We start from the raw sequence: 71,804 nt of genomic DNA, 5'->3' as shown, positions 1-71,804 counted from the left end.
AGAGAAAGGAAGGAAAAAGGGAAGGGAAAAAAAGGGGGCAAGAGGGGGAGAAAAGGGAACAACTGTAGCACGGAAGGGATTGTTTCAACTGACACGCATCAATCTGCATGCATCGCTCTCCCTCTCCGCCCTGCCCTATCAACTTAATTCAACTCACGCAACCCAATCCAAGGATGAAGCGGGACAGCGGGCAGACCTGACCCGACTTAGAAACAAGTCATGGAACCACTCGACAACGTGAAGCGAAGTCAAGTCAAGCCAGGATTTAACTGAATATATTTAAATAATTAAGCTAGTCAAGATCGAACTAATTCAATCAACTTCATCAAGAGTAAGGATAGAACTAAGCAATTAGTATCAGGACACCGGCAAACCGAACAGCTATTTACAGTCGGCATTCGTGCCAATATCCAGCATGGTTGACAATCAAGGATTAACCAGCTACGTATTAATAGAAGCAACGGCAGTGGAACTAACACCAACATCAGCAACAATAGTAGTGTTTAAACGGGCAGGCTGAACAAACAAGGATGGTACGATAAACGTTAATCGACAAATGATCACTCAATACTTACTTACTCAACGATGCTTGTCGTAGGATGACTGATAGTGATCGGCTGCGTCGCTCTTCCTCTGTTTTACTCCTCCTTCCTCTTCTTCTTCACCCGCCTCTGCTATAGACGCGTTGGCTCGTGGGCGTTGTCGGCGACAGCGGGTCCTTTTCGCTGCGAGGATGAGCAATGTGCTGTGGTGTGCTGTGCTGATCTGCTGCGCTTAGTTATGCACAATAACCCCTCACTGCATCACGGCGCACGTATCGACACACGCGTATTACTCCATGCTTCGATTCGGAGCACCACAAACAGCGCGAATTAGCGACTTCCCCAGTTAGAAATGTACTAAATGAAGGCTCCTACGAGGTGCCCCAATTTATATCCAGAGCGGCCGGCAATCGTTGTGGCTGGGGGAACCTGCGAGGGGTAGTCCCTCACCCTTGAGCCCCGCTTTCGAGACACGCGCTTCGGCACACTCCCCTCGCTTTCTCGCCACCCCTCGATCGAAGCAGGGGTCTCGTGGTCGTCTTCAACAAAGCCCGGCAACCGTAAACTTACAAAGCCTTCGATGAAAGGACCTAATCAAGTCAACATTAATAACGTGAATAAATTACACTCACTGATCAATAACGGTCAAGGGTGTTGACTTAATAAAGCATAGACCAGACTTCCGATTATATCAGATCCTATTTGCTGTGGAAGTATAGAATCAAGTCTCCCCTGGAGGCGGGGGTTACAGAATACGTCTCCAGCCTCCCAAGCCTGTCATCAAAGGCGACTTAAAAGGCACCGCGCGTTTAGCCCCTCTAGATAGGAGCAACAAGCCGACATGCACGGATGAGGCCCGTTCGCATCCATTCGGACACCGGCCGATGGGTGACTCGTTGACCCGGTTCCGGCCGCTACCTGCGAGTGGGTGACGTAATCCGCTCATCACCTGCTTGTACGTGCCTCTCACCCGCCTGACGAGGCGCCCTAATACTTCTAGCTCTCACGTCTAATCTTAAATTCCAATCTTGATAACACAATTCTAAGATATGCTCCTTTTTCCGAACACCTACTTCTCTCTCTGGAAACAAATTTTGAAAGCAATCCGCACCAACTTTCTCTCGCGGAAATTGTATCTAATTACCTCCGTATTTAATGATAAGTTTAAAATTCAAGGTTTGACCCGTATCAACTCTCAATTATAATATTATCACGGTCTTCAACTGCGGATCGCCAATTCTAGTTCCCTGCCAATTTTAGATTTTGTTGAACTTTGAACTCTATTACATTTTTCAAATTACATCTTAATCAATTTAATCAAATTTAATTTAAATCGCGTTTTCTGCGGCGTACGATCTCCAATTTACGCCCTCGAATCTCGGACGCATTATGCTCGCGTCTCGGCTCTCCTCCGGATCGCGACTCGCGGCTTCTTCTCTGATCTCCCCCCGGCGCTCGTTCTTTGCGGCATCCCGTGCTTGATCTTTCCCTCCTGCTGTACCTGCTGGGCAGTGGAGCGAGATCGGTCGGCCCGATTCTTCCTCTTGCTGGCCGACTCTCGATGAACCATGACCCTATCTACTCTATTTTTTTAGACCCTCCTGCTGTACGCGAATATGTAGCTCCCTCCATGCGGCATCTCCTACACACCCACTACACCTTGATAGTCAGGCACGGGTACTTTTCCGACATGACTCCCGCGCCCGTCAGGGTGCCCCTGCATATTTATTTTTTGTCAGCTACGCTTCACGTGAACAATAAAACTCCGACTTCTTTATTTTCCTCATTGATTCCATTCTCCTTTGTCTGCTTCTGGTCGATCGAGCAGGCCTCCTAGTTTATACTTCTGCCTTACTCTGCTTTACTGCTTCACTGTACTTTCACTCTATTACTCTATTATTCCTTGCGAACTCGCACCGCTTTTACCCTACGTCGCCTCCTTTAGCGCCTTGCTCCTCATTGCCCGTTTTTTACCCATCACCTACTTTATCGCCTACCCTACCCGACATCTGGTACAGCTTAACTCCAAATGTACCGTATGCCGCTTTACAAACTTTCCGCTTACAGCTGTTTCTGGCTGTTTTTCGTTGTTCTCTACCATCCTTTTTCCATATTCCTCCATTTATTTCTTTATTTATGTTTTTATTTCTCCACTATTTTCTCCTTTTACATTCTGCTCAGGATCCACACCCATTCTTGCTGTACACATCTGCTTTTACTTTTAAACTTTCAGTTTCTATGTGTTATGTTATCTTAATTCAAGATTCTCAGAACCCCCTTAATTTCAAGTACAATTCTTCTCCTTGATCACCCATTTTAGCCTCCCCATAACTTTAATTCGAAGATAACGAGCATTTATTCATCTACATCGCATCCGCACAAATTATATTTAATTACTTTTAGACTACGATTCCCGCGATCAACTCTACCCTCAATTTAAATTCAATTTAAAATCCAAATCCAGAACTCCTCCCGGGTCTCAAGTCTAATATCAACACAATTTCACAACCCCAAATCATAAAGCTTAATTTGTCACTAATCTTAAATCCTGGAAACATCTAGCTCTAACACATTTACTGTGGAAGACTACATCCCATCCTCCCCTGGAGGCGGGGGGTTACAGAATACGTCTCCAGCCTCCTTGGCTTGTCGTAAAAGGCGACTAAAAAGGAATCGCGCGCGAAGCCCCTTCAGATCGGCAGTATCGGACCCTTTGTACACGAACACGGTTCGTTCGCACCCCCTTTAGACGCCGACCGACGGCTGACCCATTGACCCAGTTTCGGCCGCTACCTCCGAGCGGGTGACGTAATCCGATCATCACCCGTTAGTACGCGCCTCCCACCCGCCCAACGAGGCGCTTAACACTGCTAGCTTTCGTGCCTAATCTAAAATTCAAATTTCGAAAATCCAATTTTAATACATGCTACATTTCCCGAACATCTACCTCTCTCTCCGACAATTAATCCTGAAAGCAATCTGCACCAACTTTCCTTCGCGAAAATTGTATTTAATTACCTTTAAAATTAATTTTCATGGCAAATTTAAAATTCAAGGTTTTGGTTCGTATGAATTCTTAATTATAATATTAATGTGGTTCTTCAAACACGAAACATCAATTATAGTTTTCTGTAAATTTTAGATTTTGATAATCTTTGAATTTTATTACATTTTAATTTCTTTACATTTCATCAATTTAATTAAATTCAATTAAAATCGCATTAACATGACGCGCGATCCCCAATCAGTGACCTCTAATCTCGGACGCATTACGCTCGCGTCTCGGCTCTCTCCCGGATTCCGACCCGCGGCTTCTTCTTTGATCCCCTCTCTCGCGCTCCCTCTTTACAGCATCCCGAGCTCGATCTTTCCCTCTCACTGTACCTGCCGGGCAGCGGATCGAGACCGGCCGGCCTGATCCTTCCTCTCGCTGGCCGACACTCGGCGAACCACTACCCTTCTTACTCTTCCCCTTAGGTTCTCTGATTGCTTCCGCACTATACGTAGCGTTCCGCTTACGGTGCCCTTACACACATGCAGTATAGAATTGAATGAACTGAATGGATGGATGAATGCATGTGACAAAGGACACGAGGGTTCCGAGCGCTACCGCGTGCTCTCGCATGAGCATTCCTACGTTCGAAAAATTTTTCGCGTCCTCTCCCACGCCTGGAATTCGCCCATCGAGAGATTTAGCTCACCCAAATGTGTGTTGCGGTCGATGGTGTCCAGGCAACCCATGACTTCCTTTCGCTCGCTATCATGCGTGCATTCCTCAGTGCGCGTAACCAATTCCAGGCCCGAAACCCGCCCATCGAGAGTGTTGCGCGCGGAGAATAAATTTTTTCTCTGGGCAAAATACCGGTAATTTAAGTAAGGGAGGAAGGAGTTTAATAACGTTTAGACACTTTTAATGCACGTAATATAATTTAATAATCAAAGAAAAGGATAGTGTTCAGTCACTTTACACTTTCGATGCCTTTAATTAGTAAAGGAAAAACTGAGGTTTAAACTGTACTTTCAGTTGAAGTACCTTGAGCGAATTAGTCGCGTGTTGAGAATCTTTGTAATAACTTTGTTTTGTCGTGAATATCGAACGAGTAGAACGATCGTCGCCGCGTCGCGGTTTTTATTCTCGTGAGCGCGATGACAACGCCGAAAGGTATTCGGCGTTTGACCTAACTTTGCCTAATTCGAATTAACGCGCGCTTAATCCCGAACAGAGAGGCTTAGCTCACCCAAATGTGTGAAGCGGTCGCTGGTGTCCAGGCGGCTCGGGCGCTTCTCTCTCTCGCATTCATGCGAGCACTCCTTCGTTTTCGCGACCTCTTCCAGGCTGAGATCCGCCCATCGAGAGGCTTAGCTCGCCCAAATGTGTGTTGCGGCCTCTGGTGACCAAGCGGCTCAGCTCAATCCTACACATCTCCTGCGGAAACATACAGGTAGGGAAAAATGATTCTGCAAGGATAATGCACAGTTCCGGCGGTGTGTACGCACAGCGGCTGTAGAGTGTCCACCAACGCACTCTATACCTTCTGTGGCTAAATGAAATCACCGTCGGTAAAATAGCCTGCGTTATACGCGGAGGTGCGCTGGGGCTTACCCGCGACGTTCTTGGACGACTGAACGCCTTTAGGTCGTCCGAGTCGGTCGATGTGTAAGCAACATCGTGGCTACACAGAATACTCTCCATTAAAGCCCTCTGGGTTTGCCGGAGGTATCTGTGGCCGATACGGAGCAAGTTTTTAGTGGGTATTGGGGTACTGTAACGATCCAACTCAGGGAAACTTGTTTTGGTATGTACCTTTGAGTCCCACACTGCCCGAGACCCCTCCTAACCCGACGGGTGCCTCGCTTACGTAAATGTATTTTCTTGCTATCGAAATATAAAAAAAAGGTTAGGTTAGCTTAGGTTAGGTTCCACGGACCTGGCCAAGTGTATTGGCTGGGCGGGGAGGTGATACCCCGATGTGGCGCGTCCCCAGGTGGCGGATAGGGGAATGCTCGCCATGCACTTTTCGGAGTGCATGTAGGGTAGGAGTGAAATAAAATAGCTCCCGCGGACCAAACACCAAGGGAAAGAAAACCCATCAAAACCTCCCCTGTGACTGGGGAATAGAATACAGACATCGTAACCCCTGCTTGTCGTAGGAGGCGACTAAAAGGGGGGCGCTTGCTGCTGTCGAACTAGCCTCGCAGATGACCCGGGGCGATGCCGGTGGGATCTACAGATCCTGGCAGGGCCTCCCTTGCCGGTAAGGCCTGGGTCGGAGAGGCGAAAAGGTGGCTGCGGCGTCGTTGAGTTCTCCAGGGACCAGGCTGCGTGGCGATCTGGTGCGGGTAGCGAACCCGGTGTGCCCTAGCAATTATACCGTAACCCAGTGGTCACGTCCCGCTGGAACGGGGGGCTTGCCTTCATTGGCCGGCCCGCGAGGATGACAACCTCTATAAAAAATCCCTAGCCCCAAGCTGTGGTGCGCGGTGTGGAGAGCGTGCCCGGAGTAAGCGCCAGGCATGGCTGATGGGTTTATCTGTCTCTAGCGGCCAACCCCGGGGTACCTGGCCACCCCCCGGGTGTACTAGCCTTACCCGGGTAAGGCGGCTCTGCCCGGGTGGACCCATGGACCGACCCTCTCGTGGGACCATTATGGATGGAATTACTAAATCAACAAATAAACAAACTGGACTGGATTTAACGGAAACGGCCATGGCTACGAATCAGGACGTGAGACAGGCAGCTAGCAAGGTGGACCTGGTGCTCCCGGAACTAGTGGAGCGACGGATGCACGCCAGCTATCCGTTCAACTTTCTAGGGTGGACGCGGAATGGTCTACCCTGAGGTCGGGGCGAAGAAGGGGCGGGGTCTCCCGGCGACCTCAGATGCCGCTGCATCTCGGGACGGCGAGGACTCGGACGAGTCAGTCGCTTCGACTGTGTCCTTGGAGAGACGGCCGGCGAATAGGAGGGGCCGTCCGCCGACGACCGGCGTGTACTCGCAACTCGCCGCGGCGAAGCAAATGCTCCTGGAGGTACAACGCCAGGAGCTGGAACTCGCGGAGGAGAAGAGGGCACTGGAACCTGCCGAAGACCCTCCCGAGCTGAGTCGAAGTAGCAGGTCCCTCCCCGATCCTGAGGGCCTGGCGGAGGAGTTCAGGCATGTCCCGAACGTCGACCTAGCCGCCCAGGCCCTGGAATTCTGTAGGGATGTGGAGTGGGTAGCGGGCGTTTCCAAGGGCCTCAAGGGAACGCTCGTCAGGAAACTAAGGACGGCCGCACGCCATTTAAAGGCCATCCATACGGAGACGGCGGTTAGGGCCGCCCCCGCGAGGGCAGGTAAAGAGCTCGAGGAGCTCCGCCGCCAGCTAAAGCTCCGAGAGGAGTAGCTGGCGGCCCAGACAGCCCAGATCAGCATCCTCCAGCAAAGCCTGGCGGAACTCACATGCCGGGTCGCGACCACGGAGACGCCGGTAATCACGGGCCCGAAGAGGGTCGCGAGGCCCGACTTGCCATTGTCCGGCGAAGAGGCGGGCAGGAAGAGGAGGAAGGACGAAGTCGAAGTTTTCGACTTACCGTCTTGCCCGCCTGAATGCACCGTGGTGCAGGTCCCGATCCCAGCTGCTGCACCTGGAAAAGAGGAGGGGAAGGTTGGTGGCCCCGAGCTCGATCTGATGAGGGGATTTGCGGCTCTCCTCGAGAAAGCTCTGTCGGGGCTCAGGGCGGAGTTCAAACCTCCGGCTATTGCAGCTGTCCAGTTCCCGCCTAAGAGGGCGGAGCGTGTTAAGGGGGGAGCTACGGCTGCGACCATCTCCCCTACATCGAGGAAGGAAGCGGAGAGGCGGGTGCGGAATAAGTCCCTGCCTGCCACGGAGTCGTTGCCAGGACCGCCTCAGCACCGGACCAGCCGGCATCATTTGTGGAGGCCAGAATGGCCCGTTTTGTTGAAGAGCATCTGAGGACGGCGGATGGGACCTGGGTGACGGTGGTCGGCTGCCGCGCTAAAGCTGCGGAGAAGAAGGCGGTAGCAGCCAAGGCCCCTCCCTCCCAGGGCTCCAAGGTGGTTGCCCAGAAGGGGCAGAAGAGAGGGGCGGCACCGGCGGTGAAGGTGCAAGGGGCCCAATCTGCCAGGCAGAAGGCCCCCCGCCCTCCTCTTACAGCGGCGGTCACCATCAACCTACCTCCCGAGGCTAAGGTCTCATACGCCGAGGCCATGCTCATGGGCCGGGAGCGGGTCAAGTTGGAGGAGCTGAGCATCACGGCGTTAGTGCCCAGAAGAGCTCGGACCGGTGGCTTGGTCCTCGAGATACCTGGGTAGGACAGGACGGACAAAGCGGCCAAGTTGGCTGACCGACTCCGCCAGGAGTTTAGCGGCACTGAGGTCAGGGTTGCCTGCCCCATAAAAATGGGCGAGGTGAGGGTGACCGGTCTCGACGACTCGGTCACCCCGGTGGAGGTGGCGGCCGCGTTGGCCGCTGCGGGGGGTTGCTCCGCTGAAGAAATTAAATTGCGGGAGATTCAAACCTCCCCCCAAAGGATAGCGACTGTCTGGGCGAGATGCCCTCTAGCGGCACTCAAAAAGTTATCCGTCTCTGGGAGGGTTCTGGTCGGGTGGTCCTCGGCCAGAATACAGGCGCTGCCGCCGCGGCCATTGCAGTGCTATCGCTACCTGGAAAGAGGGCATGTTAGGCAGCGATGCATTTGCGAAGCTGAAAGGTCCGACCGCTGGAATACGTGCGGAGAGTCGGGCCCCGTGGCCAGCAAGTGTAGCGCCACCCCGCAGTGCCCCCTCTGTGCGGACCTGGAGGGAAAAGATTGGAGGCAGAAGGTTGTGCCCCTTCCTCCTCCCAGAGGAAGAAGAAGAGTGCCGTTGAAGGGGCAGGAACAGCCCCCAAGGAACAGGCATCAAGGACCAAGCCTGCGGAGTCGAAGAAGGGGGGCAAGAAAAATCCCCCTGTCAAGTCGGCGAGTAAAAATGCCGCGGAGGCGGCTCGCAAAACTTAGGTATGGGGCCCAAGGCCCCTATACTTTAGGCCAACTTGAACCACTCGGCCAGGGCTCAGGACATGTTGTTCCAAACCCTGGCCGAGTGGAAGGCTGGGTTGGCGGTGACCGCAGAGCCGTACCGAGTCCTCGACAAACCAGATTGGTTCGGGGACGAGGACGGCTCCGTGGCGATTATTGGCACCGCAGTACCCCCACACCCCGCCCCACTGGAACGTGGTCGGGGGTTCGTCGGCGTGCTGTGGGGTAAAATAGCGGTGGTGGGCTTTATGCCCCGCCCAGATGGCCTCTCGCGCAATATGAACAGTACCTGGACCGGGTGGGGGACTTTGTCTCCCGTTGTTCTCCCCGCCCAGTGCTAGTCCTCGGGGACTTTAATGCCCATGCGTCACTTTGGGGCTCCCCGAGGACAAACGCGAGAGGCAGGGCGGTCGTAAATTGGGCGGCAGGGCTAGGACTCCACGTGCTCAATGTGGGGTCCGTTAGCACCTATCTGGGTGCCCAGGGGGAGTCTCTAGTCGATCTGTCTTTCGCTACTCCCCTGGCCGCGCGTATGGTGCAGAGATGGAGGGTGGTGGAAGAGGCGGTCGCACTTAGTGACCATCTATACATCCGCTTCGACCTTACCTCCACCGCCCGCCGCCACTGTGGACCACCACCGCTACGGTGGGCGCTGAAGAGAATGGACGCGGACGTGATGATGGCTGCAGCCCTCGCTCTGGCCTGGCTGCCAACACCTGCCGGGCCGGTCGCGGACATTGGGGAGGAGGTAGAATGGTTCCGGGGAGCCATGAAGGCGGTGTGCGACGCCGCCATGCACAGGGGCAAGAACCCCCCAGGCGGGCCGCCTACTGGTGGACGGGCGAAATTGGTGATCTGAGACGAGATTGTACCAAGTTTTGGAAACTGCCCTGCAGATGGCCATCAAAGAGTCTAAATCCCGGGCATGAGACGAGCTCCTAGGCTCTCTCCAGAAGGACCCATGGGGGCGCCCATACAAAATGGTGATGGGCAAGCTTAGGCCCTGGGCGCCCCCGTTCACGGAGTGCCTCGACCCCCGGTTACCACGAGAGAGGGAACACACCGGCCCCCCGCCGGACCACGAGGAGGTGGTTTGGTCTGACGAACTGGGGGTCACGGAGGAGGAGCTGGCCGGGGCGAGCTCGTCGAGAGCGGCGCCACCGCCCAGCGCGTAGCCGGGGCGGTCCTTCCAGTGCTCAAGAAATGGAGGGACCGCGGCCACGGAAGGCTCACGCTTAGGACCACACAGGTGCTCACCGGACACGGTTGTTTCGGTGAGTTCCTGCACTGGATCCGGGCGGAGGGGACGGCAGCACGCAATAACTGCGGGACGGGGCGGGACACCGCTCAACATACCCTGGAGCACTGTCCAGCATTTGCGCGGGCCCGTCATGCCCTGCGGTGCGAAGTTGGTGGTGATCTCTCGCCGGCGGCACTTGCCAAAGAGATGCTCGCCGGCGGGAATCAGTGGAGGGCGGTTACCGGTTACTGCGAGACGTCATCGCCCTGAAGGAGGAAGCGGAGCGGGGTCGGGACAGAACCGACCCCATGCGTAGAAGAAGGAGGGTGCGTCCTCGGGGGAGACCCCCTGACGGCGTCACCTGAGGGAGGTGGGGCGCTGGGCCGTGAAGATGTTACACACCAGGCCCACCGCCCCCAACGGGGCGCAGAGGAGCGGGGGAACATCCGCTCCCCCTGCAGAGGAGTTCTATGGGGGGACACCAGTCACCCCCCGGAAGAGGAGCACCGGGGAGGGGCGAACGTCCCTCCCCCAACACCGATCGCGCGGCCCCACGAAACTTATGCGGGGCCGCAGGGCCGCAGGGGGCCTGGGCTTGAGCCTCGGACCCTATTGCACGCGGCCCGAGGAGTGCCGTCATCGGGTGTAGCCCCCGATGGCGGCAGAGTTTAGCATGTAGGGGGAGGGCCAAAGCTAGACCCTCCCCCGAGCAAGGCGGCGTCGCGGCGCCATGGGTGTTTGGGCCCCGGTGTTGTTCGTCAGAGGTCCCGGGGCCCTCCCCAACACCCAGCGTAGGCCACCGTGGGGGTTTTAGCCGGTAAAAATCCGGGACTACCCTCGGCTCCTCCCCAGGGGGGCTGGGGGCGTCTTTCGAAGATTTCCCCCACGTAAAAAAAAAAAAAAAAAAGCTTAGGTTAGTTTGGATTCCCGTTCCACGGACCTAGCTGATTATCCAGGATCGGCGGGGAGGTGATACCCCGACGTGGCGCGTCCCCAGGTGGCGGATAGGGGAATGCTCGCCATGCACTTTTCGGAAGGCATGGAGGGTAGGAGCGATAGCTCCCGCGGACCAAACACCAAGGGAAGGAAAGCCCATTAATACCTCCCCTGTGACTGGGGGATAGAATACAGACACGGTAACCCCTGCCTGTCGTACAAGGCGACTGAAAGGGGGACGATCGCTGCCGCTGGAATAGCCTCAATGCGGACTTGGGGCGATGCCGGCGAGGTCCTTGGGCTACGGCCTTTGGACTCTGGAAGGTACTACCATGCCGGTAAGGTCTAGGGCTGAGAGGCGATGAAGGTTGCAGTGGCGTCGTTGAGTTCTCCAGGGGCCAGGCTGCGTGGTAGTCTGGTGCGGGTAACGAACCCGGAGTGCCCTAGCAATTATACCGTAATCCAGTGGCCACGTTTCGCTGGAACGGGAGGCTTGCCTTAACCGGCCGGTGTGCGAAGATTACAATCTCTTCAAAAATCCCTAGCCCCAAGCTGCGGCACGCGGTGAGGAGGGTGCTCCTGCAGTTAGCACCAGGGGTGGCTGTTGGGTGCACCAGTCGCTAGCGACCAACCCCGCGGTACCTGGCGACCCCCCGGGTGTATCTGCCTTACCCAGGTAAGGCGGCTCTGCCTGGGCGGACCTAGGATCCGACCTACTCGTGGGACGAACATGGAAAATTCTGCAAACCAAAAACAAAACGCAGGACGGGACGAAACGATGACAAACCAGGGAGGGGAACCTGACACGGTCAGATCGGCGAGGGATGAGGAGACGGCGCATCCGGGGCCCAGGACGGCCGGGGCTCCCGCTCGGGCCAGAAGGGCGCGACCCATGTCGGCGGGATCCACCAGGGGCAGCAGGGCTTCTTCTGCTGCCTCTGATAGGGGATTCTGGCGACAGCCGGTTGACAGCGAGGAGGAATCGGATGGCTCGGTGATCTCGGTGCCGCCCACGACCCCCAGCACCTCGGCTGTGGCAAAGAGGGGACGCCCCCATACAACGGGGGACTACGTGGCCCTTGCCGCGAAGAAAGAAAAATTCCTGCGCCTACAGCGGGAGGAGATGGAGCTCCAGGCAACTAGGGAGCTACTGGACGTCGGCGCGGCCCCCCGCCAGCCAAGCCGGTCGGCCCTGAAGCTGAGGGAGGCGCAGGAAATTGCGCCACGTCCCCTCGCCAGACCTTGTGGCGCGCGCCATGGAGGGCGCCGTAAAGGTCGAGAAGGTCGCGGGGTGCTCCAAAAACCTGAAGGGCACATGTGTCCGTGCCCTCAGGGAGGCATCCCGCGACGTGGAGGCGTTCGTAAACGAGCTGGGGCTGAGCGCCGCGCGGCACCGCGACGACCACGAAACGGAGGAGCTCAGGGCCCAATTACAGCTCCGCGGCGCGAAAATAGCGTCACAACGGGAGGAGATTGCGACGCTGCGGCGGGAGCTGGAGGCTCTGCGCGAGAGGCCCCCGGCGGTAGAAGCCCCGGCCGTCCCTGGCACGAGGAAGGCGTCGCGGCCGGCGTCCCCGCTGGAGCAGGAGGCCCGGCCGAAGAGGAGCTGTCGGAGGGCTACCACGTTGGAGGAGACGGAGGATCCCGCCCCGGTGCGTTCACCGTCGCTTGCCGCGACCGCAGGGGGGCGGGCCGTGGACGACCCCACCGAGCACGAGGCCCCGGCCGCCAATGGGGGGGCCGTGGCGTCGGGGACGGCCGCGCTCATGGATAGCATCGCTACCCTCGTCGCGCGGAGCGTGGCCGACCTCCGGCGGGAGCTCGTCGGGGAGCGGGCTCGGCCCCGCCCCCCAGTAGGCGCCACTGGGTGCCCCCCTCCTGCCACCTCCGGACGGCAGGGGAAGGGGCAGAGGCAACAGCGCGGGGATCCCACGACATCCGGGGGAACTCCGCAGCCCCAGAAAATGGTTCTGGGGCGGCTGGGACTCGCGCGCCTTCCCGCCCTACGGCCTCCTCCGGCTCGTTCGTTGCCGACAGGATGGCACAAATCCAGGAGGACCACCGCCAGGAGACCGAGGCGTGGTCCAAGGTGGTCGGCCGTAAAGCCAAGAAGGCAGATGCGGCGAAGAAGAAGGGTGTGGAGATGGCCCCCCCTCCGCCGCCGGCGAAGAAGACGGGGAGGAGGACGACGGCCGGGTCGACAAACCCCCCGGCCGCACGAAAGAAGGGTACGGCGGGGGGCAAGGCGACAAATGAGGCCACAAGGAAGCCCCGCCTCGCCCGCCCCCCCCAAAACCTCGGCGGTCGCGCTAACGGTCGCGCCCGGGGCGAAGACCACCTGCTGTGAGGCCATGATCAGGGCCACGCAGGAGGTCGACCTCGCGGAGATCGGCATCACCGATCTCCGGCCCAGGCGCGCGGCCACCGGCGGTCTCGTCCTGGAGATCCTGAATCGCGACGGAAAGGCGGCGGCCCTGGCTAGCCGCATCCAAACTGTGTTCCGCGGGTCCGATGAGGTTAGGGTGGCGTGCCCAGTTAAGATGGGCGAGATCCGCCTCATCGGGCTCAACGATTCGGTCACCTGGGAGGAGGTAGCAGCGGCGGTGGCAACCGGAGGAGCCTGCACCGTGCGGGCCACTTCGCGCCCCACCCCGTGGCCTGGGGAGGGTCTGGGTGAGGTGTCCCCTCACCGCAACCAACAAGGTCGTCGACGCGGGCAGGCTGAGGGTCGGCTGGTCCTCAGCACAGGTCGGGGCCCTTGGGGTTCGCCCCCTGCAGTGCTACCGCTGCCTGGAGACGGCACATGTCAGGCAGCGGTGTCCCTGCGGGGTCGTACCGCGTACTAGACCGGCCCAACTGGTTCGGCGACCCGGCGGGCTCCGTCGCCATCGTCCTGGGGGGTAGGCACGTCCCCGTGCCCACCGATGTCTTAGCACGGGGGCGGGGTTTCGTGGCCGTTGACTGGGGGGGCGTAGCAGTGGTTGGCGTGTACGTGCCGCCCAGCTGGTCCCTGGAGCGGTTCGAGGAGTTCCTGGACCGGGTGCGGAGCGTTGTGGTTAGCTCCGACACCCGGCCGATGTTGGTCCTCGGGGATTTCAACTCCAAGGCCGAAACCTGGGGGTCCCCGAGGACCGACGAGGGAGGAGGGGTGGTACTGCTCTGGGCGGCTGGCGCGGGGCTCCTGCTCCTGAACAGGGACTCCGCCAGCACCTGCGTTCGGACTCAGGGGGAATCCATTGTGGATCTGGGCTGGGCGTCCCCTGTGGCCGGGCGCATGGCGCATAATTGGAGGGTGGCGGCGAGGGAGACGCTGAGTGATCATCTATACATCACCTTTGGCTACTCCCTCCCCGCCGCCCCCCGGCCGGCGCGTACCCGCCACTGCGTCGCTGGGTGCGGAGGAGGCTGGACAAGGACATGCTGATGGCCGCAGCCCTTGCCGTGGCCTGGCCAGCACTTCCGGTCGTGGACGTTGAGGGGGAGGCCAAGTGGTTCCGGGAGGCGATGACCGCAATATGCGAAACCGCCATGCCCCCGGCCCCACGCCTGCCTCCCCGGAGGGCGGTGCACTGGTGGTCGGGCGACATTGCGGATCTCCGATCCGAGTGTTAGCACTCCCGGCGCCAGTGGCAGCTCGCCCGAAGGGCTCGAGTCCGCAACCCGGCGAGGGAGGATCTGCTGAGGGGCACATACCAAGTCTTCGTGATAGCCCTGAGGCAGGCCATCAGGGACGCGAAACCCCGGGCGTGGGAGGAGCTCTTTGGACGAGGACCCATGGGTGCGCCCTTACAGGATGGTCATGGGCAAGCTCCGCGCACGGGCGCCCCCGGTCTCGGAGAGCCTGGACCCCCCGCTGCTGATGCGGGTAATAGACACCCTCTTCCCCCGTTCCGGGGGAACGTTGCACCCGCGCCACCAGCAAGGGCCGGTGGAGCCCGTCGCCTGGTCCGCCGACCTGGGGGTCACAGAGGAGGAGCTGGACGATGCCGTCAGAAGGCTCGGGGCCGAGGACACCGCCCCGGGCCCGGACGGCACCCCGGCCGCGCCTGGGTTATCGCGTCCGGCATCCTAGATCCGAGGCTGTGGCGCCTCTTCAGCGCCGCTTTGGCGCAGGGGGTGTTCCCTTCGATTTGGAAGGAGGGGCGGCTGGTCCTCCTCCGAAAGGACGGACGGCCCGTAGATTTTCCCTCTGCCTACCGGCCCATTGTGCTGTTGGACGAGATGGGAAAGCTCTTAGAGCGTGTCATCGCAAACCGCCTCGTCCACCACCTGTCGAGCGTTGGCCCCGATCTGGCAGACATCCAGTTCGGGTTTCGCGAGGGTCGCAGCACCATCGACGCTATCCAGCGGGTGCGCACCCTCGCCGAGTCGGCCACGTCCCGGGGTGGGGTGGCGCTGGGCGTCTCCTTGGACGTTACAAACGCGTTCAACACCCTGCCCCATGGGACGATACGCGGGGCGCTGGTCCACCACAAGGTCCACCCGTATCTGCAGAGGATCATCGGGGCCTTCCTGGATGGCAGGTGGATACTGTTCACAGGCCGGGACGGTACGCTGCACTGGAGGGAGGTCGACTGCGGAGTGCCCCAGGGGTCCAAATTGGGCCCCCCCTTATGGAACGTGGGGTACAACGTGGCGCTGCCGGTGATCCTCCCGCCCGGGGTGTGGGACACGGTATTCGCAGATGACTACTACCTGCTGGCCACCGGGCGGGACTGGTTGAGGACCTCCCTCCGTGCCGAGGCGGGGGTCGCCATCGTGCGAAGAGCGATCCGGGCGCTGGGTCTGGCGCTGGCTCCTCACAAGACCGAGGCCATGTGGTTCTTGGAGCCTCGGCGTGGGATAGCCCCTCCGGCCCAGCTCTAGCTCGAGGTCGACGGGTGCAGGATAGTAATCGGCCGGGGTGTTCGATACCTCGGTCTGCATCTCGACAGCCACTGGCGGTTCGATGTTCACTTCGACCGCCTGGCTCCCCGATTGGAACAGGTGGCGACCATTCTTGCCGCCTGTTGCCGAACCTCGGGGGGCCGGGAGTGAGGGTTCGCCGCCTATACGTGGGAATCGTCCGGTCCATGGCCCTATACGGGGCTGCCCCGTACGCCACGCCCTGATGGCAGAAATAGGGGAGGATCTCTCGCCGGCAGGCGTCGTGAGACAGATGCTTGCCGGCGAGACAGAATGGAGGGCCGTGACCACCTTCTGCTAGGAGGTCATGGCCCTCAAGGAGAGGTCCGAGCGTGATCGTGAATGGTACGACCCCCGCTCGGGGAGGTCGCGGACGTGGGACGCGACGACGTCGCAGGGATCCGCCGCCATAAGAGGAGCGGGGGGGGGGGGGCGATGGCGGCTTTCGTTATTTGCCCCCTCGGCGCGAAAGATGCGGGACGGGGGAGATTTTACGGGGGGGTTTCTTGTGGGGGTGGGAGGGGTCGCGGTGTACCCTCCCGCCCCGGACGAAATGAGCCCGGACGCGGTCGGACCCGGGGGCAAGTGGGTGGGCTCCCTGTTCTCAATCGGGGGCCCCTCTACGTCCGCCTCTGGGGGGCCGGGTGACTCCGGGCGGAGAGTGGCGTCTCCCTCCCACGTTGGGAGTGGCGCTGGCCCCCGCAGGGGGGGGTGCAGCGGAGCCGAGGGAGTCCCCCTGGAGGGTGGCCGGCCACGGGTCACCGCAGCCCACAGGGGGACGACTCAGCGGGCCGCAGGCGCCCTGTGTGGGCGCCATTGCACGCGGACCCGGGGTGTAGCCGGCACCGGAAGCCGGCGGAGCGAAGGACAGCGCCCGACCTTCCTCGCGGGCGGGCGGGGGGGTGCTTCTCGCCGTAGCCTGTGAGGAGATCGAGGCGCGGGGACTGCAGGCGGTACGGGCTGGGGGGCCCGGCCGCCATTGCACGCAGTTCCCCCGCGATGGATCTCGCACCGTTTCCGAGATATCTGCAGATTTAACTCAAGGAAAGGGGCGTCACGCACATATTCCGAGATATTTCTTCTACTTCTTGTTCTTGTTCTGCACAGCTACACTGGAAGTGGCATTTACAGCTGGGAATAGTGAATACAGCATAGAACAATGCAGAGTTACCTCAACGAAAGGGGCCACTGTGTTTCTTCGTGCTTATAATGTTGGTACGGCTTCGGAACTTTTAAATATCTCGATATATCTCGAAAAGTAAGCATCTGCTTAAAAAATGTGATACAACATAAATAGTAGGAAATTTAATTTCCGACAAAAAGGGTCTCTTACGATTTTGCCATACCTCGCACCGTGTCTGAGATATTTGCAGATTTACCTCAAGGAAAGGGGCGTCACGCACATATTCCGAGATATTTCTTCTTCTTCTTGTTCTTCTTCTGCACAGCTGCGCTGGAAGTGGCATTTTCGGCTGGGAATAGTGAATACAGCTTAGAATAGTGCAGAGTTACCTCAACGAAAGGGGCCACTGTGTTTCTTCTTCCTTATAATGTTGGTACGGCTTCGGAACTTTTAAATATCTCGATATATCTCGAAAACTACGCATCTGATCAAAAAATGTTTAGGAGGAGTTCAGATGCATACACACGCACAGAAGAAATATATATATAAAGATAAGAATGTCATTATTACTATATCAACGTTAGAAATAATGTAATATACTGATTACTTCATACAGATCAATGTACATTTAATAACAATATCATTATTAGTATATCTGCCTCAGATGTAATGTAATATACAGATACCTTCCTACAGATCAATGTACATTTAATAACAATATCATTATTACTATATCTGCATTGATATGTAATATACATTAAATAACAATATCATTATTACTATGTCTTCATCAGTTATAATGTAATATCTTGACGCCTTCCTACAATTCAATGTACATTTAATAACAATATAATTATTAATATATCTGCGTTAGATATATAATATACATTTAATAACAATATCATTACTACTATATCTTCATTAGATATAATGTAATATACTGATTCCCTCCTACAGATCAATGTACATTTAATAACAATATCAGTATTACTATGTCCACAATAGATACAATGTAATATACCGATACCTTCCTACAGATCAATGCACATTTAGTAATAATGTCATTATTACTGTATCTGCATTAGATATGTAATATACACTTAACAACAATATCATTATTACTATATCTACATTAGAAATAATGTAAGATACTGATTCCTGCATACAGATCTATGTACATGTAATAACAGTATCATTATTACTATATGTGCATTAAATATGTAATATACATTAAATAACAACATCATTATTACTATATCTACATTAGTTATAATGTAATATACTGATACCTTCCTACAGATCTATGTACATTTAATAACAATATCATTATTACTATATCTGCATTAGATATGTAATATATATTGTAACGTGGTGACACCTGTGCCCCCCCGTTACAATCGCTGCGCTTCTCCCACCTCACATCCCACCTAAAAATGACCCTTAACCCTTCCAACACCTTACCCCTTTCCCCTGTCCACCGGTGTCGGGCCGATGGAGGCGACGGACAGAAGGCGACGAGGACTACCCTCAAAATGGAGCTGCGAGGCCGGCGACAGATCTTCAACCGTCCCAGAAGGGAAAGCAACGAGGGACTTCGGAAAGATAGACGAAGCGGCCCAGAAGCTGATACAAACGTCCACCCAGAGCCATCTGTCGCCGAGCCCGAAGACCTCAGCCCACCCGCACAGCAGGAGATCCGCCAGCCCCATCGACCCCGAACACCGGCAGATCGACAATCGATAACCAATCTATTCCTTTGCCAGAAAAGGCACCCTTCCTATTCCCCATCCCCTCCCCAAAAATCATCCCGCGACGGTCCCGTCGTCGCTGCCGCGACGACGAGCCGACATTGAGCCCTAGGCTAGCTATTAGGACGTATATAGAGATTTTTGTTTGTACAGAGCGACTTGAGAGAGAGATATTGTCAAGAGCGGTTTTTGAGAAGTGCGAGAGTGAGAAGTTTGGTGAGTCCCTTGCGATATTACCTTGTAAAGTCCCTGAGTGCGAGGCAACGGCGACCTTCGATTGCGACTTTCGTGTCCGCGTATTGCGCCGGTTATTCCACAGTAGACTTGGCGAAACCCCCTTTGTCCAGCCCCTATGACTCCCGTCTCCCATAATCCTCACGCGTAACGTATACGAACTTCCAGAGAACCTTCCCCACCTGAGATCTCCCCTTCCACGCTTATCCTCCTTGCGTACTCCCCCGCGATATTGTAAGGACGAAAGTGCCCGTGTCCCATCCCTTGTGACAACCCCCATTCCGCCCCTTTTTCCAAATTTCGATTGCCACCGCGAGTGGCTGGCGCCCAACAATTCAAATTGTGAAAGAGTTAATAACGAACACTATTGTATAGAGTGAACCCCCAAAAGGGTCACAATATTTATAAACAGTATCATTATTACTATATCTGCGTTAGATATGTAATATACATTTAATCACAATATGATTCTTAGTATATCTACACTAGATATAATGTAATATACTGATTCGTTACCACAGATCAGTGTTCATTTAATAACAATATCATAATTACTATATCGACATTAGATATAATGTAATATACTGGCACCTTCCTACACATCAATGTACATTTAGTAATAATATCATTATTAATATATTTGCATTCGATATGTAATATACATTTAATAACAATATCATTATTACTATACCTGCATTAGATATGTAATATACATTTAATAACAATATCATTATTACTATATCTGCATTAGATACTGTGACCCTTTCGGGGGTTCACTCTATAGAAAACGGATGTCGCAAAATACAAGTCGCTAAATACAAAATTGTCGTTGAGCGCCAGCCACTGATTGTGGCAATCGAAACTCAAAAGAAGAATGAAAGGTGTATTGGGGAATTCACAGTAGCGGGGATTCGGGCACTTTCGTCCGTGCACTTTCGCGGGGGAGTGCGCGAGGAGGAAATAGTGGAGGACAGGAAGGTGCAGGGTCGGGATGGGTTCTCGCGGGGTCTCTGCACGTTACGCGTAGTTTTATAAAAAGGGGGTTCAAAACGAGAAGGGGGTCGTTGCCTAACTCAAACAATACAATCGTAATTAATATAATCAAAGGGCTCACCCAAAACGCCTCACACTAAACTCACACTCTAACACTCCTCAAAATCGCTTCCTTAATCTCACTCGATCAAAAATCTCTCTGTAACGCTCTCTATATCGTAGCCTTAGGCTTATTAACGGCGCTGCGACGACGAGACCGTCGCGGGATATTTTTGGGAGGGGATGGGGTTTTGGAAGGGGGCCTTTTTCGGCACGGGCCTGATCGATTATCGATACTCGATACACCGGTGATCGGGGTCGATGGGGCTGACGGACTTCCTGCTGTGACGGGTGGGCTGAGTTCTTCGGGCTCGGCGACAGATGGCTCTGGGTGGACGTTTTCGTCAGTTTGGGCCGCTTCATCATAATTTCTGGAAACTCCACGTTGCTCCTTATTTGCTGGAGGGGTGGATCTGTCGCAGGCCACGAAGCTCCTGTTGAGGGTGGTCCTCGTTGTGCCAGTCCGTCGCCTCCATCTGTCCGACACCGGCGGGTGGGAGGAAAGGGGTGAGGTGAGGGAAGGGTTATGGGTTAGTGTTAGGTGGGCGCATGGGTGGGAGAAGCCCAGCGATTGTAACGGGGGGGCACGGGTGTCGCCACGTTACAATACATAATATACATTTAATAACAATATTATTATTAGTATATCTACATTAGGTATGTAGTATACATTTAATAACAATATCATTATTAGTATATCAACATTAGATATAATGTAATATACTGATACCTTCCTACAGATCAATGTACATTTAATAACAATATCATTATTACTATATCTACATTAGATATAATGTGATATACTGATACCTTCCTACAGATCAGTGTACAATTAGTAATAAAATCATTATTCCTATATGTGCATTAGATATGTAATATACATTAAATAACAATATCATTATTACTGAATCTGCATTAGATATGTAATATATATTTAATAATAATATCATTATTACTATACCTTCATTAGATATAATGTCATATACTGATTCCCTAATACAGATCAATGTACGTTTAATAAAAATATCATTATTACTACATCTGCCTGAGACATAATGTGATATACTGATGCCTTCCTACAGATCAGTGTACAATTAGTAACAATATCGTGATTAGTATATCTACATTCGATATAATGTAGTATACTGGTTCGTTACTACAGATCAATGTACATTTAATAACAATATCAGTATTAGTATATCTACATTAGATATAATGTAATATACTGATACCTTCCTACAGATCAGTGTACATTTAATAACAATATCATTATTACTATATCCACATTAGAAATAATGTGTTCCCGGCGAGAATTAGAGTTTTCGGAAAAGGCGTGGATTCCGTCTTTTCAAAGACGTGGGCGTCGAGGAGAAGATGAACGACACAGCTTAGCTGTCACTAATTGTGTATAACTTATAATTTTTACATAATGAGCCGTGAATTAAGCACTACAAAAATCACACTTGTGGTTTAATTTGGGATTACACGATTCACAGACTTCGCGGTGCAAGGCACTGAATTGAAATTAAAAATGCTCTAAACTCGAGTAAAGATAAAGCTCTTGGTCGTTGCTGTCGCTTGATAATCGCTCTCTGAATTGCTTTCGCATTAATGCCGTAACGGATCGAATTTAGGAGTTTTAATATTGGCGAGCGCTCGGATCGGTGGTTAGACAGCGCAGCAGCGATTACTTTTACGTATTTGGTGAAGACGGGATTATCGATCCATGTTACCGACCGAGATATTCGTACGAGTTTGAAGTGCGAAATTCGTACACGTACACACGTTATAAAGATGCAGAAACACCGTGGCCCCTTTCTTTGAGGTAACTCTGCACTATTCTACGCTGTATTCACTATTCCGTGCTGTAAATGCCACGTCCGGCCCAGCTGTGCAGAAGAAGAACAACAAGAAGAAGAAGTATCTCGGAATATGTGCGTGACGCATATTTCCTAGAGGTATATCTGCAAATATCTCGGAAACAGTGCGAGCTATGGCAAAATGTTAACAGACCTTTTTTGTTGGAAAATAAATTTCCTACTATTTATGTTCTACGATATTTTTTGATCAGACGCGTAGTTTTCGAGATATATCGAGATATGTAAAAGTTGCGAAGCCGCACCAACATTTTAAGGATGAAGAAACACTGTGGCCCCTTTTTTTGAGGTAACCCTGCACTATTCTAAGCTGTATTCACTGTTCCGAGCTGTAAATGCCACTTCCACTGTGCGTACACACCGCCGGAACTGTGCATTATCCTTGCAGCATCATTTTTCCCTACCCGTATGTTTTTGCAGGAGATGTGTAGGATTGAGCTGAGCCGCTTGGTCACCAGAGGCCGCAACACACATTTGGGCGAGCTAAGCCTCTCGATGGGCGGATCTCAGCCTGGGATAGGTCGCGAAAACGAAGGAGCGCTCGCATAAATGCGAGAGAAAGGAGACCTCGAGCCGCCTGGACACCAGCGACCGCTTCACACATTTGGATGAGCTAAGCCTCTCGATGAGCGGATTTCGGGCCTGGAATTGGTTATGCGCACTGAGGAAAGCACGCATGATAGCGAGCGAAAGGAAGTCTTGGGTTGCCTGGACACCATCGACCACAACACACATTTGGGTGAGCTAAATCTCTCGATGGGCGAATTCCTGGCGTGGGAGAGGACGCGAAAAATTTTTCGAACGAAGGAATGCTCATGCGAGAGCAGGCGGTAGCGCTCGGAACGCTCGTGTTGTTTGTCACATGCATTCATCCATCCATTCAGTTCATTCAATTCTATACTACATGTGTGTAAGGGAACCGTAAGCGGAACGCTACGTATAGTGCGGATGCACTCAGAGAACCTAAGGGGAAGAGTAAGAAGGGTCGCGGTTCGCCGAGAGTCGGCCAGCGAGAGGAAGGTTCAGGCCGGCCGGTCTCGATCCACTGCCCGGCAGGTACAGTGAGAGGGAAAGATCGAGCTCCGGATGCTGTGAAGTGCGAGCGCGAGAGAGGGGACCAAAGAAGAAACCGCGGGTCGGAATCCGGGAGAGAACCGAGACGCGAGCGTAATGCGTCCGAGATTAGAGGTCACTGATTGGGGATCGCGCGTCATGTTAATGCGATTTTAATTGAATTTAATTAAATTGATGTAAGGAAATTTAAAATGTAATAAAATTCAAAATTTATCAAAATCTAAAATTTACAGAAAACTAGAATTGATGTTTCGTGTTTGAAGAACCAGATTAATATTATAATTAAGAATTCATTAGAACCAAAACCTTGAATTTTAAATTTGCCGCGAAAATTAATTTTAAAGGTAATTAAATACAATTTTCGCGAAAGAAAGTTGGTGCAGATTGCTTTCAAAATTAACTATCAGAGAGAGTGGTAGATGTATGGAAAATGTAGCATGTATTAAAATTGGATTAGCGAAATTTGGATTTTTAGATTAAGCACGAAAGCTAGCAGTTTTAAGCGCCTCGTTAGCAAGCGGGCGATGAACGGATTACGTCACCCGCTCGCAGGTAGCGGCCGAAACTGGGTCAGTGGGTCAGCCGTCGGTCGGCGTCTAAAGGGGGTGCGAGCGAACCGTGCTCGTGTACGAAGGGTCCGATGCTGCCGATCTGAAGAGGCTTCGCGCGCTGCTCCTTTTTAGTCGCCTTTTACGACGAGCCAAGGAGGCTGGAGACGTATTCTGTAACCCCCCGCCTCCAGGGGAGGATGGGATGTAGTCTTCCACAGTAAATGTGTTAGAGCTAGAAGTTTCCAGGATTTAAGATTAGTGACAAATTAAGCTTTACGATTTGGGGTTGTGAAATTGTGTTGATGTTAGACTTGAGACCCGGGAGGAGTTCTGGATTTGGATTTTAAATTGAATTTAAATTGAGGGTAGATTTGATCGCGGGAATCGTAGTTTAAAAGTAATTAAATATAATTTGTGCGGATGCGATGTAGATGAATAAATGCTCGTTATCTTCGAATTAAAGTTATGGGGAGGCTAAAATGGGTGATATAAGGAGAAGAATTGTACTTGAAATTAAGGGGGTTCTGAGAATCTTGAATTAAGATAACATAACACATAGAAACTGAAAGTTTAAAAGTAAAAGCCGATGTGTACAGTAAGAATGGGTGTGGATCCTGAGCAGAATGTAAAAGGTGAAAATAGTGGGGAAATAAAAACATAAATAAAGAAATAAATGGAGGAGTAGGAAAAAAGGACGGTAGAGAACAACGAAAAACAGCCAGAAACAGCTGTAAACGGAAAGTTTGTAAAGCGGCATACGGTACATTTGGAGTTAAGCTGTACCGGGTGTCGGGTAGGGTAGGCGATAAAGTAGGTGATGGGTAATAAACGGGCAATGAGGAGCAAGGCGCTAAAGGAGGCGACGCAGGGTAAAAGCGGTGCGAGTTCGCAAGGAATAATAGAGTAATAGAGTGAAAGTACAGTGAAGCAGTAAAGCAGAGGAAGGCAGTAGCATAAACTAGGAGGCCTGCTCGAGCGACCAGAAGGAGACAAAGGAGAATGGAAACAATAAGGAAAATAAAGAAGTTGGAGTTTTATTGTTCACGTGAAGCGTAGCTGACAAAAAATAAATATGCAGGGGCACGCTGACGGGCGCGGGAGTCATGTCGGAAAAGTACCCGTGCCTGACTATCAAGGTGTAGTGGGTGTGTAGGAGATGCCGCATGGAGGGAGCTACATATTCGCGGACAGCAGGAGGGTCCAAAAAAATAGAGTAGATAGGGTCATGGTTCGTCGAAAGTCGGCCAGCAAGAGGAGAAATCTGGCCGATCGATCTCGCTTTACTGCCCAGCAGGTACAGCAAGAGGGAAAGATCAAGCACGGGATGCCGCAAAGAACGAGCGCCGGTGGGAGATCAGAGAAGAAGCCGCGAGTCGGGATCCGGAGGAGAGCCGAGACGCGTGCATAATGCGTCCGAGATTCGAGGGCGCTAATTGGAGATCGTACGCCGCAGAAAATGCGATTTAAATTAAATTTGATTAAATTGATTAAGATGTAATTTGAAAAATGTAATAGAGTTCAAAGTTCAACAAAATCGAAAATTGGCAGGGAACTAGAATTGGTGATCCGCAGTTGAAGACCGCGATAGTATTATAATTGAGAGTTGATACGGGTCAAACCTTGAATTTTAAACTTATCATTAAATACGGAGGTAATTAGATACAATTTCCGCGAGAGAAAGTTGGTGCGGATTGCTTTCAAAATTTGTTTCCAGAGAGAGAAGTAGGTGTTCGGAAAAAGGAGCATATCTTAGAATTGTGTTATCAAGATTGGAGTTTAAGATTAGACGTGAGAGCTAGAAGTATTAGGGCGCCTCGTCAGGCGGGTGAGAGGCACGTACAAGCAGGTGATGAGCGGATTACGTCACCCACTCGCAGGTAGCGGCCGGAACCGGGTCAACGAGTCACCCATCGGCCGGTGTCCGAAGGGACGCGAACGGGCCTCATCCGTGCATGTCGGCTTGTTGCTCCTATCTAGAGGGGCTAAACGCGCGGTGCCTTTTAAGTCGCCTTTGATGACAGGCTAGGGAGGCTGGAGACGTATTCTGTGACCCCCGCCTCCAGGGGAGACTTGATTTTATACTTCCACAGCAAATAGGATCTGATATAATCGAAAGTCTAGTCTATGCTTTATTAAGTCAACACCCTTGACCGTTATTGATCAGTGAGTGCAATTGATTTAATTGTAATTTATTCACGTTATTAATGTTGACTTGATTAGGTCCTTTCATCGAAGGCTTGGTAAGTATTGGGTTGCCGGCCTTTTTTGAAGACGACCACGAGACCTCTGCTTCGATCGAGGGGTGGCGAGAAAGCGAGGGGAGACGAGCGGTCATGAATCGTCTGAAGGGGAAGTCGCCCCTGGTCAGCCTCAACCGAGAGGAGTTCCACGCAACGGTGTCCGCGCTTTTCGTGGTGGAGCAGGAGCGACAAGAAGAGGCTGCCACCCCAAGGAGTAGTGCAGCAGAAGAAGAGGAGGAAGACGAAGCAAGAGGAGAAGAAGCAGCGCAGGCTTCATTGATCTGGCCTCGTCAGGAAGGAGCGTCAACGTCGTCGGCATCCAACGCACGCAAGATCGCGGGGGTAGCCGCAGGGTCAAGCGCTGTTCCTCCTACCATCAGAAAGAGATGCTGAAGCCCAGGGGTGGGCACCTCGCGCCAGGGGGACGTGTTCACGAACGAAGATGTGAGGTACGCAATGGGGATGTTGAAGAAAGGAAAAGCTCCGGGTCCAGAAGAAATCCCTGGCGAGGCCGTTCACGTTCTGCGTAACACTGCATCCGGCTGGGTTTGTGCCCTTTTCAATTCCTGTCTGAGGCTAGGATACTTTCCAAGGGCTTGGAAAGTAGGGCGTCTGGCTTTAATACCGAAGGCCGGGAAAGCCTGTAATTCTCTTTCCGACCTTCGACCGCGTTGCATGCTGTCTGACATGAGGAAGTGTTTCGAATATGCTTTGCGCGTGTTAATGCTAGAAGCGATTCGCCTGTCTGGAGGGCTGTCGGTGCGTCAATTTGGGTTCACGGAGGGCAGATCAACTCATCAGGTGATGAAGGTGGTCATGTCGGAGTGGGATCGTGCGCGCAGAGGGCGAAATCACTGTCTGCTAATTACCCTGGATGTGAAAAATGCATTTAATACAGTGCGTTGGGACCGCATCCTGGCTGCAGCCGAGCGCTGTGGGTTTCCGACGATAATAATGGACATGTTACGTAGCTATTTAAGCGAGCGAAGAGTGGGAAACCGGACGCCAAGCGGTGAGTGGGTGGAAGCACCTGTATTTGGTGGGGTGCCACAAGGATCAGTGTTGGGACCACTGTTGTGGAACCTATCGTACGACGGGCTGCTGGAGGTGCTGCTGCCTCCAGGCGTGACAACCGTAGGTTTCGCGGATGATATGGCGGTGCTTATAGTAGCCCGATCATTAGACAGAGTGCGCGAGCTGGCAGAACATGCCTTACGTGTGGTGGGGCGTGGTATGAGAGAGAGAGACTGGTTCTCGCGAAAGAGAAAACTGAAGCAGTGCTCTTAACTGGGCGGCGCGTACCCGACGGACTTGTACTATCGTACGAGGCCGCGATAATCAGGATATCGCGCTCGATTAGGTACCTTGTTGTGATGTTCAGTAATACCAGACTCTTTCATATTCAAATGAGCCGGGTATGTGAGATGGCAGTGAAAGTAGCGCAGCACCTCTCGTGGCTGCTACCGAATCCACGAGGATGCGGTCCGATACCGCGTTTGCTGTATTACCGAGTGCTAGAATCTATAGTTTTGTATGCGTCTCCGGTATGGAGCGAGGCGGTGGAGTACGGATGTGAGAGACAGCGATTGACATCGACACAGCGTGTTGGGTCCTTGTATGGGTACGAGGAGGCGGAGGACACGGAAGAGCGCGTGAATCTGCCGCAGGTGGTGGAATATGACACCTTTGATCGCTGGTGACCTCGGAGAGCGGCGCCTGGACTCGCAGGCTGATTCCCAACATCGAGGCGTGGGTGGAGAGCAATGGAGCACGTTACCTAATCTATAATCTGGCGCAGGTGATGACAGGTCACGGATGCTTTGCTCATTATCTCCATCGGATAGGAAGAAGTCCGTCCCCGAGCTGCTGGTTTTGCGATCCTCCAGTGGACGATGATGCGTGCCACACAGTGTTTGTGTGTGTTATACCGAAGCCGGGTTAACGAGTTCCGTCACCTTTGGCAAATAGCAGTTGGGAAGGGCCCACACGGGGAGTACGGTAAGGAAAATCAACCGCGGATCGAAGTCCAGGAGAGGGTCGGGACGCGAGCTTAATACGCCTGAAACTCGAGGTCATCAATTGAAAATCATGCTGTGCAAAATGCAATTTGATTAAATTGATGAAATGCAATCTTGAAATAGTCAAAAATTCTAAAGTTGACAAGGAACCAGGGTCAATGATTCGTAGTTGAAGGACTATGTTAGTATTATGATTGAGGATTGAGAAGTGTCGTAGATTTGAATTAACTTATCATAAGAATAAAATTAAGAGGCAATTAAGACAGTCCCGCGAAGGCAATTGATGCGAATCTTTCTCAAAATTAAGCGTTGCCAGGGAGATAGGTAGGTATTCGAACAATGAAGCATGTATTAGAGTTGAGTTTTCATGATTGGATTTAAAATTAGGCGTGAGAGCTAGAAGTTTTAAGCGTCTCGTCAAGAGGGTGAAAGGCGCGCACCGGCGGGCGATGAGCGTATTAAGTCGCCCACTCGCACGTAATGTCCAGAACTAAGTCGATGAGACGACCATCGGCCGATGTAAGAAGAACTGCAAGCGAGCCGCGTCCGTGTACGACGGCCTGAAGGTGCCAATCTGGAGAGACTCCGCGCGAGGTCCCTTTTTAGTCGCCTTTTACGACAAGCCAGGGAGGCTGGAGACGTATTCTGTAACCCCCGCCTCCAGGGGAAATTCGATTCCGTATTTCAAATCCTAGCCAAGCAAAGAACCAGGACACGAACGTGATGGGCCCGGAGTTTGAGGTTGCCGATTGACAGTCGTGCAGTGCAGGAAATGCAATTATATTTAGGTTGATAGAATGTAGTTTGCATAAAAGAGTATGTTATAGTTCAACATTTCCAAATTAAGGACAACAGGAAGCTAGAGTTGATAATTCATAATTCATAATTATGAATCTATACTAGTGATTAGAAGTTAAGAGGGATACGTAAATTGAGTTTTGTATTAATGTGGGAGTTGAAGCTAAGGGGCCATAAATGTAAGTTCACAAAATAGGCTGCTGATCACTATTTCAGGATTTAGGATCAGCAGAATGCTAGAAACGATGTTCGCAGAGTGAAAGGTTACATTAGAGTTATGAGAGGTTTCGTACTCTGGTTTTAGGTACATATGTGAGCTATAAATTAGATTTAAGATTGGATGGATTCAACCGTTGATGAGCCGGAAATCGCAGTTGGTTATTTCCCTAGCTGCTTGCCCAAGCAGTTGCACAATTGAAGTTAGAGTATAATTGAGACTTCAGCAGGTCAGAGATCACCCGAACCGCGTGAGCCACTCGTTGGAGGCGAAGCGCCTCATCGAGAGATGGGAGAAACATGCGGACGAGCGACGAGCGAATTCCGCCGCCCGCTTGCGGGTGATGATAAAAGCAGGTCAGTGGATCAGCCATCAGTCAACGTCCAAGGAGTGTGGCCAAGTCGCGCCCATGCACGTGAAACCCGCCGATAGCTATAATAAGGACTTCGCGCGCGACCCCTTTTGCTTCATTTTTAACGACGTCGGGCCAAGGAAGCTGGGGACGGATTCTTCAATCCCCGCCTCCAAAGGGAGTTCAATTCAATTAATACAGTTCTCTACTTTGCTAGTTGGTCGGACAGACGAGCCATAGTGCCACAGGAGATATAACAGATATGAAAGAAGCATTCATAGATTTAGGCTATACTTGGTTACATGAGGGTTTAGCACAATCGTTTGCATATTTCTGACAGAGAGACCGATACTTGGTGAGCAGACGACAGCTTCTAGAAGCCATCGCCGGTTTGTAATTAACAGAGAGCAAACTATGTTTGAATTAGGTTATGCAATTGTGTTTGCGTTTGATTAGTTTATAATGTATGAAGCTGAAATTGAGACTAGGGTTGAGGCGGGGATTGAAATTAAAATTCCCTGGTTCAATCTTACCCTTCCTTCGGTTATTTGTGCGGGAGTGACATACCATTATGACAACCGTGGGCGGCTCGCAATGTGTGTTGCAGTTGCCCTTTCGGAAGACAGGCTGAGAAGGTGTCAAACTTGATTGATATGCCAAATCAGGGTTGATTAGCCGTCCAGATAAAAGGCAGCATCAACAATGGCAGCAGTGCGCGTAACCTTCCTTTGGTTCTCTCAAAACCTCATGTCACAGTTCTTATCTCAGGAGTCGGGTTGGGTAGATGTCAGTTTAGATTTGGTGAGGCAGATCAGGGTGGACCAGTCGCCAAGATAAGGAGGCTGCATCAGCAATGCCCATAACACTCGAGGTTCTCGTTGAATGTACGTCGCAGCCACGAAATAGAACCGCAAAGCACGCTTGCAGTAAAACATTAGTGAAGCGAGCTCGTATCACTGGTACACTTCCGTAACACTTATAGAACCGCACAGATTACGGGGAGACACAAAAAGAACGCGCACACACATGCACCAAAGAAGATATCCTAGCACTTAGTATCCACATAGTCGTGAGGCGCCGCGAAGCACAGCAAGGGCCGCAGAGGTCGCGAAATCGTAGGAATTACTGATGTTGCAAAACCGAAGAAAAACCGTAGAAGTTGTAGAAAATCAAGAAAAATCAAGGAAACAAAGAACGATGCAACCCCGCAGCGCCAGATGCCTGGCAGGCCACGGGACCCTCGAACGACACGTCCGACCAGCTCGGCAGCCAGCACGAGACTCCAACCTAACCTTTTTTTTTTCGTGGGGAATCTTGCATAAGACCCCCCGCGCCCCTGGAGGAGGGCAACGGGAGAGTGTCAGATTCCTGCTGACTAAAACCCCACGGCGACCTCCTCTGGCGTATGGCAGAGGCTCCGGGACCTGATTACGATAACTTCGGAGCCTCCCCCGCCGTGCGCTGAAGGCGCACCTCACCGGGGATGTAACAACTCCCCCAGCCGGCACCAGGGGTCGCACCCGGTACCTGCTCTATCGCGGGGGAACTGCGTGCAATGGCGGCCGGGCCCCCCAGCTCGTACCGCCTGCAGTCCCCGCGCCTGGATCTCCACACAGACTACGGGGAGGAGCAACCCCCCGCCCGCCCGCGAGGAAGATCAGGCGCAGCTCTTCGCTGCGCCGGCTTCCGGTGCCGGCTACACCCCTGGTCCGCGTGCAATGGCGCCCGGACAGGGCGCCTGCGGCCCGCCGAGTCGTCCCCCTGTGGGCTGCGGTGGGCCAGCGCCACTCCCAACGTGGGAGGGAAATCGCCACTCTCCGCCCGGAGTCACCCGGCCCCCCCAAGTCCGACCGTGGTCCGGGCTCATTTCGTCCGGGGCGGGAGGGTGCACCGCGACCCCTCCCACCAAAACAAGAAACACCCCCTGTAAAATCTCCCCAGGAGGCGGGAGGGCACACGAGCCCTCCCGCTACACTACCCCGTCCCGCATCCGTCGCGCCGGGGGGGCAAACAGCGAAAGCCGCCGTCGCCCCCCCGCGCCCCTTGCGGCGGCGGACCCTGGCGACGCCGTCGCGTTGCACGTCCGCGACCTCACCGAGCGGGATCGTACCTTTCACGATCCCGCTCGGACCACTCCTTGAGGGCCATGACCTACTCGCAGAAGGTGGTCACGGCCGTCCATTCTGTCTCGCCGGCAAGCATCTGTCTCACGACGCCTACCGGCGAGAGATCCACCCCTATTTCTGCCGTCAGGGAGTGGCGGGCCGCCGCAAACACCGGGCACTCCGCCAGCGTGTGTCCCGCGCCGCCCCGCAGAGTCAACTGTGGGGGGTCCATTCCCTGTTCCTCCGGCACAGGAACTCCCCGAACACCCCGTGTCCGGAGAGCTCCTGCGTGACCCGGAACGAAAGGCCGCCGTGGCCGCGGCCCCGCCACTCCGATATCATCGGCAGGACCGCCCCGACGACGCGGGTTCCGGCGGCAGCGCCTTCTGTTAGGGATCTCTGCCACCTTTCAGCCGCGACCAGTCGGGCCTGGCTCCGGTGTTCCTCGATCGTCGGCCCCGGCGGGTATTTCCCGGCCTGGCGGAGGGCTCGCGAATGCCAGTATGTACTGGATTCGACCTCCGCCTGGTACCGGAGTGGGATGAGACCCGCCAGCACAATCGCCCCCTCGTAGGGGGTACTGCACGATCCTGATGGCCAGCAGGCGCTCCACCCGCCGCAGCAGAGTGCAGCTGTGCCTGCTGACCGCCAGAGCGCCGGCCCATATCGGAGCCCCGTTTGGGGCTATGGACCGGACGATTCCCACGTATAGGCGGCGAACCCTCACTCCCGGCCCCCCGAGGTTGGGCAACAGGCGGCCAAGATTGGTCGCCACCTGTTCCAATCGGGGAGTCAGGCGGCCGAAGTGAACATCGAACCGTCAGCGGCTGTGGAGATACAGGCCGAGGTATCGAAGACACCGGCCGATCACGATCCGGCACCCGTCGACCTCGAGCCAGAGCTGGGCCGGAGGGGCTACCCCACGCCGAGGCTCGACGAACCACATGGCCTTGGTCTTGTGAGGAACCAGCGCCAGACCCAGCCCCCGGATCGCTCTTCACACGATGGCGATCCCCACCTCGGCACGACGGCAGGTCCTCAACCAGTCCCGCCCGGTGGCCAGCAGGTAGTAGTCATCCGCGAATACCGTGGCCCACACCACGGGCGGGAGGTTCACCCGCCGCGCCGCGTTGTACCCCACGTTCCATAAGGGGGGGCCCCGTTTGGACTCCTGGGGCACTCCGCGGTCGCCCTCTCTCCAGTGCAGCGTACCGTCCCGGCCAGTTTGCAGTATCCACCTGCCATCCAGGAAGGCCCCGATGTTCCTCTGCAGATACGGGGGGACGTTGTGGTGAACCAGCGCCCCCCGTATCGTCCCACGGGGCAGGGTGTTGAACGCGCTTGTAACGTCCAAGGAGACGCCCAGCGCCACCCCACCCCGGGACATGGCCGACTCGGCGAGGGTGCGCACCCGCTGGATAGCTTCGATGGTAATGCGACCCTCGCGAAACCCGAACTGGATGTCGGCCAGATCGCGGCCAACGCTCGACAGGTGGTGGACGAGGCGGTTTGCGATGACACGCTCGAAGAGCTTTGCCACCTCGTCCAACAGCACAATGGGCCAGTACGCAGAGGGAGAATCTGCGGGCCGTCCGTCCTTTCGGAGGAGGATCAGCCGCCCTTCCTTCCAAATCGAGGGGAACACCCCCTGGTCCAAAGCGGCGCTGACGAGGCGGCACAGCCTCGGACCTAGGAGGCCGGACGCGATAACCCAGGCGCGGCCGGGGATGTTGTCCAAGCCCGGGGCGGTGGTCTTGGCCCCGAACCTTCCGACGGCATCGTCCAGCTCCTCCTCTGTGACCCCCAGATCGGCGGACCAGGCGACGGGCTCCGCCGGCCCTTGCTGATGGCGCGGGTGCGACGTTCCCCCGGGCCGGGGGAAGAGGGTGTCTATTACCCGTGTCAGCAGCTGGGGGTCCAGGCTCTCCGAGACCGGGGGCGCCCGTGCGCGGAGCTTGCCCGTGACCATCCGGTAAGGGCACCCCCACGGGTCCTCGTCCACAGAGCCCTGGAGCTCCTCCCACGCCCGGGATTTCCCGTCCCTGATGGCCTGCCTCAGGGCTACCACGAAGACCTGGTATGTGCACTTCAGCATATACTCCCTCGCGGGGTCTCGGACTCGAGCCCTACGGGTCTCGCTGCCACTGGCGCCGGGCGTGCTGACACTCGGATCGGAGATCCGCAATGCCGCCCGACCACCAGTACACCGCTCTCCGGGGGGGCAGGCGCGGGGCCCGGGGCATGGCGGTGTCGCTTATTGCGGTCATCGCCTCCCGGAACCACTTGGCCTCACCCTCAACGTCCGCGACCGGCCCGGGAAGGGCTGCGGCCATCAGCATGTCCTTGTCTAGCCTCTTCAGCACCCAGCGACGCAGTGGCGGGCCACGCGCCGGCCTGCGGGCGGCGGGGAGGGAGTAGCTGAAGATGATGTATAGAAGATCACTCAGCGTCTCCCTCGCCACCACCCTCCGATTTTGCACAATGCGCCCGGCCACAGGGGAGATCCCAGATCACAGCCCAGATCCACAATGCATTCCCCCTGAAACTTTTTTTTTTTTTTTTACGTGGGGGAAATCTTCGAAAGACGCCCCCAGCGCTCCTGGGGAGGAGCCGAGGGTAGTGCCGGATTTTTACCGGCTAAAACCCCCACGGTGGCCCACGCTGTGTGTTGGGGAGCGCCCGGGGACCTCTGACGAACAACACCGGGGCTCAAACACCCATGGCGCGTTGACGCCGCCTTGCTCGGGGGAGGGTCTAGCTTTGGCCCTCCCCCTACGTGCCAAACTCCGCCGCCACGGGGGCCACACCCGATGACGGCACCCCTCGGGCCGCGTGCAATAGGGACCGAGGCCCCAGCCCCGGCCCCCTGCGGCCCTGCGGCCCCGCATAAGTCTCGCGGGGCCGCGCGATCGGCGTTGGGGGAGGGGCATCCGCCCCTCCCCGGTGCTCCTCTTTCGGCGGGTGACTGGTGTCCCCCCACAGGACTCCTCTTCAGGGGGAGAGGGTGCTCCCCCCATCCTCTTCAGGGGGAGAGGGTGCTCCCCCATCCTCTTCTCCCCGTGGGGGGCGGTGGGCCTGGTATGTAACATCTTCACGGCCCACCGCCCTATCTCCTTCAGGTGACGCCGTCAGGAGGTCTCCCCCGACGACGTCCCCTCGTTCTTCTGCGGATGGGGTCGGTTCTGTCCGACCCCGCTGCGCTTCCTCCTTCAGGGCGATGACCGTCTCGCAGCAATCGGTCACCGCCCTCCACTGATTCTCGCCGGCGAGCATCTCTTTGACATGTGTCGCCGGCGAAAGATCACCACCAACTTCGCACCGTAGGGCGTGACGGGCCCGCGCAATCGCTGGGCAGTGCTCCAGGGTATGTTGCGCGGTGTCCCGCCCCGCCCCGCAGTGATGGCATGCTGCTGTCCCCTCCGCCCGGATCCAGTGCAGGAACTCACCGAAACAACCGTGTCCGGTGAGCACCTGTGTGGTCCTAAACGTGAGCCTTCCGTGGACGCGGTCCCTCCATTTCTTGAGCACTGGAAGGACCGCCCCGGCCACGCGCTGGGCGGTGGCGCCGCTCTCGACGAGCTCGCGTCGCCACCGAACCAGGGCTCTCTGCCGGGCCTGGCGCCTAATCCTAGCAACAGCTTCGTTCATCGCTTCTGGCGGGATCCCGTCCAGACGAAGGGCACGCAGACGCCAGAAGAATTTGGCGTCACCCTCCGCCTGGAGCTTGATGGGGACAACCCCCACCAGTGTCATCGCCGCCTCGTAGCGGACCGTGCGGTAACCTCTGATTACCCTGATGGCTATCCTCCTCTCAGCCTGGCGCAACAGTTGCTGCTCGCACCATAGAGGGCCATGCTCCGCACGATCCCCACGTAGAGACGGCGAACCTTCTCGTTGGGCCACCCGATATTGGGCAGTAGACGGGCAAGCGCGTTGCTTGCCCTGTCTATTCGGGGGGCCAGACGACCGAAGTGCTCCTCGAAGCGCCAGTGGCTGTCCAGGTGGAAGCCCAAGTACCTGTGGCCCATCTCCACCTGGACGTCGACTCCACTCACATGGACCACAGACTGGGGCGGTGGCGCAACCCCACGCCGAGGCGAGTAAAACCACATCGCCTCGGTTTTGTGGGGAGCTAGCTGAAGCGCCAGCCGCCGGAGCCCCGCGGCAACGGCAGCGACGCCAATCTCGGCGAGGCGGCTAGTCCTTTTCCACCCCCGACCGACGGCCAACACGTGCGTATCATCTGCGGAATACGTGAGGCTCACACCGGTCGGGAGCTCGACCCGCAAGACCGGGTCGTACCCCAGGTCCCAAAGTGTGGGACCTTTCGCAGAACCCTGGGGTACGCCACAGTCCACGTACACAATCTTCCTGTCCCGGAGGTAGTCGCCGAAGATCCTCCTCATGTAGGGGGGCGCCTTGTGGCGTTCGGTGAGGCAGGGTGTTGAACGCGTTCACGATGTCTAGACTAACGCCTAACGCCACCCTGCCCCGGGACGTGGTCGAGTCGCAGCGGGAGCGCATCGACTGGAGTAGTTGTTCTATGCGGATTCTAAATCACTGGCGTCAGCATTTTTTGTAATTTGACACCACACCGTCAGCAGAAATATGATACCCCCCCACCCCGACAACATCCACCCCCCTCCCCACCCTATGACCTTGAACTGAAATTTGACCCCACCGTCAGCAGAAATATGATCCCCCTCCCCCTCCCACACCCCATAACCACCCCCTCAGCAGAAATACCCACCCTATGACAACCCCCACCCCATAACCACCCCCTCGGCAAAAATAACCGCCCTATGACAACTCCCGCCCTATAACCACCCCCTCAGCAGAGATACCCACCCTATAACCACCCCCCTCAGCAGAAATACCCACCCTATGACAACCCCCGCCCTATAACCACCCCCACAGCAGAAATACCCACCCTATGACAACCCCCGCCCTATAACTACCCCCTTAGCAGAAGTATCCCCCTCTTCCCTCCCCCTCCCCTCCCCCTCCCCTCCCCCTCCCCTCTCCCATGACCTTGAACTGAAATTTGACGCCATCAGCAAAAATATGATACGTCCTGACCTTGAACTATTTTTGTCTTATCGGAAGACGACACAAGGCCCCACCCACTTTTCTACGTCTTGAAAATGAGATTTTTGTTGGCGCAGCAAATCTGACGCTGCAATTCGCGACTATAGAAGGTAGAGGTTTTGCTCATGACCTTGAACGAATTTTTCTACGTCTTGGAAATGCGGTTTTTTTGTTGACGCTGTAGAGTGAACAGCAATTAAACACTTTCATCAATGACAGCCCCACTTTAATAAAATGGGAGAATATTTTGCAATGTGCGTCATATGTAGTTTGACAATTGGAAGTGCAAGGCTACTTAACGCGTTTGTGGAAAAGAGAAATGGAGGCCACGTTACTGCAAGAACTCGAACGCATCACCGAATTATTGGCGCAGCGGGCGATAAACATCAATACTGAAGATGAGCGTTGTGATTGCTTGATGCAATGTGACCAGTGCATCGAATTGATAGACGAACGATTACAAATGGGAGACGATTTATCAGTCGAAGGATGGCGAGATATAGAAGCATACAAAGAAAGAATCGACGCCATGCGTAGGATATTGTATCGTGACAATGATCATCCTAGTGGTCAAAAGGCAATATTACTAAACGAACTTGCTTGTATAGAACAACTTTTGACACAACGTATTGCAGCCATAAGTAGTAACGACGACCAAAACGCATGTCTGGTGCAATGCAATCAATGCATTGATTTAATGATAGAGCGATTGCAACTCGAAAAGGACTTATCAACTGGTTTGAAAAATAGTTTAACAGCCAGGATAGCGAGATTTAAATCGTTAAGAGCAGAGTTACACGGATCTGTAAAATTAGGCGAAGGTCAAAGGAGAACAGATGCTGAATCACATGCATCATCATCTCTTATCTGGGAGAATGTAGAATCAGCTTTCCATAACCGGATAACTACAGGAATTATAATCAACACCGAGCATATTGAACCACGAAACTTTTTGGAAGATGCTAGAAAAATAGTATTCCAACATCTAGCGGAAGTTTTCCAAAATCATTCGTGCATAAAAGTGAATACGGTGTTGTATGGGGAGTTTACCGCTAATAATAAAACTGATGTGAAAAGTTTCAGTGTAAGAAATAAACAATTATTTTCTACATCAAACTTGAACGATTGGTATGACAAATACGTTGTGAACTCAACTTTAACACTGATGGAAGAATTTCAGGAACGGGACAGTGGTTGGGCAATATCGAAAATTCTGCATTTGATGTTAAATATCAATAAATGCAATCCGATGCATGCTGGTTGTTACACCGACATACCAAAAACAATCAAGGACAAAAGAGCGGTAGTAAATGTGACAGTTGACGATGATACGTGTTTTGTCAGATCGATAGTTGCAGCATTATATCCCGTCCATGTGAATGCAAATCGACCATCATCGTATCCCAACTATGACACCGTTTTAAATTTGGAGGGCATCGCATTTCCAATAACCCTTAATCAAATACCAAAATTTGAGCGCCAAAACGATGTATCGATAAACGTTTATTTCTGGGACTTGAATGTGAAAAGGTGTGCTCCGCTCCAACTCACCACCAACAAAAGATTTCGTCACGTTAACCTGCTGATGCTTGAAACGCCCAACCGTAATGTGCGTCACTTTGCATGGATTAAAAATCTTTCCCGGCTTGTTTCAAACCAGCTGAGTGCACATAAGAGTAAAACTTATATTTGTGACAGGTTTGTATCATGCCATTACGATCTATTTTAGTGTATGCGTTTGTTCTTTTTGTACTAATGCAGTTACTTTGTTTATATGCAGATGCCTTCACTACTTTTATGCGGAAGAAAAGTTATTGAAACATACGAAGGACTGCATGAAGATGAACGATTGCGCAATCATTCTACCATCGAGTGAAGATAAAATAATAAAGTTTGATAATTTTTGTCACCGAGAACGTCATCCATTCATCGTGTACGCCGATTTCGAATGCATGCTTAAGAAGGTTAACAGCAATCAAGGACACTGCAATGCATACCAGCAACACGAAGCATACAGTGTGGGATATTATTTTCACTGTTCATACAACGCATCGGTGTGCGAGTATCGCGCGTATCGGGGTCCTGACTGTGCTGAATGGTTCGTGAATGAACTTGAGAACCTTGTAAGAAAAATTGCACCATTATTTAATACGATTGTGCCCATGACAAATTTGATGGGTGATGAAAGAGAAAATTATATGAATGCAACGCATTGTTATATTTGCGAAAAACCGTTCGACATCAACGAAACAAAAGTTCGAGATCATTGCCATTTCACGGGTCGTTACCGAGGACCTGCGCATCAGGGATGTAATTTAAATTATAAAAATAAACGTTTTATACCAATAGTGTTTCATAACTTATCGGGATACGATGCCCATTTTGTAATAAAAGAATTGGTAACGATTATCGAAGGCTCGACATCAGTCTTGCCAATTACAAAAGAAAAATATATTTCATTTTCAACGAATCTAAAACGTTACAAAATTTCGCTTCGATTTATAGATTCATTCAAATTTTTAAGTTCAAGTTTAGATAAATTGAGTTCATATTTAGAGAAAGACGATATGATGATTTTACGATCGCAATTTAATTTTTTGGATGAAATAAAATTCGATTTGCTTACACGAAAAGGCATCTTTCCATACGATTATGTTACCGACTATATGAAACTGAATGAGACAACATTGCCGACATATGAGAAATTCTATAATCAACTAAGCGACTGTGCAGTTTCACAGCAGGATTATGACCACGCGATAAAAGTCTGGCGCAGTTTTAATATAAAAACACTTGGCGAATATAGCGATTTATATTTAAAAACAGATGTTTTATTATTGGCCGACATTTTTGAAAATTTTCGAAGCAGCTGTTTGAGAAGTTACAAATTGGATCCTGCATATTACTATACTTTACCCGGTTTTACGTGGGATGCAATGCTCAAGCACACGCGTATCGAATTAGAATTATTGACAGATATCGATATGCTACTTTTCATAGAGCGCGGCATACGTGGTGGTTTAAGTCAATGTTCTAATCGATACGCAAAGGCCAATAATAAATACATGGATTCGTACAATTCCGAAGAACCATCGCGATATTTAGTTTATTTCGATGTTAATAATTTGTATGGATGGGCAATGTCGCAGTATCTGCCTTACGGCGAGTTTAAGTGGTTAGACGATAATGAAATTAAAACTTTTAACATTCAGGCGATATCCGAAAATTCGAACATTGGATATATCTTGGAAGTCGATTTGAAATACCCACTAGAATTACACGATAAGCATGCAGATTTACCTTTTTGTCCAATACGCGAGAAGCCTCCTAATGGCAAACATGAGAAACTACTCGCTACAGTTCAGGATAAGCAACGTTACATCATCCATTACCGCAATCTTCAACAATGCTTAAATCATGGTTTAAAAGTTTCTGTAATTCATCGCGTTTTAGAATTTAAACAATCTCCATGGCTTCGCGAATACATTAATTTAAACACGCAACTTAGAACTGTAGCTAAAAATGATTTTGAAAAGAATTTATTTAAATTAATGAATAATGCAGTCTTTGGTAAAACTATGGAGAACGTTAGAAATCATGTAGATGTTAAATTAGTTACAAAATGGGAAGGTAGATACGGTGCCGAGGCCCTGATATCAAAACCAAATTTTCATAGCAGATCAATATTTTCGGAACATTTGGTCGCAATAGAGATGCGAAAGTTGGAAATTAAATTTACAAAACCCATTTATGTTGGTATGTGTATTCTGGATATATCAAAAACATGTTTGTACGAATTCCACCATGATTATGTTTGGCCGAAATTTAAACATCTTTGTAAAATATTATACACAGACACAGATAGTCTTATATACGAACTGGTATGTGATGACATATACGATGTAATGAAACGCGATATACATCGGTTTGACACGAGCGACTATACCGAGGACAATGTTTACAGTATGCCACGAGTAAACAAAAAAGTACCGGGATTAATGAAGGATGAAAATAATGGGTGTATAATGACTGAGTTTGTCGGACTTCGGTCGAAAATGTATGCTTTGCGCATAGAGGGCAAGCGGGACACGAAAAAAGTGAAGGGTGTCAAAAGTAACGTAATTAGAAAAACTATTTCCTTCGATGATTATATACGTTGCTTGTATGATCGTTTAGAAGTGCATCGTGAACAGAGATGTATTCGTTCAAAATTGCACAATGTATATTCTATATGTGAAGAAAAGAAGGTGCTTAGTCCTTACGATGATAAACGATTCATAATTCCACAATCCACGAGAACATTGCCTTGGGGACATTATAAAATAAATAATTATTCGTAAAAACACAATTTATTCTTTGCTCCACGAGTAAAATATTATTAATTTCCAAGTATCTTTTTAAGCCTATAGGCTTTCGAGTTCTTGCGAACTTTGCAATTTCATGAGAGAGACGTCTGACTCGGAGTTCACACAAACCTTGCAAATTCTTGCGAGTCGTTCGACAGATTAATTTCAGAATTTGCGGCATGATACTGGAAGTGCCGAGTGTCTTAGAGTTTGGAGGGGGATGTTTCTCAGTGCTTTATAAACGCATCACCGACGTGTTTTCGTTATTTACAATGGAGCGCACAATAACGACATTGCAACTGGAGGCGTTGGCCGCATTTTTGAAAACGGAGCGTAAGTACTTTTTAGTAATTACTCTTAGCGTGTTAATTTTATTTCTTTTTAATTAATTGTTTTTTAAAGCGGGTGCAATGCGCCAATTAGGAATCGTATACGTGGCGGACGTAGCAAGAGTTCGTCGGGAGCGGGCGGCAAACAGGAAAAATCTGGAAGAGCTGTGGGTCGAAGGAGTGCGAAGGCACTGTCAAAACATCGACGTCTTCGACCTGCGATATCTATTCGGATATGAAATTGATGTAAGTTGCTTGTCTGTTTTATTTATTTATTAATAATAAACGGGCAAAGCCCTTTGTAGTACAAGTTTTGATTTATTAGATTTGTGTATTAATATATATTTTATTTTATCTATTATAGCCGGATTGGTGGTAGTGTTTTTCTGCCTTCCGCTCGCCGCCACGAATTCCTGCACGAATTCGCCCGCCACGATGATGTAAGTTGCTTATCAGTTTTGATTTATTAGATTTATTAGATTTGCGTATTAATGCATATTTTATTTTATCTGTTATAGCCGGATTGGTGATCCTGCTCCTTCCGCTCGCCCTTATTATATATCTTGAAAGATGTTCACGACATCTGTGGTCCTCTTCTTGGCATCACACAGTGTGACGACTTCCGTATCGCCGCCACGAATTCCTGTACAAACTCGCCCGCCACGATGATGTAAGTTGCTTGTTTGTTTTGATTTATTAGATTTATTAGATTTGCGTATTATGCATATTTTATTTTATCTGTTATAGCCGGATTGGGTCTCAGATTATAACAATAGAAGGCATCGTACGATTAGAATGCGGCCCGTCGACGTAACATCGGAACACGCGGACAAACTTTTATCGTCCGTATATTCTAACATAAAGATTGTAGCTCCGGCCAAGTACAAGATCGGTGAACACGTGCGAGTTAGTAAATACAAAACCTTATTCGCAAAGGGTTATACACCGAATTGGACAACTGAAATTTTCACAATTATTAAAATTCAACGAACAAATCCTGTAACGTATCTCTTGCAAGATATGCAAAACCGTTGGTTGGCGGGTTCTATGAATATGAACTACAAAAGTAAAAATCGCGATGCATACTTATGTTAGTGGAGAAGGTTCTACAACGAAGGGGAAATAAAGTTTTCGTCAAATGGTCGGGGTTTGATTCTACGCACAATTCATGGATAGGAGCGAACAATATTTTGTAATCTATATTTAAAAATGTTTGTAATTATACTGATTATATGAATAAATAATTTTTCGGCTTTATTTTGTGTTTACTTTTATTACAGGGGAATGTTATTTTATAAATGAAGGGAGGTTGGTCTAAGAATAAATTATATTGATAATTTTGAATACTTTTTAATGCAATAAATGTAATACATAATACAATAATACAATAAATGTAATACATAATACATTATATACAATTTGCTGGGATCGCTTTCACTGCTACGGCCCAAGCGTATTTAGATAAGACATCGATGACGGCGAGTATGTAATTGTGGCCATTGTTGATTTGCGCATACTGTCGCATCTCTACGAGATCCGCTTGCCAGAGATCACCGTAACCCCGTACAATGACTCGTCTATGTCTAAAGTTACGTCTCGCTGGCACGTGCAACTCGTTGACACGCTGTATCTTCTCGTCCGTGATATGATTGCCCTTCACCTTCTTCATATTTGTAAACTAGCATCATGCTTTACGAACGTGTCAATTTATAATCAACCCGGCTTCTCGAAGTTCTTCGATTATAGAAACGATCTCGTTGTCATGCCCCGTATGTCCTGCGGATTTCGAGGATACGAGAAGACGTAATCTATCGACGAGCTCGTTTGGGTCATTCCAGTGCACGTAGTCCACCGCATTATCGTTAACCGCCATATCGAACGGTATCAGATTACCTCCACGCCGCTCGCTCTTAAGCAATTTTGCAATGATATATTTATACTTGTAGCCCTTGTTACTTTTCACAAGCCCTGACGAGATATGGCTGCGTCTATGAGCGTTCGACGACTTTAATATTTCCGCGTATTTGTGTAAATCAGCATCGTTGAATAAGGTGTCATCAGGCATTCTCATGAATAGTAATTCGTACAAACCAGTTGTTCCTCTGTACTTCACCCCATTAATAATCACATCGTCGTTTTTGCTTACGTCGAAAACTGAACTTCCAAGCATTAATTTGTTGCGTTGTACATATACTCCATACACGTCATCTATCTTCTTCTCACGATCGGTAAAGAGTAATTGAATGTATTTAGCTGCCAACGGCCCCAAATTTTCCGTGAAATGGCTACGTATGTTTTCGCTAGGCTTGTCCAAAATTCGCTGCATAGAAACATTAAGATTCTCGTCGCTGTCGCCGTACGTTTCAACGGCATGTATCGATTCATCACGATCTTTCGTCACATCCACCGTCTGTTCACTCGAAGATGTACCAGGTTCGGAATAAATGCGCGCTCTTGCAGTTTGTGCGCTTTGAGGGTTAAGAAAAGGAGTTGACGTCAATTTTTGCGGTTCTTTAATATTCAAGGTTGGGAATGTCGACTCGGATTTTATATCGATCGTGTCTGAATGTGGCGATACCGCTGATATATTCTCGATAATTTGTTCCAGCGGTTCTACCACGGGTCTCAATCGTTTTTCGATGACTCTCTCTTCGTCGATGCTCTCCGATTTGAGAGCTCTGCGTTTTTTGCGTATAGCATCGCTTGTTTTAGCTATAGCATTCGCAACTTTACTCGATTCTTTAATATTACTATTATTCATTGCAAAGAGAAGACGTCTACTCGCTAAGCGTTCTATCGATGGACTAAATGTTTCAGAAAACGGCAAATTCGTTAAATCCTTTTCTGTAACGGCCATGTTCCATCGAGCTGTCCTTGTCGATTATTACGAAACCATATTTCTGTTCCCAACACTGCGCGCACAATTTACAAAAGTTTTCGTACGACATGTCTGTATTTACATGATCATTATAAATGTGGTGTAGATTCGTGCCATCTTGTTTGAACACGATCAAAAGGTTGGCATTGTCGCGAATTAGGTGTTTCGGTATTCTCGCATAAGTCTGACAGAGATAAAAACAGTCCACGCGCGAGTGCCTTCCCATAGCGAAATATTCTCTTATCACGTCTTGCTTGTCGCACGCAACGTCATCGAATATAAACACCGAATCGGGCAGCGCCTCGTTCGGTGGCACGACTTCGGCATTATTTGAAAATGAAAAGTATCCGATTTCAGGAACGTTTGTCAAAATTCGTTCGAGATATTTGTACTTTGGTTGTTGCAATGATTTTGAGTATACATATACGTTATTGAATCTTACACCGTTCGGGCTCTCGATCAGACTGATTACGACGTTCGTTTTACCGCAGTTCGATGGACCGCAAATTATACCACGTATCGTATTCGGCAAGAGGGGCCCGTGTCGTCGCCGACGATCGTCCATGTGTGTTGTCCTCTCGTCTAAATCGAGAATAAGGATAGACAGGGGCTGCTTTGCGAAACGCATATCGTCTATATAATAACCATATATTTAATGATTCAGCCTCTTTATAGGTTGCGGAAAAGCTGCTTGTCCGCGTCGTGAACGCGCTTTAACCGCGGCCGTAGACGAGCTTTAACCGCGATTAACCCTTTTTCTCCGCGGCGATAACGCGCTTTAACCGCGATTAACCCTTTTCTCCGCGGCGCGGCGGCGGCGGCGGCGGGCGGCGGCGGCGGCGTGCGCGCGGTGGTGGCGGACACGCGGAATGTAATTCGTGACCGAGCCATCAAATACGCATCCAAGCAACAACGTGACCGAAAGTCTGTCTCGACAATGCTCGCTCAATCTGTATCAGATTGCACTCGACACGTGTCTACCTGTAAACATTTCACCCTACCCCCTCATGTTAACCGCGTCAGCAAGCCGTCAAAGAGGCATCCAAGCAAAACGTGACCAAAAGTCTGTCTCGACGATACTCTCTCTATCTGTACCAGATTGCACATCAACACGTGTCTGCATGTAAACATGGATTTCGCCCTACTCCCTCATGTCTTTGAAATAGAAGATCATTCCTTTTGTATCTCCTACATTGGAATATGAAACACAAACGTTACACATACAATCGTTCTAGGTAAAACAACATTAAGACGCACAAAGTATATTTTTACTAAATAGATTTTATTATTTTACAGTAATGAACAAAATTAATAAATGATATTACATGTTTCGTGTTTTAAGACAAATGTAACAATTTTTCTTTTTCGGTGGAGGCCCATCTATGTGCGTGTCATCCCCTGGCCGGTTATAATGTTCCATGCACAGCTCTTCATCTTCCTCCTTCCTTTTTTTTAACCACCATTCTTTTAATATCGATACGTTTCTCATAGCACATGCCCCATTGTGCGCGATGCATGCCATATGTTTATCCATCCATCCATCCTGAATATGCCGGCTCTTGGTTGGCAAATTCGGTAGATCGTCATCTTTGTTCAAAACCTCTATATTGATTGGACTGACTGAAGGATAAAGTTTCTTCAGCCATTTTTCTTTCTCAATGCCCTTGACGTATACAGATCCATGAATACTATCTTTCAAACACGAAGTGGCACACTCTTGAAGGCATGAATACGGCACGGTACCATCGTCCCACTCAAAACCGTGATGATTTTGCGTCAACCATTTTATTTGTCTTAATTCTGCTTTCGACAATTTTTTCTTAGCAAATGGTGGCGCAAAGATGAAACATTGTACACGATTCCCATTCTGGAAGATAGCAAGTTCCTTTACGAAAAACTCGTTCGTATCGCTTTTGAAGCCTTGAATGTCCACGAATGTTGGTACATTCATTTTGATTAGTTGAATTTGTGGCGAAAAATGACCGCTTTTACTGCGGAATGATCATATAAACCCTCTTTCACTTAAGAGAGTTTGCGCACTACATTGGTCAGTGGATTGTACTGCACGATACGATCGTGAATGATCAAACAGTAGGCGCTAGTATTTTCAGGAACGTTTTCACTACACTCAAAATCGATTCTTACATCGATTGTAGCGCTTTTTATCGATTCGTTCTGATGCGAGCAATCAATGACAACGAATGGGCCGTAGCCGAAAAAGAGTATCTTATCGTATAGAGCTCCGTCATCACCATTACTGCACATTGCTCCGTAATATGACTTTCTGAATTTTGCATACATGTCGTAAAGGACAGAGTATCTATTTTTATTAAAGTCAAGATTCAAATTGTCATACGGATATGATTCCGAATTTAAATACAATCGAAAATTGGTGAGTTTGCAGTCATCAAATTTGGTGATATGTCTATTGAGCTTATTTTTTTTATCCGTTTGTAATGCAAATATTACATATCGCGGTTTTTCTAATTGCGTAGCTGCTTTAATGCTCCATGTATGTTTAGTGGTTGCTTGTAACATTGGATACTCGTATAAGTCCCAGGAACGGTAACTCATAATTATCGTTTGACCGTTTTCAAGGATACGCAACAATGAAAGTTTGTGTCTTTCTTCGAGCGTGACATGTGGCATCCTCCACTGTACTTTGTATAATTGCAGCGTGTATTTTGCACCATCTGTTCCATAAAGAGCATTTTTGTCGTCTCGCGATCGAATCAGAATCAATTCATGATGCGCATTAATCACTATTCGTTTGTAATCTTCGCAAAAACCGAGCAGCATATTTAGAGGAACACAAAAGTCAAAGTAGCCTCCTGCATTGGGTATGTCTATCCAACCAGCGTTTTCAAGCATTTTTGATTTTGTCGTTGTCAACGATACTCCATTTTTTATCATAGTTGTTATTCCAACGTTTTTACAACGATCGATCTCCACGCCGTTTAATTCATATCGAATTTCATCAAACATAAATGCTGCGCAATTCATTTCTAGTCCAACTGAAGTTCCTGCAACATTCTCATCGTTGAGAATGAGTTTTCCTTCGACGTAAAGGTAACTCTCACTAGGAAACGTGTACAAATCTTGTTGTTGAATGGGAATTCGTATTTCATCATTGTTTCCGAACGTTGTGTTGGCGTATGGGCTGTAACTATGTAATTCGATCTTTGTAATTCGATCGTCAGAAATCGGTAAACTGGCAATGTTCAATGGGTCCATCATTTTCGTTTCTTAATCACAAAACCCAACGATTGCAGAAATTGCGTGTTTTTGTCGCTCAAATCTTGCGATGTGTTCAGTGTGGAGATATTGTCCTTACTAAATGATTGTAAAGAGTCATCACCGTTTAATACATGATTATTATTCCTGCAACCGTGGTAATTGCTGCTGCTGCAAGTACAATTTGTGCGTTTGTGATTGAAGTTCTGGTTCCATCCATTTTCTAACGATCCTTTTAGCAACTCGTTCAACGGGGTGCTCAATAATGCATTCGGCGGATTGTTGATCGGTTGAGTTTTAGCATCTGTGTACAACAGCATTATTTCTAGTAATGTTTAGCATAAGTGCCGCTTGTTCTCTTGAAAGGCGATTAAATGAACGGATATATAACGTATATTAAACGGTCGCGTCGTCGGAGCGTTTGACGATGTGCTCTTGCGATGTGTCCGATTTGGATATATTCCCTCTACTGAATGATTGTATAATTGTTATCGTTTTTACATCATTATCCTTACTGCAGCTGCCGTAAAATGTTCAGCATGCCGTTCGAGCTGTTCAGCGAGCCGTTCGAGCCGTTCGAGCCGTTCAACGGAAAGCCGTTCGAGCCGTTCAACGAGCCGTTCGAGCCGTTCAGCGGGCCGTTCGAGCCGTTCAACGAGCCGTTCGAGCCGTTCGAGCCGTTCAACGGAAAGCCGTTCGAGCCGTTCAACGAGCCGTTCGAGCCGTTCAGCGGGCCGTTCGAGCCGTTCGAGCCGTTCAACGGAAAGCCGTTCGAGCCGTTCGAGCCGTTCAACGGAAAGCCGTTCGAGCCGTTCAGCGGGCCGTTCGAGCCGTTCGCGGACCGTTCGAGCCGTTCAACGGCAAGCCGTTTGAGCCGTTCAACGAGCCGTTCGCGGGCCGTTCGAGCCGTTCGAGCCGTTCGAACCGTTCGCTGGCCGTTCGAGCCGTTCGTGCCGTTCAACAGGCCATTGATTATTATGTTTATATTCATGTTATTTTTTACACCGCCTAATATGAAGCCTCACTGTCAATTCTTCTCCACGGAAATTTATCAGATTATCGTTTTGATCGGTAATGCGTATACTAAGGTGATCAATGGCTCTCACGATAACTGGAAGATAAATGACGTTCGTGGGACTTTCCGAAATTTTATATCCTGGTGGCACGCGCGGTGAAAACTCATGAATGGTATGAACACATTGACCGTTGCTATACGCGCCAGTCGTAATATTACATTCAATCCTCAGCACATTTACTTTCATAATATTTACGGGTATATCCGACTCGTGCCATTGCCCCGGCGGTAATATGCGATATGTAGAAAACCCGAGAAGCGATCCTATATTATTTGGTTTGGTAAAATCGATTGTATAATCACTATATATTTCACTTTTCAAAGTGCTGTTATTTGTACGAAATAAAATGATTTTTGTCTTGTCCATTATTTTCTCTTGCAAGTATTTATTTAGCGCTTCGAGTTCATACGAACCATCCGGTATCGTGATCTCACCATCGGCATCAAAGTAAAATTTATTGTTTGTAAAGTCAACGTTTGGTATTGTGTTGAAAGCTTGAAAATCAACGAGTCCGAGTTCGTAATTATCATCCTTCAAGTCTATAGGTGGAAAGTAATCAGTGCTAAGCACAGAATTTTTTCCGCTTAACGTAAACGTCAACGACATCTTTGCAACTGTGAAGACTATGTGCATTGAAACTATTTTATACATTTCCAAAGCAAATACATTGCAAGCAGAGTTGTCCACATACACTCGTATTGAATTTTTGATACTGCGTGTGATTGTATAAAATCGTTACATGCTTTCCGAAGTAGTTTATTAACTCTGTCGGTGGTCTCAGATTTCCAAAAGAATCGAAATATTTAACACAATTACCCCGCTTTACGTAAGCTACCCAGTGTGTACCAGGACCTTCCGATTTATCTAAATTCACGATACCGCATTCGTTTAAGAACGATTTAGAGGGTAAATTTGTGCGCATGAAAACACCTCGAAAATATGGAAAGTTCAACTTTCGTGCAAAGTTATATAACTGTACATTTGTCATTGCACCCTTTGGAAGCGTTACAATTTGCCGAAGCGCTTCTTTTTTTTTCTTTAATTCCTTTTCCCCGTTTATATGGTGCAAGGTAAAGTCCATGTCCTTCCATAACACGATTGTGCCGTTTCACTTCCTCTAATGTTTTCCGTGCTGCAGATGCATCGTTGACTGCCTTGGCGATACCTGCTGCACCGCCAGCCACCGTGCCCAAAGCTGAAAGGCCTGCAAAAATAGGTACAAGTGCTGGAAGAAATCCCCCACGTTTTGCAACTGGAAGTTTGCGCGACTTCGTCTTCTTCTTCTTGTTACTTTTCCGCGGTGCCATTACTTTCTTCTTTGGCTAACAATATTCCAGCAACGCGCGCAGACAAAAGTATTTTCCAATCTGGTGCGAATTCTTTTTGTGCTAATTCGAAGATCAAATTTACATATGCACATCGTACGGCTATCGTATAGGAAGTGAAATTTTTCCTGGGATGTTTGGGTTTATATAGGTAGAGAGAGAAGTTGCAAATGATGCAATACATTATGATTTATTAAAGTATAATTTCTAACATAATTTGTAACATAATCCTTTTTTCTCTGTTAAGATGCTGCTGATGCAGCTGTTATTATTGCCTGAATACCTAAAGCTACTAATTCACAATCGATAATTGAATTTGGATCATAAATATCAGTTTCTTTGATATGCTGCACAACCTCTGCATGCACTTTTACATCTCCGTATCCCCGAACTAATGCAACAAACTCTTTAAATTTTTGTTCCACCGAATACAGTTTATCATATAATGCATTATGCATTTCAATTATACAATCATTTAAAATTACCATTTTCTCAAATGTTTTTTTCATCATGCACATACATATATCATTGCTAATCAATTTAATTACTTTTACGCCATATAGCACTCCAAATTCAACACTTATATCATTAAAATTAATATTGTCGCGTGTATCTTTTGAATCGTCAAAGAAGCTGCATACGTTGTCCGCTTCGGCTACAATCAGCGACCACGTGACTATGCTCAGCTCCAGGCGGTTGTTTCGGCTGTCTGATAATATGAGTTGCGGGTAGAAATTGTCGCCAAGTATATTTATGCCGATTTCCAAATGCTTTGTACAAGAATCCGTCAATGGATATTTTCGACCCAAAATTCGACATGATAATTGTGGTGCGATTCTAGAACAAATAAATACCGTTTAAATATGTTATTGGAACAAATAAATACCAGCAGCGTTAAATGAAATGTGTTTCGAACACTTACTTCACGTCGTCCTGATGTTTTGTCATTTTTTTGCGTGCCTCTGCTTCTTGAGTAGAACTTGCGGGGCGCTTCCGTTGGCAAAAAAACTCTTTGAAACTTTGAGAATACATATTTCACTTTTCACAATACAATCTCGCGAACGATGCGCTTGCGGTGATGGTCAATTTGGTTTTGCGTATGCTTGAAACTTTAGCAAACCCCCTACCTTCTATAGTCACGAATTGCAGTGTCAGATTTGCTGCGTCAACAAAAAACTCATTTCCAAGACGTAGAAAAAATCATTTTCAAGACGTAGAAAAAGTGACCTTCCGATAAGAACAAACAGTTCAAGGTCATGGAGGGTGGGGGTAGGGTGTTATATTTCTGCTGACGATGTCAAATTTCAGTTCAAGGTTATGGGGTGGGGGGTTGTCATGGGGTTGGAGTGTCAAATTTCAGTTCAAGGTCATAGGGTGGGGAGAGGGGTGGATATTGTCGGGGTGGGGGGTATCATATTTCTGCTGACGGTGGTGTCAAATTTCAGTTCAAGGTCATAGGGTAGGGTGGTTATGGGGCGGGGGAGGGAGGGGGGATCATATTTCTGCTGACGGTGGTGTCAAATTTCAGTTCAAGGTCATAGGGTGGGGAGAGGGGTGGATGTTGTCGGGGTGGGGGGTATCATATTTCTGCTGACGGTGGTGTCAAATTTCAGTTCAAGGTCATAGGGTGGGGAGAGGGGTGGATGTTGTCGGGGTGGGGGGTATCATATTTCTGCTGACGGTGTGGTGTCAAATTACAAAAAATGCTGACGCCAGTGATTTAGAATCCGCATAGAACAACTACTGACTGGTTTGCGTCGATAGTGCTGCGCCCCCGCCTGAAGCCATATTGCGACTCGGCCAAGTCGTGACCCTCCTGGGACAGGTGTTGGACGAGGCGGGATACCAGAATCCGCTCGAACAACTTCCCCACCTCGTCCAACAGCACGATGGGCTGGTAGGCCGAGGGACTGTCGGCGTGTCGCCCATCCTTCCGGATGAGGACTAGCCGCCCCGTCTTCCACTGTTCTCCGTAGACTCCATCCTTAATGCAGGCGCTGAAGACGCGTCTCAATCTCGGACCGAGGACGTGTAGAGCCTCCACTCAGGCACGGCCGGGGACGCCATCGGGGCCCGGAGCAGTGTTTCCTCCTCCTCAGTGACCCCCAGTTCGTCGGACCAATCCACCTCCTCCTGGTTCGGCGGGGGGCGGGTGTGCTCCCTCTCTCGTGGGAACAAAGTGTCGACTACTCGTCCCAAAAACTGGGGGTCGAGGCTCTCCGTGACCGCGGGCGCCCAGGGCTTAAGCCTGCCCATCACCATTTTGTATGGGCGCCCCCATGGGTCCTTCTGGAGAGAGCCTAGGAGCTCGTCCCATGCCCGGGATTTAGACTACCGGATGGCTGCCTGTAGGGCAGTCTCCAAAACTCGGTACTACCCGTACAGATCCTCCTCCCTCTCTGGGTAGCGGAATGTCCTCCTTCTGCGGGTCCTTTGCCACTGGCGACGGGCTGCGAGACAATCTCGTCTCAGATCACCAATTTCGCCCGTCCACCAGTAGGCGGCCCGCCTGGGGAGGTTCTTGGCCCGGGGCATGGCGGCGTCGCACACCGCCTTCATGGCTCCCCGGAACCATTCTACCTCCTCCCCAATGTCCGCGACCGGCCCGGCAGGTGTTGGCAGCGAGGCCAGAGCGAGGGCTGCAGCCATCAGCACGTCTTCGTCCATCCTCTTCAGCGCCCATCGTAGCGGTGGTGGTCCACAGGGGCGGCGGGCGGTGGTGTTGAGGTCGAGGCGGATGTATAGGTGGTCCCTAAGCGTGACCGCCTCTTCCGCCACCCTCCATCTCTGCACCATACGCGGCGAGGGGAGTCGCGAAAGACAAATCGACTATAGACTCCCCCTGGGCACGCTCGCAGGTGCTAATGGACCCCACATTGAGCAGGTGGAGTGCTTGCCCCGCCGCCCAATTTTCGACCGTCCTGCCTCTCGCGTTTGTCCTCGGGGAGCCCCACAGTGATGCATGGGCATGAAAGTCCCCGAGGACTAGCACTAGCCGGGGGGAAGAACGGGAGACACAGTCCCCCACCCGGTCCACGTACTGTTGATATTGCGCGAGAGGCCATCTGGGCGGGGCACAGAGCCCAACCACCGCTATTTCACCCCGCACCACGCCGACGAACCCCTGGCCCCGTTCCAGTGGGGCGGAGTGTGGGGGTACTGCGGTGACAATAATCGCCACGGAGCCGTCCTCGTCCCCGAACCAATCTGGTCTGCCGAGGACTCGGTACGGCTCCGCGGCCAGCGCCAACCCAGCATTCCACTCGGCCAGGGTTTGGAACAACATGTCCTCAGCCCTCTCCGAGTGGTTCAAGTTGGCCTGAAGTATAGGGCCCTTGGGCCCTTTACCTAGGCTTTACGAGCCGCCTCCGCGGCATTTTTACTCGCCGACTTGGCAGGGGGATTTTTCTTGCCCCCCTTCTTCGACTCCGTAGGCTTGGTCCTTGATGCCTGTTCCTTGGGGGCTGTTCCTGCCCCTTCAACGGCACTCTTCTTCTTCCTCTGGGAGGAGGAGGGGGCACAACCTTTTGCCCCCAATCGATGCCCCGCAGGCCGCCCCAGGTCCGCACAGAGGGGGCACCGCGGGGTGGCGCTACACTTGCTGGCCACGTGGCCCGACTTTCCGCACGCATAGCAGCGGTCGGACCTATCAGCTTCGCAGGTGCATTGCTGCCTAACATGCCCTCTTTCCAGGCGGCGATAGCACTTCAATGGCCGCGGTGGTAGCGCCTGTATTCTGGCCGAGGACCACTCGACCAGTACCCTCCCAGAGGCGGATAACTTTTTGAGTGCCGCTAGAGGGCATCTCGCCCAGACAGTCCCCATCCTTTGGGGGGAGGTGCGAATCTCCGCCATTTTAATATCTTCAGCAGAGCAACCCCCCGCAGCGGCTAATGCGGCCGCCACCTCCGCCGGGGTGACCGAGTCGTCGAGACTGGTCACCCTAACCTCGCCCATTTTTTGGGGCGGGCAACTCTCACCTCGGTGCCACTGAACACCTGGCGGTGTCGGTCAGCCAACTTGGCAGCTTTCTCCGTCCTGTCCTCCCCAGGTAACTCGAGGACCAAGCCACCGGTCCCAGCTCTTCTGGGCATCAACGCCGTGATGCCCAGCTCCTCCAACTTGACCCGCTCCCGGGTCATGAGCATGGCCTCGGCGTATGAGACATTAGCCTCGGCAGCTAGGTTGATGGTGACCGCCGCAGTGCGAGGAGGGCGGGGGGCCTTCTGCCTGGCAGGTTGGGCCCCTTGCCCCTTAACCGCCGGTTCCGCCACACTCTTCTGCCCCTTCTGGGCAACCACCTTGGAGCTCTGGGAGGGAGGGGCCTTGGCCGGTGCCGCCTTCTTCTCTGCGGCTTTAGCGCGGCGGCCGACCACCTTCACCCAGGTCCCATCCGCCGTCCTCCGATGTTCTTCGACAATCCGGGCCATTCTAGCGTCCACAAATGATGCCGGTTGGTCGGGTGCTGAGGAGGGCCCCGGCAACAGCTCCGTGGCAGCCAGGGTCCAATTCCGCACCCGCCTTTCAGCTTCCCTCCTCGATGCAGTGGGGATGGTCGCAGCCGCAGCTCCCCCCATAACATGCTCCGCCCTCTTAGGTGGGGGCTGGACGGCTGCAATAGCGGCTTTGAACTCCGCCCGGAGCTCCGAAATGCCCTTTTCGAGGAGAGCCGCAAATCCCCTCATCAGGTCGGGCTCGAGGCCACCAACCTTCCCCTCCTCTTTTCCAGCTGCAGCAGCTGGGATTGGGACTTGCACCACGGGAGATTCAGGTGGGCAAGGCGGTAAGTCGAAAGCTTCGACTACGTCCTTCCTCCTTTTCCTGCCCGCCTCTTCGCCAGACAACGGCGAGCCGGGCCTCGCCGACCTTTTGGATGGGCCGGGGCCTTCAGGCGCCGGCACCTCTGTTGCAGCGACCCTGCACGTAATGTCTGCCAGGCTATTTTGCAGAATGTTGATTTGGGCCTCCTGGGCAGCCACTTGTTCCTCCCGCAGCTTCAACTGTTCGCAAAGCTCCTTCACCTCGTTATCGGCCCTGGCAGGTGCAGCCCTGATTCCCGCTTCCGTGTGGATGGCCTTAAAGTAGCGGGAGGCAATCCTCAGCTTGCGAACAAATGTCCCTTTCAGCCCCTTGGAGTCGCCCGCGACCTTGTCGGTGTCGCGATAGAACTACAAGGACTGCGCAATAAGGAAGCGCGTGGGGACTTGACTTCCTCCGCCAGGTCCTCAGGGTCCGGGAGGGACCTGCTACCCCGACTCGGTTCAATAGGGTCCTCGTTAGGATCGAGCACCCTTCTCTCCTCCAGCAGGTCAAGTTCCCGGCGCTGGACATCCAGGACTCTCTGCTTAGCCGCCGCGAGCCACACGTACTGGCCCGTGGTCGGCGGGCGACCGCTCATGCTCGTGCGCCGTGCCTCCAGAGATACTGCCGAGGAGAGTGACTCGTCCGAGTCCAAGTCCACCTCACTCTCTCTGGATGCGGGGGCATCAGAGGCCGCCGAGGAAACTCCGGCCCCTCCTGGTACCGGCCTCAAGGGAGACCACTCCACATCCTCCCTAGTTAATCGGACGGATAAGCGGCGCGCATCCGTTATCCTGCTAGTGGTGGGCTCTGCCATATCCTCCGCGGCCGTTTCCCGTCTTGCGTCCTGTTGAACAGCCGCAGTCGTCGTCGGTACGTCCCGTCCAGTGTTTGTTGTTGTTGTTGGCGTTTTCAGTTTCAGGTCATCCATAGTGTTCCCACGAGTGGTTCGGTCTGTGGGTCCACCCGGGCGGAGCCGCCTTACCCGGATAAGGCTAGTACACCCGGGGGGTCGCCAGATACCCCGGGGTTGGCCGCTAGAGACTGATGCACCCATCAGCCACCCCTGGCGCTGACTCCAGGGGTTCCCTCATCACCGCGTACCGCAGCTTGGGGCTAGAGATTTTTTATAGCGGTTGTCATCCTCGCAGGCCGGCCAATGAAGGCATGCCCCCCGTTCCAGCGAAATGTGACTACTGGGTTACGGTGTAATTGCTTGGGTACTCCGGGTACGCTACCCGCACCTGACCGCCACGCAGCCTGGTCCCTGGAGAAGTCAATTGCAATTTACAATTTGCAATCTATGTGTTCAAAAGTGTTCGAGATTGTAAGGAGGTCTTGAGCTTGCGATTGAGAACCGGTTCGGAATGTAGGATCGGCAGTGAGACGGCAATTGAAAATGAATACACTTGAGATTGCACAAAACAAACAATGTATATTTACAGGCACAAATACACTATGTACAGTATTTACAATAAATTGTGCGTTGCACGAATTTATGATGATCGTAGATCGTGAAGATTCACCCGGGTCGCGGATAATTTGCGATTGAGATTGCGCTGTATTAGAACCACGTGTTGGTTCAACACGTGGTCACCACGAAATTCTACTAATTTCGTGAATTTGCACGAACTAGATTAACCGCGAGTTCGCGTTGGCCGTCGGCACAGAATTCGCGTTGCGATGCTGAGTTCTTTAGAATCGAAATTCGTTAATTGCACTAGAAATTTTTGGAATCAGTACTGCACGTGTTTACCGTAACCATACAAAACCGTAATGGTCGAACCACCAGCTTCGTCGTAGCAAGAGCCGTTGGCTTCATCCAAGGTGGCTGCCGGTCGCGCTGAAGAGTGCTGCCGCGGTTCGTGTGGCGACGGTTGAAATCAACGCATTTTCGAACACAATGACTTATAACCGTATAATCCATAATTTATAAGGTAGGGGGGATTGAGCCAATAAGGCCTACGGTTATATTTAGTTGGAATATAGCATATTTGCTGTATTTATTATTTTACGTTATATTACATTTCATTACATTACATTACATTATGTCGGCTATGTATGTCGGTTATGTTGGTACGTATGTTGCGCGTTACACACTTTCTGTAGTTCCCAATTTGTGAATATCCTTAGCTGTTTTACCTGCATTCAGTTTACGTACATTCATTCATTTATTATTCATTCATTCCTTCATTTTGATGTTGATTGATTAAAGCTATACATTGATCTGATTCGATTTTTCTTGATTTATTGATTCATTTCTGCTTCATATTTCATTTCTGCTAGTTGCCTGTTACCATGATTTATTCTAGTTTCATTGATTTATTATTTTATTTTACTAACTAATATTATTTTACCGAGAGTTCTTTTTATTGAGCTCACGGGACTTTCATGATCGCATGCGTTGTTGACGTTGTTTGACTTTACTGGTTGATTTTGTCTAAGTTAAATGTTTTATTCTATTTATTTATTCGGCCCTTCGTTCTGTGGCGATTCCTGATTCCGTTGATTCTGTTGTTCTGTTGTTCTGTTGTTTTGTATAATCTGTTTTCTGCGGCGCGATATGCAGTAATACAGTGTGTCCTGCAATCTGCGCAATCTGTGGATCTTATTCGGGTTGATTCATTTGATTTCATTTTATTTTTCCTTATTGTTTGTAATTTGTAATTTATATGTAATTTATATTTATTTCATTCCACCCTATTACAAACGTATGATTCATATTTATATATAATAAATAACCGTAGTATTGATTTTACTAACTGATTTATCCTCCATCTTGATCTGTCTGGAAGCTTGATTTGATGTTTGTGTGCTTTATACCTTCGTGAAAGTACTGTATATCAGACTTATCTTTGATGATAAGTTTGATGGTAAGTATGGATTCCTAGAATTGCGCGGCTGCACGATGGATGGTTTTGCAGTCGATAACTGTGTGTACCGGGTAACTGGCGCGCGGTACGTAATCGCTGCGCGGCAGATAATTGGTCTGTGGATAACCGTTACGGAACCGTTCCGGAGCATGCGGCCGAGTATTATGTGGTGGATGGTGCTGCGGTTGGTTACCGACTAGGGATAGCTTTACGGCTTATCTTCGGGCAGTATTGCATGCTTTACTTATTACGATGCGTTTTGCTATCGTTATCTTTCGTAGGTACCTTACTTCTGGTTTTTATCGCGGTGATTTATTGAAAGTTGTTGAAGTATTTTCGCTTTTATTTCCGCTTTTCGCTTTTCAACGTTTATATATTCTGTATAATTAGTTGATTAATTTGATGATTTGGTGGTTAATTTGATGGTCGATAATCATTATGGTATGGACTAGGGAATTCGAACACTAGGTATCTATGTTCTTTATGGTTTATGATCGCGCTCTTTATTTTACTTCGCCCGGTTTCCTATCTTAGTTGACGTTGACATGGTCATCGGTCATCTATGATGTGATGTGATACGAAGTGTTAAGTGATAAGTATCAATTGAACTGAATTAATTAATTAATTGAATTGAATTTATTGAAATTATTGAATTTTGAATTTTCTAATTTAAATTTTGTATTTATTCGTGCGGATGTGATTGCTGTGACAGTGCGCGTACTAATGTGCTACGCTCGGAGGTATTGTATTGTAGTGTAATTGCAGTGTATTTGTTAATGTGGTATCATTAGCTCCGTTTTGTGCATTTTATGCATTCGGTGCATTTATATTACTTATTATTATATATTATATATTATATGCTGTATTATGTTATATTATATTATGTTATATTGTATTATGTTATAATATTGTATTATAGTATTGTTATTGTATTGTATTATACCATGATCATATTGTATTATCTTATTTATGTTATTAATGTTATTACATCCAAGCTACGTTCAATCTACGTTCAATTGCATTCAGCCTGCGTTCAATCTGTGACCATTTTAGGCATTGTGTTTGAGAATCCGCTCAGCCATGATGGCGCTCACGGTCGATCGATTTATCGATCGGGAGTTGCCCATCTAGGTAACGCGTGAGGAGGGGTCTTCTCGCCGGCTCGCGCGCAACGCCGCTATTATCATTGATCATCGATCAACGTACGCACCACGTGCTCACTAGTTCACGTCTCACAAGTTTGCTCAAGTGCGACTCACCAGTGAAAGAAGATCAAGACCGCTCAAAAACGACCTCAGGAATCAGCAGCTATAGTGCAAAGCCGCAGGATTGCGAAAGGTACCGATTGTTTTGAAGCTCCGAATTTTCCGTCGAAACGGTCGAGGAATTGAGACGAGCTTCCGAAAAACGCTGCTCGTTGGAGCGTGAAAAAAACTTCGACGCGATCGCGGATCGGTATTTAATCCGTTTTTCGGGGAATCCCTTTAAACGATGCACAGAAGGATCGTAGACGGTTTTAATCCACAACGTAATTCGGTGAAGAAGCGTTTCGTAATAAGCCCGTGTTTACTTTTGTCACAATGCCGACTAAGAGAGAGAGAGCGAGGATTCTCGGAATCGATATATTTATATCTTTCGCCGTCTCGCCTCGCCCCCCTACAGGTGCCGAGCTACTCAATCCACCCGGGGGAACCTGTGAGGGGAAGGACGAGTGGCGGGGAACCGCGAACCTCGCTCGCCCGTCGGATATGATTTATTTTATAAACGATTAATAATAGATACAAACAAATATGTACAGTTAATAGAATAAAATAATTAGTTTTAGTATAATGTAAATTTAAACAACAATAATGTAGAAGAAAATATAATTAATAAACGAGCAAATCTCAAACATGCCGCCCGCCTCGTTGTCGGAACGGCAACGACGTGACCGTTTCCAAGAATCGGCGGTTGCTACTGCGTTACTGCTCGTCTGTCGGTAGAGTGCCGCCGCCCGCCGTGACAGACGTATCATGAGACGTCTTCTTAAGCCGGGTATCCACCAGTATCAAACGCCCGTATCGTATCACCGTTCCGAACCCATTTGAATAGGCAGACGTTGCCTCGTTGCATGCCACGGCGTGCTACGGCTCGGACAATAGTTCTTCGTGTCTTGAAATAAACTCCTATAGGCGAGAAGTTTCGATTTGCTGCATGCTGTTTCTTTAGTGTAATTATCCAAACCATATCGTGTTTGGTATCATTTTAATCAGAAAAACGTCACAAATATCTTGGTAACAGTTTTTTAAGAAAAAAATGAAAAATAACAAAGTTCAGTCGTTGCATTAGTATTATCTCACTGATGTATCCAATTCCAAATCATATTATCTCGTGCCTCAAGTGTCATGTTTCCACTTGACATAGCATTTCGGGCCTTCGCCTGGGTATGTTGTTTTTACGTTTCAAGTGGTTTCCGAACCAATCCTTTGAACGACAAGAAACCGACAATTTTCGGATCGGCCCGTTCCTTCGCCTCCGTATCACAGACCAATAGAACTTTCGATACTCGGCAACGGAAAAATCTCTGGAAAATTAACATTGTCCTTTTTCAATAATCACACAGGTGATTATTAACATTGCTCTTTTATGTACAGCGTAGCACCGAAGATAATTGATCTGTTTAAATATATTTAGACGATAAAATTTGTCTAAATTAAATTAGATTAAATTCATAAATAATTTAATCGCTTTTGAAATGAATCCAATAATACCGCAAGATTTCAAATAAATTGAAACCCAAGTGACGGCACGAAACGCTATGTCAAGTGCCAACGCATGAACCTTTCCTTCGATGCAACAGCAAAGAATCGACAAATTTTTCGGATGGATCCGTTGTCTCCGTTCCTTTGGAACGCCACGCAGCAAAACGAAACTCCTCGCCTGTAGTGGCCCAGTCCTATTGCCTAACCGTTTATATCAAGAAACGAAGAAATGTTGTCCGCGCCGCAGCATGCCGTTGCATGCAACGAGGCAACGTCTGCCTATTCAAAAGGGTTCGGAACGGTGATACGATACGGGCGTTTGATACTGGTGGATACCCGGCTTTAGTCGTAGCGTTGTCCGTATCGTTCGGCGACTCGAGTGGAATCAACCGTGTGATTGCACGTGTGGTCAGTCTGGTAGCAGTCTGGACGGTCGCCACACGTGTTAGGCCATCTTTTCCCTCGTGGACCTTCACGACGCGCGCCATCGGCCATTTAGTTGGTGGTGTCGAGTCCTCCTTTAGCAAGACGAGGGTTCCGAGTTGGAGGTTAGGAAGCGCCTTCCGCCACTTCGGAAGGTGTTCCAGTTGGCCCAGATATTCTTTACTCCACCTACGCCAAAAATGTTCAATTAATTTTTGTACGAGGGCCCACCTTTTGTGTCCTCCGTCGAAATTTAAATTTTCCGGTGATTCCGGAATCGCCGACAGTGAGTGACCCGTAATGAGGTGATTCGGTGTTAGTGCGGAGAAGTCTTTGGGGTCGTCCGTGAGTGGTGATAACGGTCGTGAATTTAAACACGCTTCCACCTGGCACAATAATGTTGTCAGTTCTTCGAAGGTCAGCCTGTGACCCTCTACTGACCGAAGAAGATGCCTCTTCGCGGATTTCACCGCCGCCTCCCACAGGCCGCCAAAGTGAGGTGAGTAGGGTGGAATAAAATCCCAATTCGTTCCTTCGTTGGCGATTAGCTCAGCAACCTCCCTGTAAAATTCAGAAGCTCGTTTGAACATAGATTTCAGCTGCGCATCTGCACCCCGAAAATTCGTCGCGTTGTCGCTTAAGAGGTGAGCACAGCGTCCTCGCCTCGCGACGAACCGTCGGAAGGCCGCGATAAGCGCGGACGCAGACAGGTCGGACACTGGCTCCAGGTGGACAGCTTTGGTGCAGAGGCAGACGAACACGGCGATGTAGCCCTTGACCGTCTTCTGGCCGCGACCCTTTGACATGCAGAGGGTGATTGGGCCAGCATAGTCGACCCCACTGCGAAGGAAGGCCCTGGAAGGCTGGACTCGTGAAGCAGGTAAGGAGCCCATTTGCTGCGTACCCGTGTTACCTTGGAATCTTACACAGCGTACGCAATTTCTTAGGATGCGTTTGAGGAGAGTGCGGTCCTGCGGAATCCAGTACGTTTGACGGACGAAGCTTTGTGTCGACGTGAGGCCACCATGAAGAGTCTGAGCGTGTGCTGCCCGAACAATTAGCTCAGCCAAATTAGACCGACGGTGAACGAGGATTGGATGCCGTTGATCGTAGGTGAGCGATGCATGATCCAATCTTCCACCCACACGAATGATCCCGCAGTCATCTAAAACAGGCCGTAAGGCTAATACATTGGATTTACTTTTAATCGGTTTACCTGTTTTTAGATTGTGTAATTCTTCGGAAAAATATTCCGATTGGCTCAGTCGGAGAATACATTTTCGAGCCTCATCGAGTTCCGTGGAAGTTAGGAAACCCGTTCGCCTGCTGTCGTTGCCCCGAGTGTTCCACACGAAGCGTCTCAGGTAAGCTGTAATGCGTACTAGCTTTGTCAACGACGAAAATCGGCATAGTAAGTCGTTTTCAGATTCTGACTGTTCGGCTGCGATGGTGTGGACGGTAGATCGTTGCTCCGAGAGTGAATCGTCCTGAGAACGAATGGAGGACGGCCAATCACTGGATGGCGACTGAAGCCACGAAAGGCCATGCCACCAGCGCTGATCTTCCTTCAGAGCCTGTACGGTAACTCCCCTGGTTGCTAAATCCGCCGGATTATCGCCGCTGCGAAGACGACGCCAATCCACGTCTGGGAGTAACGTTTGAATTTCCGCCACGCGGTGTGCGACGAAGGGCTTCCACCTGGAAGCGTGCGATTGGACCCAGGATAGTACCATCGATGCATCCGTCCACGCATATAAGGTGGCTCGTAGAGGAAGTATGCCGTCCCGAACCGCCACCATGAGTCGAGCCAGTAGCAGAGCTCCGCATAATTCCAAACGCGGAATACTGCAGAGCTTGATTGGAGCGAGCTTCGTTTTTGCGATGAGGAGATGCACGTTCGCCATGGTGGAGGTACTTGGTAAGCGTACATAGACTGCAGCGGCGTATGCTCGTTCGGAGGCGTCGCAAAAGCCATGCAGCTCGATGTGATCTTGCATCGCATCCCTGTAACTAACCCAACGTGGTAATGAGATAGTCTTTACCTCTTCCAGATCTTGACGGAACTGAAGCCACGACTCCTCCAGGCGGACTGAAAGCGGTTCGTCCCAATCTGCTCCTGACAACCAAAGATCTTGCAGTAGTGTTTTGGCGCGTATGAGTACTGATGAGGCCCATCCAAGCGGATCGAAGAGTCGAGCAGTGTAAGAAAGGACAAGTCGTTTCGTCCAAGTTCGGATGGTTGACGGTTGGTCCGATTTGGCCGAGGTAACAGTAAGCGTGTCTGCCACCGCATTCCAAGTCAGTCCTAGCGTCTCCGCGTCGTTGCTCGCCTGCAGGAATTTGTGGTCTCTTTCACTAGGTTCCTCTTGGGACGTGTAGTTCAGCGTCCACTTATCAAGAGGGAACCCGCCCGCCATGAGGATGCCGATTAGCTGCTGTCGAGACTCCTCAGCCTTGGCAGGATCGTCGGCTCCAGCCAACAGGTCGTCCACGTAGGAATTTCGACGTAAGATGACCAAAGGAAATCGTTGTTCCTCATCGTCTGCCAGCTGTTGTAGAACTCGTAGAGCAAGGTAAGGGGCTGAAGTTGTCCCGTAGGTGACCGTGGTTAAACGAAAGTCGCGGACTTCGTTTCCAGCTTCGTCTCTCCACAGTATGAGCTGCCGATCTCGATCGTCAGGATGGACGGCTATCTGACGGAACATCTTTACTATGTCCGTAGAAAATACGCATCTCGGGAACCTCCACCGAGTGAGCACCAGCCAAAGGTCGGACTGCAGACGTGGTCCTGACGCAAGAGCCTGGTTCAGCGAAGGTCTGTTGCCTGAAACATAAGATCCGTCAAAGACAACTCGAATCCTTTTATTTCCTGACCCGGTGGTTTTCCAGACTGCATGGTGAGGCAGGTAATTGGCGTTAGCGACATCATACTTGGAGGCTGGTTCCATGTGGCCCAGTCTCAGATACTCCTCCATGAAGCCCGCATAAGATGTTTGCAAAAAGGAGTCCTTCTCCCATCTTCGTTCGGCAGCCAGAAACCGTTGAAGAGCGGCACGTCGCGGCACTCCGATGTCTTCGGGTGTAGCCTTCAGAAATGGAAGCCGCACCACGTAACGTCCTAGTTCATCACGTGAGTGCGTTTCCTTGAAATACTCCTCACAAGCTGTGTCTTGAGGGCTCGACGGAGACTTCGAAGGGACCTCCTCAAGCTCCCAAAATCTTTGCAGGTCATTTCGGAGATCATCCAGGCCTCGGATGAGTTGCACCCGAGCCACTCCTGAACCTGGATCGTCGGAGGTCGAAACCGGCCCCAAAGGGGACCATCCAAACGGCGTGCGGACTAGCGACGGAGTTCCAGGAGGGCCTACCTTATTTTCCAAGAAAAGGTACCCACAAACGTCGGCTCCAAGAAGTACGTCGACTCTTCGTGGTAATCTAAACTCCGGATCGGCCAGCGGCAATCCCCGCTTGTGAATCCATGGATGGTCCTCCACTGGATGAGACGGAGTTGGAGAGGTGACTTTTCTTGTCACCAACGCGTTAAGAGTGATGCGGAAGTCGTTGTCTGCGCAGGACGTAAGCTCGAAGGAGACTTCGTGTATGGCCATCCCGACACTCTTCTCCTGATAACCGGTGAGTAACACCCTCACACTTTTCCGCTGTAGCTGGAGCGATTGCGCGACCTTCTCGCTAACAAATGACGACTCAGAGCCTGGATCTAAAAGAGCCCTGACGTCTAAAGTGCGACCCTCAGTCGACTCCAAGCGGACCCGCGCGGTTGCCAATAAAATCACCCGTTGAGATCGGACCGTATAAGCAGCACTCGTGCTCGGTGTAATTATATTTGCCTTGGATGACGATGGTTGATCTTCCCGAAAGGCATCGTGTAACGATGTGTGGTGATTAGGCTCGCAAACCAGGCAGCGAAAGTTTGACTTGCAGGCTGCAACTTCATGACCTGAATTTAGACATGCTGTACACACGCCTACCTTTTTTACCAGCGACAAACGGTCTTGCGGATTCATTTTCTTCAACCTAGTGCAGTGGCCAAGAGTGTGTGAGCCAGCACACGACGGGCACGTTTTTGCTGTCTTAGGCTTGGCTGTTTCCTTGGCGTTCGTGGTCAATGTTACCCTTGGTCGAGCATTTGCAACGGGTGTCCGCTTGGAGCCTTCCTTAGACTGGAGGGGGGGCGTCGCCGCATTCGTACCTTGAGCAGAAATAATAGCGTGAGCACGATTTTCCAGAAAATCCACTAACGCCTCAAACGGGGGAAGCGTAGTGGGATCAACCAAGGAAGTTTCCCAAGCGAGTCTCGTGGTTTGATCCAGCTTTTCGGTGAGGAGGAACGAAAACCGTTCGTCCCACGACTCCACCGGTCGCTCCAAAGAGGCGAGTGCATTCCTTGACTGGCGGAATTCGTCGAGGATCCTTTTAATTTCCTGAGAGGACGCCTTTACTATGGGAGCACAGGTGAGGATGCGACGCATGTGTGAGGCCGCTAAGATCCTTTTATTACCGTAGCGACGCTCCACGGACGCCCACGATGCCTCGTAATTACCGTCCGTCATCGGAGTGCAGGTAAGCATTTTTGCTGCGTCACCTGTAAGACTAGATTTGAGATAATGTAATTTTTGCACTTTACTTAACTTTTTCGAGCCGTGAATTAGAGCTCTGAATTGATCCCGATAACTTCCCCACCGTAGGAGATCCCCAGAAAACGTGGGCAGCGAGATCGTGGGTAAAGTCGGTTCGCCTGACGACGCTTTGCCGGAAGAATTCTCGTCTCCTGGCTTATTCCGGTCTGGGGCGAGTAGGGCAATCCTCTCCTGCAAGTCCACGACGTGCGAAAGGTAAGTACCTTCAATAGTGCTGAAAACGTCTTCCTTCAAGTAAGGCACTGATTTATCAGCTGCGCAAATAATAGATTTGTGAGTTGACGAAAAATCACGCCAATAAGTATCTAACAGCTGCCTCCGTTGCTGCAGCATAATTAGAGTAAGTTTTTCTTGCTCGATCTTCAGTGTATTCCTCATGAAACGCTCTATACGTCCGGCCAGGTCTTCTTGAGAGCGCAGTAGGTTTTCGAGTGACGTCGACATGATGAGTCACCCCGCAAAAACTGTTCTCTAACGACACGTAAGGACGTACACAGCACGCGCGTGCAAGGTCACAACTCGCGACCGTTGGCGGTTTGAAATTCGGACCGTTTAACGGCGTGTACGTGATAAAGAATACGATTATTCTGATTAGACGCAAGAAAATAAAGTCAGCGTAACTCACAAGAAACTGTAGTCTTTAACCCTTTTTCCAGCAGTTCGGGAAGTCCAGCGGGCGATCGGCCACCGTTGGATCGTACTTCGATGCACTGAGGACGCAGTTCGCCAAGAGATCACTGCACTCACCGCCGGAAGACAACGTACCGATTCGCGATGGTCAAAATCGAGGTGCCGGACAAAAATCCGGCTCGAAGGACCAATGTTTTGAAGCTCCGAATTTTCCGTCGAAACGGTCGAGGAATTGAGACGAGCTTCCGAAAAACGCTGCTCGTTGGAGCGTGAAAAAAACTTCGACGCGATCGCGGATCGGTATTTAATCCGTTTTTCGGGGAATCCCTTTAAACGATGCACAGAAGGATCGTAGACGGTTTTAATCCACAACGGAATTCGGTGAAGAAGCGTTTCGTAATAAGCCCGTGTTTACTTTTGTCACAATGCCGACTAAGAGAGAGAGAGCGAGGATTCTCGGAATCGATATATTTATATCTTTCGCCGTCTCGCCTCGCCCCCCTACAGGTGCCGAGCTACTCGATCCACCCGGGGGAACCTGTGAGGGGAAGGACGAGTGGCGGGGAACCGCGAACCTCGCTCGCCCGTCGGATATGATTTATTTTATAAACGATTAATAATAGATACAAACAAATACGTACAGTTAATAGAATAAAATAATTAGTTTTAGTATAATGTAAATTTAAACAACAATAATGTAGAAGAAAATATGATTAATAAACGAGCAAATCTCAAACACCGATCATTTACAATAAATTCATTGAACACGTGAGCCGCCAACCACGTGTCGATCACGCACGAGATCACGGGCACCATCACAGCAGCGGGCCGAATTAATAGAATTAACGGCGCTGAGAAGCTCGCCTTTCAAAATTGTAACAAATGTTCAGGAATGATGGAAATCCTGGATGGATTGCGCTGGGAAAGAATTTTACACTTACTGGTTCGGGTTTCACAAATTGATTTATTTGAGTCAATTCTGAAATGAAATGAACACGCTGATCTGACAATTAGTGTGAGCAAACAATACAAATGTGTGATCGTTGCGATGATCCGCTTTGAATTTTCCACGTGAGAAAATGAACCGTCTGAATGAGTTTCAATTACAATGATTCGTCGTGAAGCATGATTTACATAGATTGAAACACATCAATTATTGAATTTCTCTGTCACCTGCGTGGTGTTACATGAGCAATGCTCTTACAATTTGCAAGCAGCGCGCTTGTAAGCGCCGTTAATTCTATTAATTCGGCCCGCTGCTGTGATGGTGCCCGTGACCTCGTGCGTGATCGACACGTGGTTGGCGGCTCACGTGTTCAATGAATTTATTGTAAATGATCGGTACCTTTCGCAATCCTGCGGCTTTGCACTATAGCTGCTGATTCCTGAGGTCGTTTTTGAGCGGTCTTGATCTTCTTTCACTGGTGAGTCGCACTTGAGCAAACTTGTGAGACGTGAACTAGTGAGCACGTGGTGCGTACGTTGATCGATGATCAATGATAATAGCGGCGTTGCGCGCGAGCCGGCGAGAAGACCCCTCCTCACGCGTTACATAGATGGGCAACTCCCGATCGATAAATCGATCGACCGTGAGCGCCATCATGGCTGAGCGGATTCTCAAACACATTGAATATATTATATGTTATATTATAATATTATTATTTTAGACCTTGGATTGTGTCCAGTTATTCAGCTGTATTAGTTAGATATGTTAGGCTATACTTAACCAGTATTCTGTATTAAATTGTATTGTATTGCATTATTATTATATAACTTCCTAACTTTCTATTCCGTTATATTATTATAATTGAGTAAGTAAATGTACAGAGTAATTAACAATGGCATATGGCATATCGAATTGCATTGAATCAAATTACTTGATACAGATTATTAATATGTGTCTGCTTTATTTTACCTGCTGTGATTATAGCTGTGGTTATATCTGTGATGATTATACATGCGATTATATTTGCGGTTATATTTATTTGACTTAGTTTAATGGGTCTTGTATTATGGAATTTAGAAGAGTCTATGTGGATTGGATGGATTAATGAGTTTATATCATATGCGTATATTGCGTTTATAATCCCTTTGCATATTTTAAGGGTGGGTTTGATTCTGATTCTGGTTTCTTGTTTCTTAGTTCTTAGCTCCTTAGTTCCTCTTGTAGTATCATGCATTGTTTCTAAGCTTTCGGGGGTTGTTTGGGCTCCCAGGCATTGTCAATTAATTGTAGACTATAAGATGTATCATATATGCTTTAGCAATTTAGATATGAATGACGTGTAACGACATTGGTTTATTGTTCGCCGTTCACTATTCACTATCCTTATTCTTTTCTTATTTTTATTCTTGGTCACTTGACATGTTTCAGTGACTTCTTCAATTGAGTGTTACGCTTTACGTTCCATGTTCCTATAATATTATTCACTGCTCTTTTGTAGCTCTTCGTACCGCCCCTCAGGATAATGTTTTCCATACTATGTTTAATTCAATTCTAGTGCAGCTGTGACAGTTGTGAATCTGTATGTTTTGAATACTTACGGTACTTTATGCAATCTTTTGTACATTAATTACCCTTTCTTAATTACAATTCTGTTTCTGATTTTGATTCTGATTTGGAAAGTGTTAGTCCAGTATTGGTTAATACGGCTGGTGCTCAGGGAGGCATACGCTGCGGTAGTCCGTCATGCATGATACAATGTCTTTATGGTTTTCTATACATACATATATGCGTTATGGTTCCTTAAATTCTTTGAATTTTTTGACCGTGGATCTCTTATGACTTTCTTATAGGAGTGTCTGGCTTGGTTTAGCACCTATATGCCTTTTCTATTAATTGGTATTAAAGTGGGTTTAATGGAACTGCATCTTTTAAACTGACTATGGTACGAGAAGTTTAGTTAATTATCTACATCGGTATACTTATTAAATTGATTATATTTGGAGTGTTTTCGTTACATATTATATATACACATATGTTCATAGTAATTTTGATCTATTGTAGTGTAGTTTAGTTTTCTTGTACCTTTATATTATGATTTAGTAGTAATATGGTTGTATGTGGGGTTTATTATTGATTGTTTATTATTAATTAGTTTTCACTACGCGCTGTATTGCATCGACTTACGTGTATCAGTATTAATGTTAACACCATACTTATCGGAGCGGTATTATAATCCAGTAACAATCTAATCTACTCAATTTATAACTATTTGAATAGTTTGATCTGCCTTATGGTTTATGCCGATTTAGGTCTCATGTGATCCCCATATAATATCAGATGGGTATACTCTTCTCCTGTTATCCGTTAATTACACTCTATCTCCGCTTCCGTTGGCTGGCGTTAGGGCTTCCTGCAAATAGACTAGGATTATGTTACATTTTACATTTAATACTATGGTTAATTTCTGATGTTAACAGTTCGGTCTCTTTCTATTATTCTCATTATGAGGTATATGTTGCTACTTATCTTTATTGATAATTTGCTCGCAATAATTTCTAATTGTTATTTATTGCCTTCATTTGATTATTGATTGTACTCCATCATGTTCGCTTGCCAACTACGTTGAGGTTGTGGTCGCGTAAATGTTCCTGCAAGTAAATTTAAGTAACTTAATAGTTTCAATGAATGGTTTCAATCATTAGTATTACATTACGCTCACCTATTTATTTTCCTCCTAGCTTACTTTCTGGTTATACCCTATATTCTATATTTTATACTGTACCTTATTTACCTTTACCTCTGATAAAAATTAGTAGCATTCTATGTAATGTTATGTTTGCTTCTCTTCTCTCATGGCTGGCTTGCTATTTGCTATCTGTCTGGCGACTTTATTTTATTTTACGGTTCACATCCTTGGTTTATTTCATCTCAAATTTATGGTTTATCTTGAGTTTAATTTTACGTGATTATATTGTGCTCTAGTGTTGAATGTTAAATATTCCTCTTCTGCTATTTGGCTGCTCGGCTGTATGTATGTACGTTTGACGTTTTAGGTTTTGGATGTTTTGTTGGTCAGTTGCTTATGTCCATTTCACATATGCTCGCTTGCCTGCTTGCGTGCAACACTACTTATGTTTACTTCACAGTCTCTCACGTTCTCATATTGCTTACTGTTTCTTTTAAAGTTAACTATTGATTAACTGCTCTATTGCATTAGATGCATTAGATGCATATATATATTTATTTCCCGTTGTATTTGTGATTTGATTTAACCAGTTTTAGTATGTTTAGTATGTTTAGTATGCTTATTATGACAGCTGTTATTGAATGTATGGGCTCCTCTATTCTATTCATGGGCTTCATGTGCTTATTAATTCCTATTCATTATTCATTATTTATTTATTCATTCACTGATTCATTTATTCATTTATTTCTTCATTTATTCTTTACTCATTATGTATTCATTATTTATCGTTGCATATTTGGGGCATTCGAAGCGCTACTCGAAGCGCTATGCTTGTCATGAGCGTGTGTGTGTGTGTAAAGTATGTATGGGACAGGTCATCGAGGATTGCAGCCTACCAAGATGCTGCACAGTCAACCAGGGAAAGGACTCGCCTCGGGCCCTGGCTGTGCTGAAGAGCAAGCCCTGTTAAAACAGGTGAACACATGGCGCGACCACCAGTTGAGCAGGAGCTCCGGTTCCTGGTCGTGGCCGAAGAAAAATGGCCTGTCCTCGTGGAAGGTCAGGTGGGCGTGATGACTGCAAGGATAAGCCACATCATCATTATCAACCAACCATGGTGCACGAAGATGGATACGGCCAACTGTGGAGATACGATGTCCCAGTTCCTGGCCGTGTTGAAGATCAAGCCCTGTTAAAACAGGTGAACACGTGGCGCGATCACCCGTTGAGCAGGAACTCTGGTTCCTGGTCGTGGCCGAAGAGGAACCCCTGTCCTGGCAATAGTGCTAGGCAGGCGAAGAGGTGGCGCGGTCACGCCGGGAAGATGTCCCCCCGGTGCCGATCGTTGCTGAAGAAAAATGGCCCGTGCTCGTGGAAGGTCAGGTGGGCGTGATGACATCTAGGATAAGCCACATCATCATTATCAACCAACCATGGTGGACGAAGATGGACACGGTCAGCCGTGGAGATACGATGTCCCGGTCCCTGGCCGTGTCGAAGAGCAAGCTCCTGCCCTGGTAGGTGAACACATGGCGCCACCACCCGGAATGGGCTTCCTTCGGTTCCTGGTCGTGGCCGAAGAAAAATCCTGTGCCTTACCGTACAGGTTGAAAATGTCGTACCGCTGGATCGGAGGTGCAACGGCGTGGATCCGCAGATGACCCATGTGCCTAGCGCATGGCGTTTTTGCGGGCGGCCGCAATGACGCGAAATGCGTTGAAATGCCGAAGCGTCGTTGTGGCTATACGCTGGTATTCCTTTATGAATTCTAACGAGTGAAAAGGTGCCGGCGGCCCACGTTAGGGGAGAGGTTTTAGTGGGTAGTATGTCCAGCCTCGGGAGTGCCCACTCTGAGCTGCCCGTCTAGGTCGCCCCTTCAGGGCTGTGGCCTACTCTTGGGCTAAACTCAACCCTTAAGGGATGGGTCGCCAGGTTGCCCCCTTGTGGCGTTACCTCTTTGGGTTTGCCCTGTCCTCACGGGCGCCAGGCTGCCCCATCAGGGCGGACATGAGTCCCACACTGCCCGCGTCCCCTCTAGCCGAATAGACGAAAAGGGGAACCAACCCGCGCGTGCGCAAACGCATTTCCTCTTCCAACTGAACCAAAAAAAAAAAAAGTTTCAGGGGGACCCACGGACCTGGCCAAGTGTACTGGCTGTGCGGACGTGGGGCGGTCCGCGGGGCATCGATTGGGGGCATAAGGTTGTGCCCCCTCCTCCTCCCAGAGGAAGAAGAAGAGTGCCGTTGAAGGGGCAGGAACAGCCCCCAAGGAACAGGCATCAAGGACCAAGCCTGCGGAGTCGAAGAAGGGGGGCAAGAGAAATCCCTCTGCCAAGTCGGCGAGTAAAAATGCCGCGGAGGCGGCTCGTAAAGCCTAGGTATGGGGCCCAAGGGCCCTATACTTCAGGTCAACTTGAACCACTCGGCCAGGGCTCAGTACATGTTCCAAACCCTGGCCGAGTGGAAGGCTGGGTTGGCGGTGGCCGCGTAGCCGTACCGAATCCTCGACAGACCAGATTGGCTCGGGGACCAGGACGGCTCCGTGGCGATTATTGGCACCGCTGCACACCCACACCCCGCCCCACTGTAACGGGGCCGGGGGTTCGTCGGCGTGCTGTGGGGTGAAAAGGCGGTGGTGGGGCTCTATGCCCGCCCAGATGGCCTCTCGCGCAATATGAACAGTACCTGGACCGGGTGGGGG

The 71,804-nt window shown here is 50.0% G+C and overlaps 3 protein-coding genes across 4 annotated transcripts; 2 read left to right on the top strand and 1 right to left on the bottom strand.

Annotated features, from left to right (window-relative positions):
- Positions 1 to 40,520: 40,520 nt before the first annotated feature.
- Positions 40,521 to 41,732, top strand: LOC123988693. 2 transcript variants are annotated; one of them, XR_006830277.1, is made up of 4 exons: positions 40,521 to 40,838; positions 40,908 to 41,080; positions 41,199 to 41,274; positions 41,353 to 41,491. XR_006830277.1 is itself a non-coding variant. In XM_046289444.1 (4 exons), the coding sequence occupies exons 1-3, from the start codon at positions 40,685 to 40,687 to the stop codon at positions 41,211 to 41,213; spliced, it is 342 nt and encodes a 113-aa protein (XP_046145400.1). In that variant the 5' UTR covers positions 40,521 to 40,684; the 3' UTR covers positions 41,214 to 41,274; positions 41,582 to 41,732. The 2 variants fall into 2 exon arrangements, 1 of the variants encoding a protein (XP_046145400.1); XM_046289444.1 differs by lacking the exon at positions 41,353 to 41,491 and adding an exon at positions 41,582 to 41,732.
- A 20,063-nt stretch (positions 41,733 to 61,795) lies between these two features.
- Positions 61,796 to 62,889, bottom strand: LOC123988692. The gene is made up of 2 exons (XM_046289443.1): positions 61,915 to 62,889; positions 61,796 to 61,804 (listed from the first exon to the last, which is right to left on the bottom strand). The coding sequence occupies exons 1-2, from the start codon at positions 62,887 to 62,889 to the stop codon at positions 61,796 to 61,798; spliced, it is 984 nt and encodes a 327-aa protein (XP_046145399.1).
- Positions 62,878 to 63,345, top strand: LOC123988694. The gene is made up of 2 exons (XM_046289445.1): positions 62,878 to 62,999; positions 63,074 to 63,345. Exons 1-2 carry the CDS (start codon positions 62,897 to 62,899, stop codon positions 63,304 to 63,306), a joined length of 336 nt encoding a protein of 111 aa, XP_046145401.1. The 5' UTR covers positions 62,878 to 62,896; the 3' UTR covers positions 63,307 to 63,345.
- The last annotated feature ends 8,459 nt before the right edge of the window (positions 63,346 to 71,804 follow it).

Source organism: Osmia bicornis, unplaced genomic scaffold (assembly GCF_907164935.1).
Source record: "Osmia bicornis bicornis unplaced genomic scaffold, iOsmBic2.1, whole genome shotgun sequence".
Classification (NCBI taxonomy): domain Eukaryota; kingdom Metazoa; phylum Arthropoda; class Insecta; order Hymenoptera; family Megachilidae; genus Osmia; species Osmia bicornis.
This window is presented reverse-complemented; position numbering and strand designations above follow the sequence as displayed.

Coding starts and splice junctions, on each gene's coding strand:
- LOC123988693 (XM_046289444.1), top strand. CDS start 40,685: ATGATACTGGAAGTGCCGAGTGTCTTAGAGTTTGGAGGGGGATGTTTC. Junction 40,839..40,907: donor CGCATTTTTGAAAACGGAGC/GTAAGTACTTTT, acceptor TGTTTTTTAAAG/CGGGTGCAATGCGCCAATTA.
- LOC123988692 (XM_046289443.1), bottom strand. CDS start 62,889: ATGTTCCGTCAGATAGCCGTCCATCCTGACGATCGAGATCGGCAGCTC.
- LOC123988694 (XM_046289445.1), top strand. CDS start 62,897: ATGTCCGTAGAAAATACGCATCTCGGGAACCTCCACCGAGTGAGCACC. Junction 63,000..63,073: donor AAGAGCCTGGTTCAGCGAAG/GTCTGTTGCCTG, acceptor GTGGTTTTCCAG/ACTGCATGGTGAGGCAGGTA.